This window comes from Hordeum vulgare, chromosome 3H, assembly GCF_904849725.1.
Source record: "Hordeum vulgare subsp. vulgare chromosome 3H, MorexV3_pseudomolecules_assembly, whole genome shotgun sequence".
Lineage (NCBI taxonomy): Eukaryota > Viridiplantae > Streptophyta > Magnoliopsida > Poales > Poaceae > Hordeum > Hordeum vulgare.
Genome location: NC_058520.1, coordinates 231197677 through 231268708, shown reverse-complemented (window position 1 = coordinate 231268708; position 71032 = coordinate 231197677). Strand labels below are relative to the sequence as shown.

Sequence of the window (71032 nt, the reverse complement as noted above, 5' to 3'; positions counted from 1 at the left end):
AAAGATTAAGCTTGATTTTCCTTTGCAAAAACCTTTTGGGAATCTTGAGAAACAGTAGCTCTTCATGAAAATCATTATTTCCAATAGAGAATAAATTATTTTATTATGGGCACTGACCACTCTAATCAGCTTATGATGAGTTTCGTATGAAGGGAGTTTTCAAGTATGCGATGGAAGATGATGAAAGAAGATCTAGGAGTGTCAAGCGCTCAAGCTTGGGGATGCCCCCATGCACCCCCAAGAAATATTCAAGGAGACTCAAGCATCTAAGCTTGGGGATGCCCCCGTGCATCCCCTTCTCCATCAACAATCATCAGTTCGTCCTTCTCCATGCTATATTTTTATCACTTCATATGTTATGTGCTATGCTTGGAGCGTCCCGCTCTTTACTTTTTAGTTTGTTTTATTTTTTCTTGCTGTTCATAACAAGTTGGAACCTATCCTTCTTTGTTTGGGAGAGAAACACGCTCCACTCCACCCAAAAACACAACATAGGTTTTCATGCTTATCTTTTTGTGTGTTCTTTATCTTTTCATAACTGTTGTCATGCTTAGCTCTTAGTTTTCATGCTTCATCTTTTTAAGAGCTTTTATTTAGGTTGCTTTTGGAACTCTCTTGAGTTATCATGATTATCTTGTTTAGAGAGTTGGCTCGTTGCACTGAGTTGTGTGTCTTGCATGAGTAGGTAATTGAGGTTGTTATTTAAGTATAGTAGTAACTTGCAATAGTTTTGAGGTATTGCTTTGAGTAATGTTTGGACTATTGGTGCCAAGAGCTTGAGCCTATTAGTGATAGGTGTCGTATTTTGGGAAATCCGTGTGTTTTTCAAAACAAAGCAAAAATTAGTTGAGAACTCTAGCTACTAGATTGATCGCTAACCTCTGGAGGGGTTGGAATATATAGAGTACCCTCATGTTACCATGGGTCGAGGATGCGCAAGGATAACCAAACCCCCAAACACTCCTCCTCGGAGTACTTGTCTCTTTGTGAATCTCCTAACTAGATAGAGAGTTACGATAATAAGTGCATGAGTTCTTAGGACTAATGTGAGTATTCCATTGTAGGAACTTTCACCATCCATATTTTGCTAACCTCTTCGGTACCGTGCATTCCTCTTTCTCATCTTGAGAGTTGGTGCAAACTTCGCCGGTGCATCCAAACCCTTGGCATGGTATGCTCTATCATCATAAGCATCATTATATCTTTCCTCAAAACAGCCACCATACCTACCTATTAAGGCATTTCCATAGCGTTTCCAAGATACATTGTCATGCAACATCCACCATCTCATGACTTGATCTTCATGTCATACATGTTTTTGCTTGATCGAGGAGCTGCATGCTAGTTGGGCCTTGCCCTTATTATTGCTACATGACACGCTAGTTTCATTGCATATCCTGCTACACTGGCAGGGGCATACATTTGCATACATCATGATAGTTTTCATTTGTCTTTATGATGAGTAATTCTTATAAAGTGTGAAGATCTTCGTTTTATTCTTGTAAAACATAGAGTGTTTCCCTAAAGTGAGGAAAAGATCCCAAAGAGGACAAGTTAAAAGATCCCAAACAGGACACATGAGAAGATCCCAAAGAGGACAAATGAGAGATAAACGGAAAGAGCCAAAGAGGCCACAAAAAAATTTAAAAAAAAGAAGAAAAAAAAGGGGGCAACACTACTATTCTTTCTGAAAGATCCACACTCGTACTCCATTGTTATATTTGTACTCCATAGAGATTATCGTTCATGCATAACTATGTGGGGACCCTTACACTATAGAACTTGGCTTGTATATTCCAATGATGAGCCTCCTCAAATGAGCTATAGGTCTTCATGAGCAAGCAAGTTGGATGCACCCCCACTAGTTCCGTTGGAGAGCTTACCTTAGCTCATATGTGCATCCGTTGTATGGCAATCCCTACTCCTCACATCATATCTATCATTTGGCTTTCTATTGCCTATGGTTGTCCTCATTGTTGTGAGCCTTTCACACCTTTTTTGTCTTCCTTCCCCATCACTATTCTATTAGTCATCCTAAGTGCCAACATATCTTGCTTGGACTCATCCATTGCATGAGTGCTCAAAGTCGAAAGGGAGAGGATCATTTTGACTTGTGCCTGACTAGTGTGTGGGGATGAGTCAAAATAAGATTCCAAACGATACCAAGTGTGAAGTTTTAGTAGATTGAGTTCTCAATTAAAACTACAAAATATTTTTATGCTCTAAACCCATTTCCCACTTCTTGCACGCAAATACCATTTGGAGACATTCGACTCACGGGCAGCGAGAGCTCTTGCAACTTTATGTTCTTACTTTCCTGCTTTTAGTACTAAATATAGACTCTTGCTTGTTATTGTCTTGACTTAATTGCATATATCACTTGCTTTACTTTGAAGTTCTTATATGTGTGTTAGCATGTCACCACAGAAATTATTTGTGTTATCATTTACCTACTCGAGGACAAGCAGGAACTAAGCTTGGGGATGTTGATACGTCCCAAACGTATCTATATTTTCTGCTTGTTCCATGATCTTTTTGGTGACATTGTTATATGTTGTGCTACACTTTCATACCTTTCTACACATATTTGGACTAACCTACTAACTCAGTGCACCCATTGCCAGTTTCTATCTGCTCATGTCTTTTTTTGCGGGGACTTCTACCCCAATTTACAGAGTCCCAAAAATCCCGAGAAAAATATATAAAAATCAGTGTGACGGAAGCTACCGAAGCATCGAAGATGGGCCAGAGGGGAGCCAGGGCCTGCCCACGCGGCCTCCCTGCGTGACCTACCCCTGGCCTCGCCCATAGGTCGCCTGGGTGGGGCCCACCTCCTCTAACGCCCTCCTTTGGCCTATATTTACCCCTCCAATCAGAAACCCTTCCATCATATCGAGAATCGTGAATTTCTCCATCGTTCCGCTGTCGCCGCGCTTCCGAGATCGGGAGCGCTAGAAGACCTCTTCCCGGCACCCTGCCGGAGGGAGGATTGACCTCCGGGAGCTTCTCCACCGCCATGGACGCTTCCTGGATGTGCCATGAGTAGTCCTTCTTGGACCATGAGTCCATGACCAGTAGCTATGTGATGTCTTCTCTCCAATCTTGTGCTTCAATGATTAGCTCTTGTGAGTTGCCCTACATGATCAAGGCATCTATGTAATTTTCCTGCCGTTGCTATGCTTGGTTTGCTGGGATCTGATGGATTATGAGATTATGTTTAGATTGTGATGAATTATATATTTTATTATCCTTTTATATTATGTTCTTTAGTGATTCATGCATGTTCTCCGTTGCTTTTTATTGTTTTGGCCGAGTAGTAGATTGTTACTCCAAGAGGGAGCGTTATGCATGATTGTGGGTTCATGCCCCTTGATGTCTAGCTTGAGTGATAGAAACATGAGACTAGGGGATGTGTTGTTGCCACCAGGGAGAAAACAATGGTGCTTGTGACCGCGGTTGCAAGTATTGTTTACCTTACGCAAAGTTCGTTAATGCAGTTGTCCGTTGCTTTGAGTTTACACTTTGGGTGGGGCTCGCAACTTAATACCAGCGAGATGTTCTGGATAGATATCTCAAGGTGGATGATTAGTAAGTAGATATTGATGAATAAACGGTCTACTTGTCTTGGCGTACTGCCCATTACTTTTGAACCATGGTGTCAGTCATTTGTAGGAAGTAGAAACAATAAGGCTAACATCTTTTACACTTCACTGTTTTATTCATATTTTCTAATTTAATTTTGTGGATAGTAAATTTGTAATTGTATGCCCTTTGTAAAAAAATGCATTTTTCGTTTCCACGCCCTATAATGCTGAAGATCGTATCTCTATGATATTCTGCACCACTAAAAGGCTAATATCTTGTATAAATTTGGCTTTTCACAGGTAATCCTTTTCTTGACACGTTCACTCTGATGCCCATGAAGTATGATATTGTCGATGTTCTAGGATTGGGGGTACCCAGACCTGCCTGCTTGTGGCCCAAGGTGGACCCGCCTCACCAGAGCAAACCAACGGGCCCAACACAGCTCAAGGAAAGGACCTCGTGAGGGGCCAGGCCTCACGAGGAGGAGGAGCGTCAAGACCCGCAGGGGGGCTCCTCAGGACCTCTCCAGAACGGTGGATATTCTAAGGCAATGTCGAGCCTCACGAGTCAAGGGTGACGCCAGGGAAGGACAGGCGAGGAGCAGATGGCACGACGGGACAGTTCCCCCTTTGGTGCAAAGGAGGCGAGAGCGTGTAGGTTTTCCAAAGGTTTCCCTTCTGGTGCAACAAAGCCGCAGCCCCCACTAGTAGGGAAAACGTCATCCACGGGCCCGTCTCTACGGTGCGTATAGTTACTTTGCAGGCGAAGACCACCTTTGGGCAGGGGAGCATGTCCCCCTGTTCCCCTTCAAAATTGGCCGATGTGGGATCCCTTCCTGCCGAAGCTATGAGGGAAGAGGACCCGGGCCTCCGCTATAAATAGAGAAGGTAGGGTAATTGAGAGGGTAGTTCATTCAGATGGTAGAACAACACACGTAGTCGCTAAGCCTCCGGAGGCCCAAGAACATTGCACTAGCTCATCCACCACCTGTGTGAGAGACAATCCACCAAAATAAGTAGTAGGGTTTTACGCTTCACAATGGCCCGAACCTGGGCAAATTGTTGTGTTCTGTGTTCCCCTCGCCATCGAGTGAGTCCTTCATCATTTCCATTGAGTAGTGGGTTAGGCGAGGCGAAGCAGGGGATATCTTCATACACGCCCGAGTGTTCGAATCCTTAGTGTTTTGCGGAGCCCGAAATCTGACATTTGTTGCGCCAGGTAGGGGCGTGTCGAGGTTTGCTCCAAGCTCCGTCCTCAACAAGCTCCACGGCTCCGATGGCTAACGCTCGCCGGGTACGCGCAGAATGCCACGCCACCCGCATCGCCCAGACCGCGCCCGTCGGTGCCGCCGATGCGCGCCAGTCGCCGTCGCCACCGGCCCCGAAGCTCAAGAACAATTGGGCTCCTCCCAGCCGGCGACCGAGCAGGTCGACGGCCGCACCGCCACGCCGTCACTCGCTAGGCCTTCGGGGTCGACATCATGCGCTAGGCTAGATATGCCCCACGGCCTCCGCACGCTTCCCATGGCCACCGAGCTGCTTCGTTACCGGCCCACTACAGACCGCCACGACGACTCGCTCCATCGCAACGAGAAGCTCATCACCGCCGCCACTGACTCGGTGATGCTCTCCTTCTCACTCCGGCCCCAGCCGTCCTTGGCGAATAATGAGGAGCAAAACGCACCGCCCCCACCTCCACGGCGCGTCGCGGACCCCGAGCCCGGGCAGGAAGCGCGAACCCATGCCCGGCCTCGTGAACCCAGGGCAGGGCGCGAGGATGAAGCAAGCTGCCAGATGATCCCCCGGCCCTGCGCCAACGCGTGCGCGCCCCCGACGTTGAAATCTCACGCCCGGAGCGCGCCCCGCTCGAAGCGGACCCTATGGAGCAACAAGACCCGACAGCCCCCGCGTGTACCATGCCCGTTGGACCGGTGGGGTGCTTCGCCATCGCCATCGAGCTCTACCTCGTCACGTGGCCCTGCAAGTTCAAGCCCAACCTCCCCCCATGTTACGATGGCACCCAGGAACCGGCTGAGTTCCTGCAACTCTACACGCTAAGCATCAGGGCGGCAGGAGGAGGCGACAAGATCATGGCGTGCTGGTTCCCGATGGCGCTCAAGGGCAGCACACTCTCGTGGCTCCTCAACCTCGTGAGGCGTCCATCACCTCCTGGGATGGCCTGCGCGAGCGCTTCATCGCCAAATTCCAGGGCACCCGCGACCGCGCTCCCATAGTGAACAACCTGCGGCGCATCAAGCGGCAGGAGGGAGAGACCCTACACAAGTTCATACAGCATTTCTTTGTCATGCGCCTCAAGATCCCCAAGGCGTCAAACGAGGCCATCATCTCGGCCTTCTCCGACGGAGTCACCAACCTCAAGATGAAGGAAGAGCTCGCCATGAATGATAAAATGAGAACCGCACTAGAGATGTTCAACCTGGCAAGCAAATGCACTAAGGCGGCAGAAGGATGCCTATCGCTCCTCGGGCCCGAGGCGGCGGACCCAGAAGAGAAGAAAGCCAAAGACAAGGAGGTGAAGTGCAAGGCCCCAGCGGTGCTTGCCGCCGAGCCTGAGGCGAAGCATACCCGAGGGGGAGAGCGCCCATCCGGAGGGGGGCCGACGTGCATCTTCCATGGCACCAGCGGACATGACACCTCTGAATGTCAAGAACTCCATTTGGTTCGTGTCGATCACTTCACAGGCGCCCCGGGCGGTTCGACAGAAGCCCTGCGCGTGGAGGAAGCCACGGTGGGGGCTGCTGGGATGACCGTGAGCTGCGTCAGGGGTGGCGTGACCAGCCTCAGGAGGACCCCTGGTGTGGCCAACCTCAGGAGGACAACTGGAGAGATAATCCTCGGGAGGGGCAGTGGCGCGGACAACCTCGCGAGGCTCGCCCTCTGGAGGTCGGGCTACCCTCGCTGCCTCCGCAACCCAGGAGGAGGGGTGAAGACATGCAGGACGACGGGGTTGGGGGCTTCCAGGAGGCCAGGGCGGTGTCTTCCATCCTGGGTGGCGCCCAGACCCCAGCCTCCAACCGCGCCTTCAAGCAGTTTGCCCGGGAAGTGAATGTCGCCCTCCCGAGGCCTGAAGCGATGTGTCCACTCAACTGGTCCCAGACCACCATTGCTTTCGACCCAAGCGACCAGCTCACGTGCTCGTTCATGGTCGGCAAGCTCCCAATGATGTGAACCCCAACTATCAGCAATGTCCTCATCACCAAGACCCTCATTGACAGTGGAGCTGGGCTCAACGTCCTCTTAGTCGAGACCTTCGAGAAACTCGAGCTTTCCTATGAGCAACTCATGCCGACCAAGCCCTTCTCAAGGGTAATAGAGGGATCCACCGTACTCATTGGGCAAGTGCATCTGCATGTCACCTTCGGCGAGTGCCAGAACTACCACACTGAAGTCATTGTCTTCGACATCCCTCACATCCACCTGCCATACAACGCCATCCTCGGGTACCCAGCGCTCGCCAAGTTCATGGCAGTCGTCCACCATGGATACAATGTCCTCAAGATGCCGGGGAGCGGTGGCGTCATCACCATTCCCTGTCACGAGAAGGATGTCGTATGTGCACTAGCGCGAGCGTACCGCGCGGCGGCGGCGGAACGCTCGGACGATGAAGATGACGAGCTGCCTCGCGAGGACCTGCGCAAGAAGAAGAAGGAGCTCCACCCCATGGAGTGCCTCGGGGCTTCGGGCTCCGTGCCCGGGGACGGGGCCCTGCCCCCCATCGCATAGGGATGCGCCCTCAGTGCCTCTATGGGGTCAGGGCTGGGGGCTCCCACCGGGGAGGCCCTTAGCCTGATTAGTGAGGCGGAGGCGATGTTCAAGCACACCCTGAGGGCGTGCTTCGGAGCACGTCCGACCAGCTCTCGTGAGTCCGTCATCAAAGCAATCCGAGAACTTCGCGAGGCCCAGGTCTTGCAACACGGTGACTGCCCTGCACCACCAATCGCAGTCGTCGGCACGATCGACCAACCCCGCATCTGCATCAACGCGTCTGCATCCAACATAGCCGCGGCACACGGCCCCTTCATGCCTACGCTGACTAGCTTCCGGTGGGAAAACCCGAGCGCCAATGCCTTCATGCCTTTTGGGCTGGGGACCTCGGCTGCCACTTACCAGAGGCTCCAGTAGGCCGTGCTCGTACCCGCCTGTTGGGGCGCCGCGAGGAAGAGGAGGAGATGATCAGGCCAAGCGAAGGCCCCGAGCCTCGGGAGGCGGCGGACTCGTGAGGGTTGTGACCATGGAGACAGGAGATCAAGCAACGACGGAGCCTCCGGCACTTCAGCGACACGGCCGTGAGGTGACTTTTTGCTGGCCGCTGCAACGTAACTTTTCGGTTCACCCTGTGTGAGGGCAACCCCGGGGCCATACGGCCTCCCCTAGCTCCAGACTTTCCCCAGCTACTACTTTCGTTTATGCATCCTTTGGTTGTTCAATTTCGCCTATTTGGCATCCTAACGTTCTGCCTTGGTTATATTGTCGGGCGGTCGGCCCCCTACTAGGGGGATCCGGTCAAAGTTTGTCCATGCATATACACATCCTCGCTCCCAAAGAAGAAGAAGTTAGCAGGGTTTTCCAATGACCCAAACCAAGTCAACTCAGTCCACCAATGACTCGGGGGTAGGGACATTCACGAGGCCATAGCGTCCTCGCGACCTCCCATATACACCCCCACCGTGACACGCTCATGTAATAACGAGCCGAGGCTGTATACGCTCAGGGCCTCCCGAGGACACGGAGGGGTCCATCCCACGCCTAGTGGCAGCCCTATGCTCCGCACTGGGGAGAAGATCAGGCCCCAATGCCTCGGGGGTAGGGACACTCGCGAGGCCAAAGCGTCCTCACGACTTCGCAGATACACCCCCACCTTGACACTCTCACGTAATAACGAGCCGAGGCTGTATACACCCAGGGGCCCCCGAGGATGCGGAGGGGTCCATCATACGCCTAGTAGAAGACCTATGCTCCGCGCTGGGTACAGACATGGGCAACCAATATAGTCCGCCAATGACTACGCCCCCAGCCGGCACCAATATAGTCCGCCAATGACTACGCCCTCAGTTGGCATCAACACAACCCGCCAATGGCTACACCCTCGGTCATCAAATAGATCAGCGCAGTCCATCTGCGACTTTGCCCACACCCAGCGTATGGGCCAAACAGCTGAAGGTACGTAGCCGCTCGCACGTCAAGGGGGACCCCTGAGCATCGCGACTCAGTGGCCTAACTGTGCCCGTAGCCCCTTCCCCCTTTGGGCCGTTCTTGGACGGCTCAATCGCGGGAAGGTACACGCGGGGTGGGCACTGCCGACGCAGAGCCCGGCGCGCCCGACAAATCTCTTCGGATCCCTTAGGAAGAACACTGGAGTCACTCGTACGTCAAGGGGGACTCCTGAGCATCATGACTTAGGAGCCTGAACTGCGCCTGTAGCTCCTTTCCCTTTTGATCCGTCCTCTTCTGGTCGGTTCAAACGCAGGGAGGTACGCGCGGGGCGGGCCCTGCAGACGCAGATTGCTAAAGGAGTTCGAGAGTCTTATATCATCTGTTTCTTAGGAGGAGCATCGGAGACGCTCGCACGTCAAGGGGTCCTAACTGCGCTCGTAGCCCCTCCCCCCTTTGGGTTGTCCTTGGTTTCCGGTCGGTTCAATCGCGAGGAGGTACGCGTGGGGCGGGCCCTGCCGACGCGGGGTGCTCAAGGTGTTCCGAGTTTCAGAATCTTCGTCACGTTCTCCTCATGAGGGCAGCTCACGCGTCAAGGGGGACTCTTGAGCATCGCGACTCAGGAGCCTAACTGCGCTCGTATCCCCTTCCCCCTTTGGGCCGTCCTTGGTTTCCGGTCGGTTCGATCGCGGGAAGGTACGCGCGAGGCGGGCCCTGCCACGCAGAGTAACACAGCAAACATGATAGGAACAAGGCGGGGAAAACATTCAAGCATTCAATTATTCCAGACCATGACCCAGTTCATAAAAATGCAAATAAGTTTAACGCCTCCATGATGCACGATGTGCATTGCAAGAAGATAACAGGTGCAAGGGATCAGGAGGAGCCGCCGCCGGTCACCCCCTCCGCAGGGGGCTGGTCGTCGATGTCAGAGGCATCGTCCATTGGTACCTGGAGACGAAGGGGGCGCGACGCGAGCAAACCTCGTCAACAGCGCCTCCACATAACCCTTCACTGCCTCTGCGGCGCGGTCGCGGGCCTCGGCCGAGACCAGCACGATCACGGAGCTCAGATCGAACCCCGGGTTGCAAAGATGAAGGTGATTGAAGACGCGAGTCGCAGCCGCGAAGAAGAGGTCGCGGCACTCGTTGTCCAAGATCTTGTCCATCTGCGTGACGGCAGCCTCCAGCGCCGCGACGAGCCCCTTTGCGAGCACAGTGAAGCCTTCCTCCGGGGTGGCCAGAGGCTCGTCAAACCCGTCCCGACAGAGGGAGCGGAGTGCCTTGCGAAGCCCAAGCTCGACGTCAGGGAAGCAAGCCAGCTCGGAGGCCTTCCTTTCCTCGGCCGCGGCGAGAGCTTTTTCCTGGGCCTCAAGGAGAGCCTCCCTCGTGGTGATGTCCTTCTCCCGCTCAACCAAGTGCCGCCTGGGTGCTTCCGGGACAGCTCTCCCTCCTGGGCGGCAAGCTTGGCCTCCCGGGCCTTGAGTTCCTCCTCCTACGAGCGGCGTTGCTCGACCAGCTTGGCATGTTCCCCTTGGAGGGCACTCAGGCGGGTTTCCACCTCTTTGCAGCGCTCGACGGCCGCCTTGGCCTCCTACAGTGCCCCCTCACACGTGGTGCAGGCGGCCATGGACTCTTCCTCGACCTTCCTCATCTCAACTGCGACACCATTCAGGGCGGTGAAGGTTGCGTCCATTATGCCCCGGGGGAGCACCGAAGCTATAAGCAGGGCACCTAATAAAGGGGCAGAGATTGAGGACAAGGAGGACCATACACGAGCCGCTTGACGCGCGCCGACCTGGCCCACAGACATTTGAGGGCCCACGGCGTCTCATCCTGCCCCCCAAGGCTCCACCATGAAGTCAACCCGAGCACGCCGCGGGCCCGGGGGCTACTGTCGGCGTTCTAGGATTGGGGGTACCCAGACCTGCCTACCTGTGGCCCAGGGCGGACCCGCCTCACTAGAGCAAACCAACGGGCCCATCACAGCTCAAGGAAAGACCCTCGTGAGGGGCCAGGCCTCACGAGGAAGAGCAGCGTCAAGACCCGCAGGGGGCCTCCTCAGGACCCCTCCGGAACAGCGGATGTTCCGAGGCAATGCCGAGCCTTAGAGTCAAGGGTGATGCTGGGGAAGGAGAGGCGAGCAGCACATGGCAAGACTGGACAGTTCCTCCTTTGGTGCAAAGGAGGCGGGAGCGTACAGGTTTTCCAAAGGTTTCCCTTCTGGTGCAACAAAGCCGCAGCCCCCACTAGTAGGGCAAACGTCATCCACGGGCCCGTCTCTGCGGCGCGGACAGTTACTTTGCAGGCGAAGACCACCTTTGGGCAGGGGAGCATGTTCCCCTGTTCCCCTTCAAAATTGGCCGTTGTGGGATCCCTTCCTGCCGAAGCTATGAGGGAAGAGGACCCGGGCCTCCGCTATAAATAGAGAAGGTAGAGTACTTGAGAGGGTAGTTCATTCGGACGATAAAACAACACACGTAGTCGCTCAGCCTCTAGAGGCCCAAGAACACTGTACTAACTCATCCACCACCTCCGTGAGAGGCAATCCACCAAAAGCAGGAGTAGGGTTTTACGCTTCGCAGAGGCCCGAACCTGGGTAAACTGTTGTGTTTTGTGCTCCCCTCGCCATCGAGTTAGTCCTTCATCGTTTCCATCGAGTAGTGGGTTAGGCGAGACGAAGCAGGGAGATCTTCGTACACGCCCCAGTGTTCGAATCCTTAGGGTTTTGCGGAGCCCAAAATCCGACAGAGATCTTGGTCGGCACTATGAGAAAGACCCTGAAGTCTGGTGTGTTTCCTCAAATCGGGATTGATAGAAACTATCTTCCTGCCATCATGAAGGGTCACTTGAAGTTGTCAAAGCGCACTTGTAGAGCTTGTGACTGTGACTACACTTGTAGAGACTTGTAGAGCTTATGCTTATGGTTACACTTTTAGATCTTGTGGCTATGATTACCATTGTATCTAAGTTATATGATGTAAGTGACTTATTTTGGCTATTATTTGAAGTATTATGTGTGCTTTATGTCTGTTCTCATTGTAATATTGGTTATTTATTTACCAGTGAATTGAAAACATGGACCCACATACTAGAACGTGACAATCAGGGCCCATTTTCTGAAGAAAAAAACTAAAATCGTTGAGTAAGGAAGGCCACAACCCAAAAACAAAAAAGGCTGAAATATTGGGTCAGGCCCATGTAGTTACCCAGAATGACAAAAAATGATAATTAAAAAGGCCGAATTAATGGGCTTGGCCCATATATACACCGAATTGAACCGAGCTGATTCTTATCAATGACCAATTCAATTGATCGCAATTTTACCACGTCGGCTTGCCCCATTGGATCCGACGTGGTCTAACCAGAGTGCTAGTGACCAAACAAGTTGGTTGTAGTATTTGCAGCCTTTTACATATCACAAAGAAGGTCGTTAAGTTTTATTAAAGACGGTCGGCTTTTGACCAAATTGTTTTGGTCACAAAAAGGTCAAAAATGAAAAACAATGACCATTCAGCGACCAATATTGATGGTCGCAAGTTAACATATTTCTTGTAATATTTATTCCGATCAAAGTGATCAATTCAAAACATAAGTGGAGTCAACAGGAGGCAAACAAATATCTAGTCAAGCATGATACACATCACGGATAGATGGTGGACCGGGCGCACCAGAATAGGACAGAAAAGCGGCAAGAAAACAAACTCTAACAAAAAAAACATATACACGTGTCAGCAAATGAAAGAATTACCGCCACAACTTGGAGATCACTACAACCGGGCTAGCTTAGCGAGTTTTATATTTCTGCTCACCCCTTTGACTTAGCAAGAGCAATTCAAAGAGTTCGCTTGGTTGACCCTTACAATGGCGCAATGTGTGTCCATCTCTTGGTTAGGCTGGTTGTTACTTTCATTGGTTTCCACGTTGTGTTTGGATTATGTGTGCGTAAAGATATTTCTAGAATGAGCAACCAACCCATATTGGCTACAAAAGTTCTATTCTGATTCCGAGCTCAAATGTATCCTGACGAACAGTAAAAACAAAAAAAATAGTAAAACAATTTCAAAAAATCTGCATTTTTAGTGGTAAACCTTGACATTTTTTGCATGCTCGCAAGATTCAGCATGAAATGCCACTCATGGAAGTCATGGCAAAAAAAAAAAAAAACCAATTCTAACCTAGAAGGTCACTCGCCAACTCGGCCTCCGAGAGGGTCACTCGGTTTGGTTCTTTGTTATCCCTTGGATCGAGTTGTTTCTGGTCAACTGTCTATTTTAACCGTTCTATCGTTGCGTGTTTGTTGCCTCCTCTTTTCACCGCATGGTTATTTTTTCCACGTCCATGATTGGTGGGCTCATGTGCCCGTGCTATTGGCTGGGTGAATCGTTGGTGGGTGAGAATGAGCCTATCCTCGCACGCCGCGCTTCTGTTCCTGCTCATGTTGTGCGTCCTGGGACCGGATGCTCGCGTTGTGCGGTTGTGTCGCGTGTCTCGTCCTGCAAAATCTGCACCATGCGTTGTGGCCAAGTCACGAATGGGTTGACTACCGCTTATGCGCCCGTGTATGTGGTGTCACAACGGGTGGGCCGATGCTTCCCCTGGTCCCGTCTGCCAGTTGGACTAGCTACATGTTCTTGATGTAAGTTATGTTAGATTTTTTTTGGGGTCAACCGCTCTTGGCAGACGCTCGTGGCGTGCTGCCCGCATCGTGCGTTATGGGGCGCAGCTATGGAGGGGTCGGCTGGTGCATGTGCACCCTCCTTCTGTGTCTACCTTTGGCCAATCGCAATGACGGGTGGCCCAGTGCCACCCCTAGTCGCACTCGTTGGTTGACCGATGCATGCATGCGTGTGGGGTAGCTGACCGGTGCATTGTGCTCCTACACCATGCCGTGTACGAGATGTGCTGCAGCATACACACCTGCTACTACCTTTCCGCACAATGACCGGTGGGCCAAGTTGGATGATGGTCCTACACATCAGTGGGTTCGATTATTTTTGTTCATGTGTGTCGTGCTCTCGATGACTCCTACACCATGCCCGATCTTGTGGCTGTGTTTGGGCATCCGCTTTTGCTGCAGCGCTCACATCTTGGCGCCTCGAATCTGAAGGATCTCAAGTGCGAGAACAGAAGATTCACGCGGACAAATGAGAGGGAGAACCCGAAGATGGTGAGCATTGGCAACATCTTCGCCAACATGGAACGGAACACCCTTTTCCCAACTTCCATGTTGATGGCTGCCTCCACGGCATGCTCGGATCACTGCCCCTTCTGCTCGCTAACAGTGTTGTGCTGCGAAGGAAAGCCCAATTCCGTTATGAAAGCTTCTGGCCACGCTTCCCGCGCTTCAGGGAAACTGTGAAGAGGTCCTGGCAACGTCGAGTGAACCACACCTGCCATATCATTCGGATCAAAACAAAAATGAAATAAGCTCTTGTCAACATCAAAATATGAGCTAAAACATTGTTCACTCACTGCTGCAGGAATGGATAGCAGTGGCGGGCGCAAAAATCCTAGTAGTGTCGGCCCAAGCCCTTAGGGCCGCTCGGCACTGACATCCTGCCACTTTTATTATGGCACCAGTGACGGGCAAACGCCCGCCATTGATAAGAGCACAGTAGTGATGGGCAGAAGTTATTGCCCGCCACAACTATATTCTCTATACGCCACGCATGTGTATACTACGAGTAGTAGGTACCTTTCCCACCCACCACTCGTAGTGATGTCCGCATATAGTAAAATAGGTGCGGAGACAACTTTTTTTGTTGTCGTGGCAGCATTTTAATTGCGTTGAAGCAGTATTTTGCACTCAATCATCCCATTGCATTCAAACAATAATATTACAATGGTGTTACAATAATTAAGATTATTAAGGAAGCAAATATACAATATAAGAATGTAGGGCAACAATATGTAAAATTCTCAACTTATAAAATGAATAACGAATCAAGATGTTTCGAAGCAATGTATCGCTCGCAATCGATTACCGTGATATGTCTTCAACTCGGTGAAGTCGTTGTTCATCTCGCTCTAGCTGGAAGTAAAACTTCCCAACCTCATTTACAACATCTTTGTTGACAATTCTGGCCAAGACCTTTTGGAGGCGAATGTGTTCTCCTAATAGTTTCCCTATGTTCATGACCCTCTCCATGTGTTTGGACCACTTGATGATCTCGCTATGATTACGCATATATTTTATTTTCTTCAAAAAGTCGTCCATGATAGACATGGCACGATATCCGGACCTATGAGAGGTTTCCACATTTTGTTCTTGATAGCAACAAGCCCTAGTGAAGAACTTGATTTCTGAATGTTCTGTTACAGTCTCTCTCAAGTTCTTACACTTGGTGGGAGCATCATTTATTACCTTCTTCAATATGGTCCGTTGTTATTTAGGGTGTCTCTTCAAATCGAAGAAGTAAGCCAAGCCCTGCATCGGCAATAGTGCGATAACGATCCAATGCCGGTCGCTGCGCAAAAAAATGAAGAAATTAGCATTGATGCGATCAAACCACAGGGCCATTTATATGTTTCAAAGTAAATTAGTGGATGTTAGTGACTTACTTGTCGCATTCTGGCACTAGAAAGGTGTCCTCGTGTGGGTATTGACAACAAAGAACAGGAACAGGTAGTCTGAGATGACCTGCTCGCCTTCTATGGTTTCCAGGTTGTGGTAATGCATGTAAAAAGGATCAGGTAAGGACACGTTACCATGCGGGAATAGGGTATCTATAGCTTGATGAAGTACCCAAAATATCATTAACTCCGGGAAGACTGCGCTGACACAGAAGATATTTGCATGGATTGCCTCATTAAAGGCCAAATCAATTCTATCTGCCGGAGACTCCTGGACAAAACCATAACCTTCTATCACCTTGGTCGTGTATCCATGTTCACCTTTTTTTTATTTATCTACCACATGGGTGTGTAGAATATGAAGATCAATCGAGAGGGTCCCCAACATAGAGTCTGATCGCCGCCCTTCGGGGATGATAACACACATAGGTTGTTTGTCCATGGATGGTCCGCAAGTGTCGTGTGCATTCTTCTCCCCTGAATGCGGATTATCTGGCACTACGTCTCCGGTGCTCCGAGAAAACGGAAGTCCCAAGCACGATCTCGACGTTCCCAGAATGGAGGTCATTTACCCGCGGCTATAAACTCCGTGGCCTCCTTCTCCCACTTGGGTTTTGCAGCTTTGTAACCACCAGGGCCCAGACAGTGGTTACATGGCAGCTTTTTTCGTAATTATGGAAATGCTCACTTATCTTCTTGCTTGACTCAATACCACAGGATTCACAAAACATCTTCATTCTTCGTGATCCATAGTTGGATTGAGCCACTTAACGGTCTCGAAGTCCTTACCAACTAGATTGCAACGGGCACTGCTCTTCCAGTCCCTTAACATCTTTGGCCATTTTGACATGGCATAATATTCAGCTAACTTCTTGACATAAGGTGGAAATTCATAACTATGGTTTAACGCTAGTAGTAGATTGACCTTGTGTCCGACCAAATCCTTGCTACCGATCGGGATAGTTTTCGCAAGATGCAACCTAGCATTTTGTTATACCTTTTTGATGCATCCTCTGGGGTGACGGTCTCACCACTCGAGCCAAGTCGGGGATTGCAATTATAGCTTTGTGAAGCTTGTTTGGATCCCTTGCCTTTCGGTTGCTCTTCTTTGTGGCGTTAGTGTTGGATGAAGTCCACTCAATGTAGCTTGTGTCCCCTGCCCCGATGGTCCGTTCTACCTGTTAGTCGCTGCCCATCTCACCGTCGCGGATAGCTGAATCATCCGCGTTAGGGGCGCTAATCTCCATGTCACGGCTCATGTACTCAAGTTCCTTCTGCGATGACATTCTGATGCTGGAATCCATTTGTAACAAAAATTATGACTCAACATAGAATGAAAATTATGACTGAAAAAATTAGCATGACCTTTGCTAAAAGTAGCGCATATTGAGTACCAGAAATTTGACGGAACGGAAACGAATCAATGTTTCATCACATATTGAGTACTGGAAATTTGACGAAACGGAAACGAATCAATAGTTCGTCAAAACATTGGCACTCATATTAAGTCATGCAAATCAAACACAACCATCTGATTCTACATCGAATACCACCACGGAATCCACGTGTTTGTGTGCATGTAAGAACATCTAAGATCTAAGTCTTTGTGTGGCATGTCATCAAACATGTTACAATCATCTACAATAGTGGAACATATAGATGTGAACTGTGGTGAAATTATACCTTCGCACAAATGTGAATAAAATATTTGTGATGCTGATGACGGTGTTAATGAAATGGTCGGGTCCGTTGTGACGGCCGTGAGGTTGTCCAGGTGTCGGCCCACGGGATCTCACAGGGAAAAACTACATGTGCAGTGGCCGCGGAGTACGAGCACCGGCGACGCCTGTGGCTAACGACCGGACCGCGCGATAGTAGGGAGAGGTGTGCGACAGAGAACCATAGTGCTTGAGAGTAGGGAAAGGTGTGTGGCGGCAGGCGACGATTGGGGTGGACAAGCGCGCAAAAGGTGGGAGAAGAGCGAAACGGATTAGTTAAGTTTTGAAATTATGCGCAGGGGGTCGCGTGTTTTCGATGAACACACGGCGGGCAGTACGTGGCACCCGCCACTATTGATGTTTGCAACGGCGGATGGGATTAGCCACCCGCCAGCCCTAAGCCTACATACTTCAAATATATTACAAACTTTGTCCGCGCTAACGAGGTTGGAAATGTTAGAAACTTTCCATGGCGTCTTTATTAAACACCTGTAGGGTGTGATAAAAATTAGATATCGTTACGACCAAAACCTAATGCGCATCATGTGCAAACAGGACACTCTCCCGCCAAGTGTACATAGGATTTCGAAACGACAACCTCACACATAAAACTTAATTTTAAAAAATATTTTGGACTTGAAATTTTTTGCATGTGTAATATACGTCATGAGAAGTCTCATGCTACAATTTAACAATTTGTTTAGTTGGTTTGTTATTTTCGCGGCACTAACTAAATTTTTGGCAAGTAAAAACAAAAAACAAACTTTGGCTATGCTAACGAGGTTGTAAATGTTTGAAACTTTTAATGGCGTCTTCGTTGAACACTTGTAGGGTGTGATAAACATTAGAGATCGCTACGACCAAAACCCGATACACATCGTGTGCAAACAGGACACTCTCCCGCCAAGTGTATATAGGGTTTCAAAATTACCACCTCACAGAGAGAACTTCATTTGTAAACATATTTTGGAGTTGAAATTTTATGCATGTGTAATATAGGCGATCAGAAGTCCCATGCTACAAATTGAAAAAAATAAATAAGTTAATTTTCTATTTTCGCGGTACTAACTGAATTTTCAGCAAGTAAAAAAGGCTGAACATACTTTGGTCGTGCTACCAAGGTTGGAAATGTTTGAAACTTTCCATGGCGTCTTCATTGAACACGTGTAGGGTGATAAACATTAGGGATCGTTACGACCAAAATCTGATGCACATCGTGTGCAAATAGGACACTCTCCCGCTTGTAATGCCCCAAGTGTAGAACCTACCCTTTTTGGAGCTACTTCATGTGGGACCACCTTGTCAGAGATTGTGATGTTGTCATTTTGAGCCATGATTTCATGTGTGTCCCTTATTACTTGCTTCCCTTGCATGCATGCATAACATATCATTCCTTGCCATACCTTATGATTGCATGTCATGATCATGTTTGCATATGTTCTTACTAGGAGTGTGTATTGAGGTGTTATATTTCATGTGATCATGTGATGTGTGACTTGTGTGGAGTGTAGCATGTGTTATCAAGTGCTTATTTTTTTCAAAACCAACCACCTTCTCCCCCTCTCTATTTTCCCCTATGTAAAATTTCACCTCTTCCTTTTCCTTTTAAAATAATGCCCATGTTTTAGCTAAAATTGTGGTTGATGAGAGATGTGAGTTGCTGGTTTTGAATGGGTGTTTATAGGTGCATATAAAATTACAAAACAGTTCAAACTAATGCTGTTTTGTAAAATATTATTTGCTCCTAAAAATCTTGATCTTATTTTCTTAAATAGGTTATATTTTTATATGACCAGGGGGTATTTCCTTTTGATTTTATCCCAGTAGTTTTATCTTGTGTTAATTTTTCCCTTCCTGTGTGTTTTTCTAAATAGAAAAAAAACCCAGCAAGTTCTCCTCTTCCCCGGCGTAGCATGGGCCTTCCCCCCCTTCGGTGGCCCATGTCCCTCCAGCTAGAGCCCATGCGCGCGAGTCCCCTCCTCCTTTCCTGACGCCGTCACTCCTCCCCCGCGCGTCTCCTTTCCGTCAGAACGAGAGAGAGAGAGGGAGTTGACGGTGTCGTGGCACAGACGTCGAGGGTCCCCTATTTAGCTGGGCGTCCGAGCCCTCCCCTCGCCTAGGGTTCCCTCCATTCCCTCCTGCCGCCGCCACCTCTCTCCTTCCCCTCCATCTCTTCCTGCCTTCCCAAGGTAAGCCTTCTGTAGGATTAGCAGAGAGAACAGAGAAGTGACTCGTCGCGTCTACCCCTGCGTGCTCCGTCGAGCGGCAAGGCCGCCATGTCCGGGGGCTCGGGGTGGTTCCCCGCGACCCATTCCCGGCGCTAGAAGCCCCGGGGAGCGACCCCTCCGTCGAGCTCGTCCTCGTCAACGACGCGGACCTGGTGTACTGCTTCCTCTACTTCGGTCTACGGCAGAAACTACCTCGGCTCGCCTTCTTCCCCTCCGGTCCGGCTTCCTCCCCGTCAGATCGGAACCCCCCTTCCTTCCCAAGGTGAGGCTGCACCTCCCCCTTCCTTCTTCCTCCCGGTTCGGCCTAGATCCGAGGTAGCGTGCCGGTTCCGTCATGTTAGTTCTCTGTATGAGCTGTAGCTGTAGAGGTGCTGAGGTAGTAGATGCGTGCGATGTGCATGTGGGGGTGATACGCAGATTGGGGCTTCCTCCTCCCCTCGTGCTGGAGTAGAAGCTGTAGTTGTTGTCGTTGTTTCTCCGTCGCCGTGAGCTCTTCCATAGCAGCAGCAGTTTGCGTGTAGGTGGTGCAGTAGACGGGGTGCAGCAGTTTGTGTGCTTGGTAGATGGGGTGCTGCTGGGTTGAGGTTGTAGTAGTGGACGTGCAGATGCAGGTGGGGTAGCAGCGCCATGGCCAGTGGAGGACTTCGTCGGCCTCCCTGCCGCGACGCAGCAGTCACAGCAGCGCGGTGCACCGGCGGCCTCCCTGGTGCCGGCGCACCTCCGCGCAGTGCAGGCACGCAGCAGCAGTAGTTTTTTTCCCAATACCCCCTCCTTCTATCATTAGCCGAGTTGTAGCGCAGCGGTGGTGGTCTCTGTTTGTTCTCTGGAGGTGCAGGGATCGAATCCCCAGTGGTGCATCTCCCCTCTTTTATATCTTTTTCTCTCGGTTGATATAGTAGCAGCAGCAGAGAGGTTGTCCCGCCATGTACCCCTCCTCTGACGTGAATATGGTGATCAGTGGAGTGGTAGTGGTGCTTTGGTTTACCAGAGGGAGTACTGGGTTCAAATCCCAGGAAGTTCCCCTTTTTTTGTTTTGTTTTCTCTTTGCTGCTATATTAATGCATCTTTGCTTTGTAGTTCCTGTTATAATCATAGGTGGTCATGGCATCTTGTTCCTATTTTATTTTTTTCTTGCTGTTTTATCTATGTTAGGTGATGTAGTGTGTGGCTTGTGAGAATTGCATGTGTGTATGAGTGAGTGATTGAGTGTGTGTGTGTGTATAATTTTGCCCCCACACACCTTGTATAGTTGTTGGTGTAGGGTGCTTGCGAGCATGTGCTTGTGGCTCAAGTCGAATGCATGTGTGTGTGAGGACATACATATGGGATTAGTGGCACTAGATTGTGTGTATGATGGTGCTTCCTAGTAGTTGATCCTAAGATATGTTAGCAAGTGTAGTGGTAACATGTGTAGGTACTTCTTTGTTGTAGGTGCTTGCATTTGATGTTGCACTAGGTGGTGTGAGTATAAGTACAGTAGATCTTGTTCTAGTGATGGTTGCTTTGATTACATGAGTAAGTGTGTGGATTTGATCTTGAGCATGATGTGCTTGAGAGTGATGTGGACTAGGTGTGTGTGTGAGAAGCATCCCACCTTGGCAAGCAAGCTTTGCACCTCCACATGACCATATGTGGGAGGGCATGGTATATTGTTTGTGTGGGAGACTTAGAGAGAAGTAGTTGTGAAGTTGATGTGCATGACACAAACATGGGGTTCAAACCCCCATGTCACTTTGTCATTGTGCACATGAAACTCAACCTATGTAGTTGACATCCTAGAAGAATACCTTATGGAGTTGCATTTACAGTTTTGTTGAAAGTTTGGTCCTTGATTCCATGGTATAGGTGGAGCCCAAGGGCATGGGTTTTTGTGTGTTAATAGTAGGGGTTTTGCTTTACACCATAGTGGTGACAATTACCTCTTGGTGTCATGTGTGTGCAAACTATGCCTAGACAAAGTGGGCATGTGGCTGGAAAAATTCCAGATTATTGAACTCTGAAAGTTTTCACTAAGTCTGGGATTCTGGAAACATTTTCTTCCCCTGTAGATGAGGATGTGCTGGTCATTCTGTTGAGAACTAGCCCTAGTTCGGTGCTAAGATTTTGAACCTGATATGTTTGTGAAGCTTCCTGTCAATTTTCAAGTCATTTGGAGTCCAGTAACTTGTGTTTTGATTGCTGTCAAAAAGCTTCAGAACAGAGACAGAAACTCAGGTGCAGGAATTTTCACTAAGTCCCAGAGATTGGATGGTTTTGGGAAAGTTTGTGGCCTTGTATCTTCTAGAGTTTAATTCCTTTTGCTGTGATTCTTGCTGGTGCTTGTAGTGTTCTTGGTTGGAAACAGCCACATATGTTATTTGTCATGTTTGAAGACCTGTAGCTATGTTGCATGTTGCTCCCAAACAGCTAAGATGCAGATTCTGGCAGATTATGTAGTTTTGCCATTTTGTTCAAAGTATGTGCTTAATTGATGTTGTGGTGTTCTACCTTGCTCCAATTCATTCATGTTTGGTTATTACATGTCTTGGCAACCTGGGAATACCATATTTGTGCCAATTGTGTGTGTGGTGTTGAATCTTTCACGTAGAGCTTCATATCTTGTTTCGTTGATTCCCGTTGATCCGTAGCTCCGTTTGCAATGTTCTTTATATGGTTTTGTACCGTTTTCACAAGGCGCATCTGTTCATGTCATTCTCATGCATGTCAAAATAGCTTAGTGCACAGTTCTGTCCAGAAACTTGCTGTAGTTTATTTTGCTTGTGCTAGTGATAGAAATAGTGGTGCATGCTCAACTTTCATCTCATGCATCATGTGATTGTTGCATATTGTGGTGCTGCTGTTCATTGGCTGTTATTCTTATGTTGGGTAGCACCGGGAGCGGAGAACGAATACGTGGAGTCAGGATTGTACGTGCAGGACGATCCAGAACCATTCCAAGCTGAGGATATCACAGGCAAGATGATATGACCTTGATTCCATCTCTAGACTTGTTATGTTAGTTTCGTTTCCATGTCATATTGCTCGCTGCCTACCACTGAAATTAAATTGCCTCTTCATATGCCATGAGCCCATACACCGTTCCCCTTCCTAGCAAACTTGTGTGGCTAAGTAGGCTTGCTCAGCTACTAATGTTAGCATTGTTAGTTGCAGGTGTTTTAAACTCATGTGATGACATGAGCTTGATATCATTATATTAAATTATGTTATTTAATTAATGCACCTATATACTTGGTAAATGACGGGAGGCCTAGCCTTTTGCCGGGTGTCTTGTTCCGTTATTGTCGCCTTAGTTACCGGTTACCGGTGTTTGATTCCATAATGATCGCTCCTAACACGTTCGGGGTTGTTATGGGGACCCCCTTGATAAATCGCGTAGTGCTAAGGCTTGTCCGGCAGGACCCAACTTTGGTGTTAATTTGCTAATCACTTAATAATAAACTGCATAGGGAATAGCTACCCCGAGGATTCTAATCAACAACCCGGGCCAGTGCTCCTCATGAGCGTTGGTCCAAACTTGAGTCGTGTGCGGGGCCAACCCGGGGCAACTCGGGAGATGTCTATCAGGCCACCGTATGCTGTGCTCATCCGGCGTGTCCTGGGACTGAGCTACGCGGCTCTTATCAGGGTTGTCGACATGTCGGGAGGTCCTGCTAGCCCTGCCTTACCTTAGCGGTATATCTTGCGTATAGGAATCCCAGTGAAGCTTTGGTTTCCCCCAGAGTTGAGGTTTTCCTCTAAGGAATCCGATGAGATCACGAGATTCGTGATAGAGGATGCCTTTGCGGCCTATGTTCGTTTGTGATGGACTAGTTGGAGCACCCCTGTAGGGTTTAATCTTTCGGAAAGTCGTGCCCGCGGTTATGTGGTAACTTGGAATATTTTGTTAACATCCGGTATTAGAGAACTTAAACATAAATAAATAAAACTGCCAACTGAGTGCGTAACCGTGACTGTCCCTACGAAAATCTCTCTTTGATCGGGAACACGGTGGGGTTATGAATGCCGTAGGTAGGTGTTCAGGATCACTTACTGATCAAGTAGTTTCGACCGTTAGCGTAGACCACCTTCACTTCGCTCTTACATAAGTTAGCCACTTGAGCAAACATAGGATGCAGCAGCAGGATACACTTCATCCCTACCTTACCCAATAACATGACTAGTTCTGGCACCAAGGTCTTAGATTGCTGATTCCCCGTGGCTCACGGATTCCTCCGAAACTCCCAGCAGGTATAGGTACCCCAGAGGCAGATGATCCCGACGGCACCCAGCTGGCGTGGCAGTACGATGAGGAGACAGACCGCCTTTACGTGAACTATCCAGAGGACTGAGCCGTGGTCGTGATCGTGGGCCTGCAGCGGGTAGCATAGCATTTTCCTTGTTATGTAGTCCGTACCGGAACTACCTTGTTTGTATCTGCGTTGTACTCTGAGTTATTAATAAGAAGGAAGTTGAATCCCAAATTGTCTACTTGTAATATTATTTTGTGCTATGTTACTTGCTTGCAAAACGCTTAGATGCGCTTCTTTCCTATTCGGGGCTTCGTCCCCCAGATCGAAAAGGACCGCATCTTGGTCGTTACACCCGCCAAGTGTATACATGGTTTCGAAACGACCACCTCACATAGAGAAGTTAATTTTAAAACATATTTTGGACTTGAAATTTTTTGCATGTGTAATATACGCCATCAAAAGTCCCATGCTACAATTTGACAATTTGTTTAGTTGGTTTGCTATTTTCGCGGAACTAACTGAATTTTTGACAAGTAAAAAAGGGAAAACAAACCTTGGATGTGCTAACGAGGTTTGAAATGTTTCAAACTTTCCATGGCGTCTTCAGTGAACAGTCGTAGGGTGTGATAAACATTAGGGTTTCTTCCTTTCTACATTTGATGACCGCCACTGCGAACATGTAGATATGCAATATATAAAAATTGAGAGAGTCACCCCCACCATACATGTGGCAGGCTTATTCCACGGCCCCCACTGTAAGACGAAGTAGCAGTGGTGAGTGATAAGTAGGGATGCTAGTGGTAGGTTTCAATGTAGTAGAAAATTTTACGAGTCCACATGTGGCGGTCCTCACGGACCATCCGACACTCTTACCCCATCAGCACTACATGTAAAGGCGTAACCGTACACTTATGGGTATGGTGCGCAGCATGATGAGTTACTTCAACTTGCCATTGGGATTATGGATGGAGACGCTTAAAACCGCCATTCACATTCTCAGTAGCGTACCAAGAAAATCGGTGACCAAAACACCGTACGAGCTGTGGACAGGAAAAGTTTCATCCCTCCAACGCTTCAGGGTGTGGGGGTGCCCAGCTGAGGCCAAGATATTTAATCCAAATATTGCAAAGTTAGATCCCAAAACAGTAAGTTGCCACTTCATTGGCTATCCTGACAGATCAAAGGGTTTTCGTTTCTACTGTCTAGAAACATACACAAAGTTTGTAGAAACAAGACATGCAGTCTTCTTAGAGGACAAAATGATGAGGGGAGCATGGTAGCTCAGAAAATTGATATTGAGGAGAAGAGGGTGCATGCACCTAATCCGATGATTCAAGAGCCATTTTTCTCACTACCTGTTGTGACTCCAACCATGACAACTATGGGAGGAGACTCGGAACCTGTCTTTCAGGATCCGACTGAACCTGTTGTTGAACATGAAAGGGAGGTGCAACAACCATTTTTAGAAGATGTGCCAGAAGTCGAGGCACAGAATGTGCCAGAGAATGAGGCACTTAGAAGGTCTAACACAACTAGAAGATCAGCTATTTCTACTGATTATAAAGTTTATAACACATAATTGGTTCATATGGAAGGTGATCCCACTTCATATGAAGAATCTATGAGAAGCCCTCAATCATCGAAGTGGCTGGAGGCAATGAAAGACGAGATGAACTTGATGAGTTCCAACGATGTTTGGGACTTAGAAATTATTCCTAAAGGAGCCAAAGCAGTAGGTTGTAAATGGGTCCACAAAACTAAGTATGACTCTAATGGGAATATAGAAAAGTATAAAGCACGACTTGTGGCAAAGGGATTTACACAAAGAGAAGGGATAGATTACAACGGGACTTTTCCCCAGTCCCATGTAAGGATTCCTTCAGAATCATAATGGCATTAGTTGGACATTTTGATAGAGTGTTGCAGTAAAAGGATATAAAGACAACATTTCTAAACACAGATTTAGAAGAAAATGTCTATATGAAACAACCCAAGGATTTTATCATGAAAGGCAAGGAAGATATGGAATGTCGCTTGAAGAAATCCATTTATGGACTAAGGCAAGCCTCCAGACAGTGGTATCTAAAGTTTAATGATACAATTAAAAGTTTTGAATTTAAAGAAAATGTTGAGGATAACTGCATTTATGCAAAGTTCAAAAATGGGGAAATAAATTTTCCTAATCTTGTATGTGGATGATATCTTGCTTGCTAGCAATGGTGTTAGTTTACTACAAGAAACAAAGAAATTTTTATCCTCAAACTTTGATATGAAAGATCCAGGTGATGCTTCATATGTTTTGGGCATTGAAATTCACCGAGATAGAAAAAATGGAGTCTTAGGACTATTGCAGAAAGCATATTTAGAGAAGGTTCTCAAAAAGTATAATATGCATGCGAGTAAGGCCACACCTGCTCCTATAGTCAAGGGTGACAGTTTTGGGAAATTCCAATGTCGCAAGAACCAGTACGAGCTCGATCAAATGAAAGCATTGCCATATACTTCGGCTGTTGGAAGTTTACAGTATGCACAAGTGTGCACTCGCCCTGACTTAGCTTTTATCACGGGGGTACTTGGTAGATATCAAGAGAATCTAGACATAGAGCACTGGAAGATGGTAAAGACAACATTGCGTTATGCGCAAGGCACAAAGGACATCATGCTAACATACAGAAGATTTGATTCTTAGAGATAAAAGGGTATTCAGACACAAATTTTGTGGGAGACAGAGATGATAGAAAATCCACGTCAGGATACGTGTTCACTCTCGCTGGAGGGGCTATTTCGTGGAAAAGCTCCAAACAGTTCGTAGTTGCATCGTCCACGATGCAAGCAGAGTTTATAGCATGTTTTGAGGCCACCAGACAGGTGATATGGTTAAAGAAATTCATACCCGACTTGAAAGTGGTAGGTTGTATTGACAAACCACTAAAGATGTACTCTGACAACCAGCCCGCGGTATTCTATGCTCACAACAACAAGTCAAGTAATGCTACCAAAACAATAGATATAAAGTATTATGTTGTGAAAGATAAAATCCAGGATCACACTATAAGTCTCGAGCATATAAGGACAAAGGATATGCTTGTGAATCCGCTAACGAAAGGCTTACCACCCAACGTGTTCAAGGAATACTTAGTCGGCATGGGTTTAAGGGAAAGTCTATGATTCCTGGATCATGAGAGGCACAAAAATAACAGAATTCACTTCAAAACTGAGAGGTATGTTGTAGTTGTGTGATTCTATCGGCAATTGAGCTGTGATGATGAAACATGCTCTATGTACTAATCGATGATGAAACTATTGAAGTATAAAGTTAAAAGAAAAGTTGAGATCAAGGAAGAGAATGTTAGGATGATCTCTTTCCCGTATGGGCCCAATGGCCCACTGGACCCCTTGCATCGCGCCCTGATCGGGAGCGCCCAACCAAACCATGATTGATGGGCCCCTATGACCTACGCTATATAAAGAGGTAGGGGCCGGGGCAGGTTAACCACGCCGTCAATCACCCCACCAACATCCCCTTTCGATCTAGGGTTAGCGGAGTGCTCACGGGAAGCACCGCCACCACCTCACCGCTCTCTGCCGCCACCACCGTCGCGCTCTCTGCCATGCCCACTTGAGCGGTGTCAGGACCCAAGGTCTATTGGTGTTGATCAAGTCTGATTCGAACGTGAAGATGGCAGGAAGCAACCGAAGCCATCCATCAAGGATCCAACAAGGGACAAGCCATCGTACCGATTCACTTTAAGTGGAGCCGCGGCAGCCGTTGATCCTTGATCGTGCGGTGATAATACCCCCGAGCGTCCCTGTCGCTCTTCCAGCACGATCCCTTTTCTTTTTCTTCTTCTCTAGCTTTATCGTCCCTCTTATCTTTGTAAGGCTATAAAAGCCATGATCCAAGCTCGAGTGGACTATCTTATCTTCTCTAGGGTTTCCCCCTTCTGCGCCGCCAGTGTTCTTGGCTGGACTTTGTAATATAACTTGGCCTCCGGCCTTAATTCAGTGAGTAAAGTGGCAAGCTCGAGCAGAATTTCCCCTGTTTCTACTCCTCTGTAATCAGGGCATGACAATGGTATTCAGAGCAAGTTCTTCCTCGGCATAGCTTAGATCTGGTAGATGTGATGCTGGGGGTTGTGCAGTGAAAACCCTCCCTCCCTCCCGATCTAGGCGGCGGTGACTCCATGGTGGCGGCGATCATTCGGTACAGGTTTGGGTCAGGTTAGTGGTTGCAAAAGCTCACTGCTTGCGCAGTAAAATCCCACCAACCTCCCAGATCCGGTGTACTCAAGTGGCGCAGCGACGGTGGCGGTGTCGGCTCGGGTTGCAGCTGCGGCTGTAGTAAAATTCCTCTCTTGGTCTGTTGGTCATCAGTGAGGTAACTGAACTTCACTGTCAAAACCCTCTCTGATTGTTCTCATGGCAAAGATGGTGGGTCCTTCAGACTCCACTTCCAGAGATCAGCTTGAATTTTCCTCTCTCCAACTAGATGTCCAAATGCTTCAGAAACACAGAGAACAAGATAAACAGGAATTTGATGAATTCGGAGATCTGGTGCATGATAACTTTCAATCTCTGCACAAAACCTTGGGTGATTTGCACGGTTCTTTGGCCACTTTCATTTCTGGTTTTCCCAAACCTAGAGAAGTGCAGCACAACCCTCAAGAGGTTCCCCAAGCCAGCACAATTGCTCACTCACCACAGGGCACTGTGAACAAATTCGTGGAAGCACATCCATCCCCTGCAACTGTTGGATCTGCAACCTTAGTGGACAAAACCTCAGGCAAGGAACTGAATTTGGATGATACTCTCAAGATGCCATACAGACATCCTCACTTTGTTGATAACAAGCAAACACAAGTAGAGATCAAAAACCTAGCTGTTGCTCAAGAAGCTAGACTTGGCCAACATGTGATACAAGTGGAACATGACCAAGCTGATGCACAAAATGCACACTTGGACAGGAGATTTGGCCTTGCCAACAGAGAGTAGGCTCAGGATAATAGAAGAGTGCACACTCTTGTGAAGCTTGCTAAGTATAATATCCCAAAGTTTGATGGTTCTAATACTCATTCTTGGATCCAAACTATTGAAATGTACTTTGAAGCAGCTAGAACTCCCTTGGAACAGAAAACTGAAATTGCTGTCACCTATCTAACAGGTCCTGCTATTGAATGGTGGAGAGGAACTGGAATCATAGCAAACACCCTGCCCTGGTATAGGTTCTGTAGACTGCTGGGTGATAGACTCTCTGAAACTTCAGTGTGTGACAATGTCAGAACATTCCATGCCTTAAATCAAAATGGAACTGTCAACGATTATGTGTTGAAGTTTGAACAATCCATGAATCTCATCAGAAGGGATAATCCTGCATTACCACCCGATTATTACAAGGCAAGTTTCATTGCTGGCCTTTCTGACAGCATCCAACATCATGTGCAATGCCATGAACCACCTGACCTACAGAAAGCTATTTGGTTAGCTAGAAGAATGGAGCAGGCACAACCTGTTAAAAGGCCTACTCCACCTTTTCTGAACCAAGCAGTGAAAAGACAGATTCAATTTGACACTGGTAAATTACCTACAAGCTCCAATGCTGCTGTGATTCAACAAGCAAAACTGAAAGGCATCTACTACAAGTGCAAAGACCCATGGTTCCCTGGTCACAAGAAAGTTTGTAAGCTAGCAAACCAAGTACAAATCCAAGCACTGCAGGAGTGTTACCCTGATGATGCAGAGCTGGTATATTACACTGCTGAGAGTGATGAAGCAGAAACTCCTCCCCCTGTTGATCAGGATGATCTTCCTCTTCACATTTCCATGCATGCTCTTATGGGAATTAGAACTACTAGGAAGCTCAGTTTTACAGTCACAGTCATGATAGGCACTACACCAGCCACATCACTAATTGACAGTGGCAGTACTGCAACTTTCCTCACACCAACCTTAGCTAAGAAAGCTAAGTGTGCTCTAACCCCCACCAAGAAAAGACAAGTGATTGTGGCAAATGGGGATACACTTTGGTCAAAGTTTATTGCATTAAACTGCCCCTTTTCCTTGCAAGGCACAGAATTTTCCACAGACTTTAGAGTGTTACAGCTACAAGGCTATGATGTTATCCTTGGAGCTGACTAGATGGCATCATATAGCCCTATAGAGCTTGACTTTGATGAAATGCATGTAAAGGTCACATTACCTGATGGAGAAAAGAAAATATTCCAAGATGAAAGCCAACCTACTGTTCCAGTTCAAGAACTATCTCTCACAGAAGGAATACCTAAGGAGCCTGTCTGTGGTGCTGTCCTAATACTCAACAGGATCATTGTGCAAGAACCTGTGGATCAAATTGTGCCTGAGCTAGTGCAGAAAATTCTGGATGATTACTCTCCTGTCTTTAGCACTCCTACTTCCTTACCTCCAAAGAGAGTTATAGACCATGTGATTACCTTCACACCTCAAGCTAAAGTGATTAATCAGAGGCCTTATAGACTCCCACATCACCAGAAAGATGCAATGGAAAGTATAGTGCAGGACATGATCAAGTCTAAAGTAATAAGAGACAGCAATAGCCCTTATTCCTCACCAGCTCTCTTAGTGAAAAAGAAGGACATGACATGGAGATTGGTTAATGATTTCAGAAAAGTTAATGAGCAAACAGTAAAGAACAAATATCCAATTCCTGTTATTGAAGATCTCTTGGATGAGCTAAAGGGAGCAACAGTGTTCTCTAAGTTAGATCTAAGAAGTGGCTATCACCAGATAAGAATGAAGGAGGATGACATTGAAAAGACTGCTTTACGTACACACTGTGGGCATTATGAGTACTTGGTGACGCCCTTTGGCTTAACTAATGCTCCTGCAACATTCCAACTACTCATGAACACCATCCTAGCTCCTTATTTAAGAAAATTTGTCCTGGTCTTCTTTGATGATATCCTTATCTATAGCAGAAACATGAAGGAACATCTGCAGCACTTACAACTAGTCCTTGAAGCTTTAAATTCTAATCAACTGTTTGCAAAATTGAGCAAGTGCTCTTTTGCTCAACCACAAGTGCAGTATCTTGGACATGTCATCAGAGGAGATGGAGTTGCTACTGACCCTACTAAAATTGAAGCAATCACACAATGGCCAGCACCTGAAAATGCCACTCAATTGAGAAGTTTTTTGGGACTAACTAGTTACTACAGAAGGTTTATCCAGCACTATGGGTTTATCTGCAAACCTCTGTTTAACTCCCTGAAGAAGGACTGTCGTGGGTATAAGCCTGACAGTAGATGTGCAGGGTACGAATGAGATGGGCAGAGTCCTAGCTACGGCGAGGTTGTATGAGTTCAGGCCCCTCTGCGGTGGAGGTAACAGCCCTACGTCTCAGTGCTCTCGGAGCTCTTTGTCGAGTGTAATATGGAATACAATGATTTGCTAACCCCTCTACCAGTGGAGGAGGGCGGCTTATATGGAGTGCGCTGCCCTCCGCAACGGTTCCGGTACAGGGGTGGAGTAACGGGGGTTGAATGCGTACGTTACAGGTAACGCATGGCCTAAATGCTAATAAATGCACCCGGAAACGTACGGTAGTTTCCCTCCACAGAGGTTACGATGTACCGAGTGTAGCCAGTCGGTTAGCCTGGAATCCTCCGAATGCTAATCTCCGACTGGATGATTCAGGACCTGTTACCGACTGAATGATGGGGACTCCTTAATTTAGTCGGGGCAGACTTAGGGCCCTGTCCTTTGTGTGGGGTAGTCCTTGGGTAGGACCTGTATGGCAGACCTATGACCCTACCCTAGGACTATGACCCCATCATTAGTCCCCGAATGGATTGGGGTTGAAACGACGAAGCGGTGCTTGAAGTTTGGATCCGACTGGTATGGATTCGGCTTGGGCGTTGCTTGCCTCTATCCATTTTATCTTTTCTGACCAACGATCCAAGTGGAAGTGCTTGCAAAGCAGACTGTCGGGAGCCGAGTGTTTCTGCGGCATCTTTTGACGCGACCGGTCAACTCACAATGGCGGATTTTCCGTGATCTCAAATTTCGGGTTTCGCGCGCTCAGCAGGGACGACGTCAGCGCACTCGAGTAGCGCCTGACGCCTCGATTCTCGCGCCTTCAACTCCTCCACTGATATCGACGCGGCCGGTCGGGCGGATAAGGTTTCGGGGCCACCCGCCAGTGACCCAGTCGGAACCCTTTTAAATCTGGGCGGCGAGGCTTCTTCGTTACGCTCGCCGAATCTTTCGCTCTCGCCTGCTCCGTATTGCTCGCCACCTCCAGTGCTCCTACACTCCTTCCTTCTCCTTCCTCTCGAGGGTTCGCCGTCGCCTCCATGACCAAGGGTCAGACCAGCAAGATGGAGGCGAGGAAGAAGAAGGGCAAGGCGGCGGCGCCTGCTCAGCGGCGGCAGCGGCCGCTGCCGGTGGGGTGGATCCAAGGAGACTTCCTCCCCTCCGCGGTGATGGAGGGAGATCTGCTGAAGCTGGTGGAGCACGGAGTGCTCGTGCATAAGTCCTGGAGACTGCCGGCGGAGGATGAGGTCGAGCCAGCCTCTCAGGAGGGGGAGCGCGTCCTGCTCCTCAGCCATGTCCACCGAGGTTTTTCTTTGCCCCCGCATCCTTTCTTCAAGGGCATCATGAATCACTTCGGGGCCCAACTTCACCATTTTCCTCCGAATGCCATCGCCCATCTTTCTGCCTTTATAGTTTTGTGCGAATGTTTCACCAGTTGCCCTCCCCATTGGGGTTTGTTCAAACACATCTTCTCCGCCCGATCCCAAACTATCAAACGACTTAGCCAGTCGGATGATAAGACGCACCTCCTCCAGCTCTGCGGGGGTTTAGGATTCCAGAAGAAGAGTCGGAGTAGCTATCCTGCTCTCCAATTAAGTGAGTCGGTTAGGAATTGGCAGTCGACGTGGTTCTACTGCCAGGATATCGCATGTCCGAATGCGTCGACTGGGCTGCCTCCTTTTAGTCTAGACCGGCCCGCCCCGCCTAAGCAGCTCGCGCTCTCGAAGGCGGAGAAGAACGACGTCCAGCCCTTGGTTGAGGCACTCGTGGACGTCGTCAGGAGGGGGGTCACCGGTATAGACCTGCTGGAAGTCTTCCTTGGTCGGCGGATCCAGCCTCTGCAGGCTCGCGACCATGCCATGTGGCATTACACGGGGCCCGAGGATTCTACTCGGACCAATGTTGTGGGCGTGACTGAGGAGAGGGTGACCTCGTGGGTGCTCCAGATCACGGGCCCCTACGAGAATCCCAAAGGATCACGGCGAGTGAAGCCCTTCTGCGCGGATAATCCTCCGCCGAATCAGGTGAGAGACTCTTGTCGAGTGCTCCTAACTGTCTTAATCTTGTCGTTTGCTTGAATCTCTGTGTGATGTTTGATGTCGCTGACTGAATTTTATGCAGGAATGGACCAACTAGTTTTCTCCCGTCTCGAACGGGAACTCGGCCGAGGAGGAGGAGGGCAGCCAAGAGGGTAGCGTGGAGAGCGCTGAATATGTCTCCGACAGTGGGGAGTCGGAGGAAGAGTCCAGCAAGGAAGAGGAAGAAGACGAGGAGCAGGACTCGCCACCTCCACAACTGGAGCATCGGACCAAGCGCCGACACGAGCCCGCTGTCCCCTCAGCTCCCCCCGCGTCTTCGAGTGCTCCGCCTACTGCTCCAGCGGTCCCGAGTGTTCGAAGCGCTAAGAGGACCAGGGATGCCGTCGCTGAACCTGCGGGCCAATCTTCTAAGGCGCCCAAGCCGAGTGAGCCTAAACCTCGGAAGGCTGTGCCGCGAATGAGGGTCGCTGTCCCCGTCACCTCCACGTAAGTGTACTCAGCTTTCAGTTTTTGCTGATATCCGAGTGAACTTATGTTTCTTGGCCGAATGAATCTCACTCGACAGGGTCGCTACTTCTGCCACCTCTCCGGCGCGTCAGGAAGACGACCCCATGGACACGGACAACGTCGTCTCGTCTCAGCCAGGTGCGTTGTAGGAACGTCGAGTGTTTTATACCATCGCGTCCCAGCCAGGTGCTTCTTTCTTTTTCTGAGACCTCGTGTCATTCGGCCTGTCAGGGGCGATCTGCCTGGATGAGGGCAACCGGGGGAGAGCCGACCCAGCTGTGGAGCCTGTTCTTGAGGCTGCTCCTCCCGCTGCCGCTCTCGCCACTGACGTGCTGCCGACAGAGGCGCCGCCACCGACTGAACCAGTGCTGGTGGAGGAGGAGCCGACTGGGGCGGACCTTGGGATGCCTCAGGAACCTCCGATGATTCCAGGTTCGCTGAATGCTGAATTCAGCATCCAGCGTCTTCCGGAGGAGCAGGTGGGAGCAGCCAAGGGGGCTATGGTGTAGGCAGAGCTGATGGCTGGAGAAGCCAAGAGGGCCTATGACTCCATTGCGGCCTTGTACCAGCGGAGCTTGGAGCTGCGCGATGATATCCGAGTAAGTGGTCTAGTAAGTATTTACTTTTCCCCTGTAACCCACTGGGTGTTATTGAATATCAGTTGTTGTTTGCCATGGGTTCACTCTGAGTGAACCCAGTGGGTGTAGTCCCCGAGACTTCTGTCGAGTGCTTGCACCGACAGTTGTCTTTATACACTTTGCCTTGAGTTTGGTTGTGTCTGTAGATAGGATTACCGAGTGCGAGTACTTATCGCAGTCGGGGTGTACTTACGGTAAGAGTCCCCGAGAGTAAGTTGTACTCAGGTCGGGTAGTATTGGCCTCGGAGGCGTAGGTGATAACATGCATTTCAATAGGGCAGGCCTGCTTGAGGTGCATGCCAGTGGGGTCACTCTTAGTGAACCCACTAGGTGTAGTCCCCGAGACCACTGTCGACTGCTTGCGTCGGCAGGGGTCTGAAGAACTTAGACTGTTAACTGTTGAACTTTTTGATTGTCCCTTGTTTCTTGTTGCCAGAAAACTTGTGAAATGGGGACGGCCTATGAGACTCTCAAGGCGGAGAGGAATCAGTTCGCTCGTGAACTTGATGCGGCCATGCTTGCAATGGCCGGCATGAAGGATGCTCTCGCGGAACGGGAGAGGTCACTGGAGCAGGCGCGTGAAGTGAACAAGGTGTTGACTGAGGAAGTGGAAAAGATGGGGAAACAGAGGACTGCGCTGATGAGTCAGATGGATGTGCTGAACAAACGATGCAGGGCGCAAGAGAAATATGTCAGCGACTGGGCTCGGCAGATGATGACGCGTCTGGCTGGTAAGTCCCGCTTTTTCCGAGTGGTTTGTGCTATGCGCGTAACACTCGGAGCTTATTGTCTGTTTGTCATATTGTCGCAGATTTTTGCTTTGACGCCGAAGCTGAAGCGGCTGACGTGGAGCGTTCGATTCTTAAGAACGTTCCACTCGGCGACGACGCCAATCGGGATCTACTCCGTGCGCGGATCCCCGTGGGCAAAGTTGGTCCTTTCATCGGTCGACTGAGAGAAGTCGTCGGCCGAATAGACAAGGAGCTTTGGCCAGAAGATGAGTCGCGGCAGGAGATGGAGAACCTGATGACCCGACTGGAGGAGATTCCCAACAGAGTGCAGTCGTGGAAGAAATCTGCAGCTCGTTGTGGTGCAGATGTTGCTCTGTCCTTGGTCCGAGTCCATTGCAAGGAGGTGCGTGAGGAAAAACTGAAGACGCTGAAGGTCGCCAACATGAAGAAGCTTCGATTCGAAGACTTCATGGAGACGTTCCTTGAGAGTGCTACCCGCATCGCCGACGGAATCGACTTGGACACTTTCGTGGAGCCCTCCAGTCCTGGCGCCGGCCCAGCTGACGCGTAAGAAACTTTATCCTCGGTATGCCGAGTGTTTATCTGTAAGGTACTTTGGCCACTTCTGTTGGCCGTCACACTTTTAAATCGGTGCGGGTAAGCTTGATTCGCACCGAGTTAGGTATCTTTGCGAGACTTTTGGAATCCGAATTTTGCTCTTCTGTTGCAATGTTGATTCGAGTTTTTGTTTGGCGTTTCTTGGTTGAAGCCAAAGGCAAACAGTCGATGCTGGATCGCTGCTAAGTCTCCGAGTGTGACGTGGAGTGCACACTCGGAGAAGGTTAATACTTAGGTGATGTTGAAGCGCAGCTAAGCTCCCGAGTGTGACGTTAAGTGCACAGTCGGAGAAAGTTAGTACTTAGGCGATGTTGGATCGCAGCTAAGCCCCCGAGTGTGACGTTAAGTGCACACTCGGAGAAAGTTAATACTTAGGCGATGCTGGATCGCAGCTAAGCCCCCGAGTGTGAGGTTAAGTGCACACTCAAAGAAAGTTAATACTTAGGCGATGCTGGATCGCAGCTAAGCCCCCGAGTGTGACGTTAAGTGCATACTCGGAGAAAATTAATACTTAGGCGATGTTGGATCGCAGCTAAGCCTCCGAGTGTGACGTTAAGTGCACACTCGGAGAAAATTAATACTTAGGCGAGCTGGATCGCAGCTAAGCCCCCGAGTGTGACGTCAAGTGCACACTCGAAGAAAGTTAATACTTAGGCGATGCTGGATCGCAGCTAAGCCCTCGAGTGTGACGTTAAGTGCATACTCGGAGAAAATTAATACTTAGGCGATGCTGGATCACAGCTAAGCCCCCGAGTGTGACGTTAAGTGCACACTCGGAGAAAATTAATACTTACGCGATGCTGGATCGCAGCTAAGTCCCCGAGTGTGACGTTAAGTGCACACTCGAAGAAAGTTAATACTTAGGCGATGTTGGATCGCAGCTAAGCCCTCGAGTGTGACGTTAAGTGCACACTCGAAGAAAGTTAATACTTAGGCGATGCTGGATCGCAGCTAAGCCCCGAGTGTGACGTTAAGTGCACACTCGGAGAAAATTAATACTTAGGCGATGCTGGATCGCAGCTAAGCCCCCGAGTGTGACGTTAAGTGCACACTCGGAGAAAATTAATACTTAGGCGATGTTGGATCGCAGCTAAGCCCCCGAGTGTGACGTTAAGTGCACACTCGGACAAAGTTAATACTTAGGCGATAATGGATCGCAGCTAAGCCTCCGAGTGTGACGTTAAGTGCACACTCGGAGAAAGTTAATACTTAGGCGATGCTGGATCGCAGCTAAGCCCCTGAGTGTGACGTTAAGTGCACACTCGGAGAAAGTTAATACTTAGGCGATGCTGGATCGCAGCTAAGCCTCCGAGTGTGACGTTAAGTGCACACTCGGAGAAAGTTAATACTTAGGCGATGTTGGATCGCAGCTAAGCCCCCGAGTGTGACGTTAAGTGCACACTCGGAGAAAGTTAATACTTAGGCGATGCTGGATCGCAGCTAAGCCTCCGAGTGTGACGTTAAGTGCACACTCGGAGAAAGTTAATACTTAGGCGATGTTGGATCGCAGCTAAGCCCCCGACTGTGACGTTAAGTGCACACTCGGAGAAAGTTAATACTTAGGCGATGCTGGATCGCAGCTAAGCCCCCGAGTGTGACGTTAAGTGCACACTCGGAGAAAATTAATACTTAGGCGATGCTGGATCATAGCTAAGCTCCCGAGTGTGAAGTTAAGTGCACACTCGGAGAAAATTAACACTTAGGCGATGTTGGATCGCAGCAAAGCCCCCGAGTGTGACGTTAAGTGCAGACTCGGAGAAAGTTAATACTTAGGCGATGCTGGATCGCAGCTAAGCCCCCGAGTGTGACGTTAAGTGCACACTCGGAGAAAGTTAATACTTAGGCGATGCTGATCGCAGCTAAGTTTCTTTTTTTTTAGACCGGAGTCTGCAACCGCAGAAGAACTTTGAACCTGCGAAAAACTCAATCTGCTTTATATTATTTCACCAATACTTGTTCTTTACATCGCTTCAGTCGACGGTCACGTGTAGAAGCGCTTCAGGAGGTCTCCGTTCCATGCGCGCGGCTCGTCTGTCTCCCTCTGAATGTTGTAGAGTCTGTATGCTCCGTTGTTCAGCACCTTGGAGATGATGAAGGGTCCTTCCCAGGCCGGAGCCAACTTGTGAGGTCTTTGTTGATCCACTCGGAGCACCAGGTCGCCTGCTTGGAACGTCCGACTTCTGACGTGGCGTGCATGAAAACGCCGCAGATTTTGTTGATAAATGGTCGAGCGAGTTAATGCCATCTTGCGCTCCTCTTCCAGAAGATCCACTCCGTCTTGCCTTGCTTGTTCTGCTTCGGCTTCGGAGAAGAGTTCGACTCGTGGCGCATTGTGAAGCAAGTCACTCGGAAGGACTGCTTCTACTCCATAAACGAGGAAGAATGGTGATCGCCCTGTAGATCTGTTCGGGGTTGTGCGAAGTCCCCAAAGCACTGAAGGTAGCTCGGTAACCCAAGCGCCAGCGGCATGTCCTATCTCTCGTAGGAGTCGGGGCTTCAATCCTTGCAAAATAAGCCCGTTTGCCCGCTCTGCTTGTCCATTGGACTGAGGATGTGCTACGGAAGCAAAATCCACTCAGATGCCTTGGCTTGTACAGAAACCTTTGAATCTGTCCGAGTCAAAGTTTGTCCCGTTGTCCGTAATTATGCTGTGAGGTACACCGAATCTGAAGATGATGTCCCTGACAAACTTGACGGCTGTCGAAGCGTCGAGCTTCTTGATGGGCTTCGCTTCGATCCATTTCGTGAACTTGTCGACTGCCACCAATAGATGTGTGTATCCACCTTGGCATGTCTTGAACGGACCGACTGTATCTAATCCCCACACTGCAAACGGCCACACCAGAGGGATCGTCTTCAATGCAGACGTTGGCTTGTGGAACTTGTTGGAGTACAACTGGCAGCCCTCACATCGATCAACCATATCCTTAGCCATCTCGTTAGCCTGCAGCCAAAAGAAACCAGCCCTGAATGCCTTGGCTATGATTGCTCTCGAAGAAGCGTGATGACCGCAGGTTCCCGAGTGAATATCCTCCAGAATCAGCTGCCCCTCCTCTGGGGAGATGCATCGTTGAAGAACGCCCGAGATACTTTCCTTGTACAATTGGCCTTCAATGACAGTGAATGACTTCGACCTGCGGACTATCTGCCTGGCTTGGACTTCGTCTTCTGGAAGTTCTTGCCTCAAGATATATGCCATGATCGGCACAGTCCAATCGGGAATGACAGCCAGAATCTCCATGACCAGATCAACCACAGCAGGTACATCGACTTCAGTCGGATCTGTTGTGCTCTTGGGTTGTACCGGTTCCTCTGTGAAAGGATCTTCTTTGACCGAGGGAAGGTGGAGGTGCTCGAGGCAGACGTCACTCGGGACTGGTCTCCGAGTGGATCCGAGTTTTGCTAACTCATTAGCTGCTTGGTTTTTCAGTCTTGGAACATGGTGGAGCTCCAGACCTTCAAACTTCTTCTCCAGCTTCCTCACTGCATTGCAGTATGTGTTCATGGTGGGGTTCCTGACGTCCCACTCTTTCATCACTTGATTGACCACCAAATCCGAATCGTCGTAGACCATCAAGCGACGGACGCCGAGTGAGATGGCCATGCGCAATCCGTAGAGGAGAGCTTCATATTCTGCCTCGTTGTTGGAGGAATCGAAGTGTATCTGCAGCACGTACTTGAGCTTGTCGCCCTTTGGTGATATGATCACAACACCAGCGCCGGAGCCATTCAACATCTTAGACCCATCGAAGAACATTGTCCAATGAGCCGAGTAGATGTGGGTTGGTTGCTGTTGTTCTACCCATTCTGCTATAAAGTCAGCCAGGGCTTGAGACTTAATAGCTTTCTTGGCCTCGAACTTGATGTCACAGTACAACATCTCCATTGCCCACTTCGCCACTCGGCCTGATGCGTCTCGATTGTGGAGAATTTCCGACAACGGAGCATCAGAAACGACAGATACCGAGTGGTCTTGGAAATAATGAGCCACCTTCTTCGCAGTCATATAAATCCCATAGATAAGTTTTTGATAATGGGGATACCTCTGCTTGGAAGGAGCCAGGACTTCGGAGACGTAGTACACTGGCCGCTGAACTTTGTATGCTTTGCCTTCTTCTTCTCGCTCGACTGTAAGAACAGTACTGACAACTTGATTTGTAGCCGCGATATATAGAAGAAGGGGCTCTTTACTGAGCGGGGCAGTAAGAACCGGCTGGGTGGAAAGTAGGACTTTGAGGTCGTCGAATGCGACTTGGGCTTCGTCTGTCCACTCGAAGGTATCTGATTTCTTCATGAGTCGGTACAGAGGAAGTGCTTTTTCACCGAGTCGACTGATGAACCTGCTCAAAGCCGCTAGGCAACCTGTGAGCCGTTGAACATCGTGTATTCTGATTGGCCTCTCCATTCGAACGATGGTCCCGATCTTTTCGGGGTTGACGTCGATCCCTCGTTCGGAAACGAAGAAACAGAGTAACTTTCCGCTAGGAACACCGAATGAACATTTGGCTGGGTTGAGCTTGATATCGTACCTACAAAGGTTGGCGAATGTTTCTGCCAAGTCAGTCAGCAGGTCGGAACCTTTGCGTGACTTGACTACGATATCATCCATATATGCCTCCACATTGCGACCGATCTGGTCGAGGAGACATTTTTGGATCATGCGCATAAAGGTAGCTCCTGCATTCTTCAGACCGAAAGGCATAGTGATGTAGCAGAAGCACCCGAATGGGGTAATGAAGGCTGTCTTTAACTCATCGGGACCATACAGACGGATCTGATGATAGCCCGAGTAGGCATCGAGAAATGACAGACGCTCGCAACCCGCAGTCGAATCGATAATTTGATCTATGCGGGGGAGCGGAAAATGGTCTTTCGGGCAGACCTTATTGAGATGCTTGAAGTCGATGCACATTCGGAGCGACTTGTCCTTCTTGGGCACCATGACAACATTGGCGAGCAACTCGGAGTGGTGAACCTCGCGAATGAAGTTGGCTGCCAGCAGCTTGGCCACCTCTTCCCCGATTGCCTTCCTCTCGTGCGCGGCAGACCGGCGGAGGCGTTCTCGGACAGGCCGAGCCGTGGAATCCACGTGCAGTCGGTGCTCAGCCAACTCCCTGGGTACACCTGGCATGTCAGAGGGTTTCCATGCAAAGATGTCCCAGTTCTCACGGAGGAATTGGGTGAGCTCGGCTTCCTATTTAGGATCGAGGGTGGTGGAGATGTTCATCGGGGCAGCAGTGGCGTCCGTCGGGTGGATGCTGACCTTCTTCATTTCTCCCACCGACTAAAATGTAGACTCTGAAGCCGGCTTTTTCGAGCGCATCAGGTCGGCGGGGTCGACTGTTTTCTTGTACTCGTCCAGCTCGAGGACGGCCATCTGCTGGTCGACGATTCTTGATCCCTGTTGCAGACACTCTTCAGCCCGTTGCTGATTGCCTGTGATGGTGATCACGCCCTTCGGGCCTGGCATCTTCAGCTTCAGGTATACGTAACATGGACGGGCCATGAAGTGCGCATACGCTGGGCGACCCAGAATTGCGTGATAAGCGCTTTGGAAGTCAACCACTTCGAACGTCAGCTTCTCCTTGCGGAAGTTCTTGTCGGAGCCGAAAACGATGTTCAACGCGATCTGGCCGAGTGATTTGGCCTTCCATCTAGGAACGACTCTGTGGAACTGCATGCTGCTCTCGCTGAGTCTGGACATCGGGACGCCCATCCCCTTGAGGGTGTCGGCGTACATGATGTTCAAGCCGCTGCCGCCATCCATGAGGACTTTGCGCAGTCGGACTCCTTCTACCACCGGGTCGACGACCAGGGCCTGTCTTCCCGTGGTGGGTACATGTGCCGGGTGATCCGACTGGTCGAAGGTGATCGCAGTCTGGGACCATTTCAGGAACTTGGGACTAGTTGGAGTGGCCATGTTCACCTCTCTGTTCACCAGCTTCAGTCGGCTCTTGCTCTCGACGTCGGCAAAGATCATCAGGGTTGCATGGACTTCTGGGAACGGATCCTCCTTATCCTCCTCATCCTGTTCATGGTCCTTCTCACTCGGTTGCCCTTCGCTGAACCCCTGGATCAGGAGGCGACACTGTCGAGTGGTATGCTTCGCATATATGGGGTTGCCTTCTTCGTCCATCTTCGTGTGAACCGGACAGGGCTGGTCCAAGATGGGATTATTGAACTGCTTCTTCTTGGGGGTAAACTGTGCCTTCCCTTTGCCCTTGAACTTGGCATTGGTCACGGCTGCAGCTTCTGCTTGCGGTGTGGGTGGAGCTTTCTGTTTCTGCTTCCGAGTGTTACCTCCGTCAACATCGTCGACTGTCTTGTGCTTGCCGCTCTGGATGCGGTCCTCTTCTTCGCCATTTGCATAGCGAGCCGCTATCTCCATCATCTTGCTCATGGAGATGTCGCATGCTCGACCGAACTTCAGGTACAGATCCCTGTACCGCACGCCTGCCTTGAAAGCGCAGACTGCTTGATGCTCGGTGACATTCTCCACCGTGTGATAGAGAGTTGTCCAGCGCTGGATGAAGTCACGCAGGGGCTCATTCTGCTTCTGGACGCAGTGCTGGAGTTCCACAAGGCCAGCAGGGCGCTTGCACGTCCCTTCGAAGGTCCTAATGAACACTCGGGCCAGATCTGCCCAACTGTAGATGCTTGAGGGGGCCAATTGGTTCAGCCACGCTCGTGACGAGCCGTCGAGCATCAGAGGGAGGTGTTTCATGGCAACATGGTCGTCCCCTCCTCCGATCTGGACTGCCACTCGGTAGTCATCCAGCCACGTTTCTGGCTTGGACTCTCCTGTGAACTTGCTAATTCCCGTCGCCAATCGGAAGTTGGGAGGGATGTCAGCCGAACGGATGGCTCGACTGAAACACTCGGGGCCAGACACGGTGGCCCTGCTTCCACTCGGATGGTCGATATCGCGACCATCGCGGTGGGCTCGACCTCTGTCGACTCTTCGCTGGGCGATACGTCCTCTTGCGTCGGGTCTTGGGTCGTAAGTGTCGTCGACTGAACACCGATCATCATGATGTCGGGACCCATAGGGCCCACCCCGTGGAGGGGTGCGTGAGCGGCGACGGTCTTCGTGAATCACGGAACAACTGCCTCCTCTGTGGCGCTAATGGGAACCAGGGCTGTGAACCGACCGATGCGTATTCGCGTGGACGGAACTGTTATAGATCCGGTTGTGCGACTGGGAGACTGCCGAATTCTGCTACTGCACTGTGTGCAACAGGGCTCGGATCTGCTCGATCCCTCTACCAGCCTCTGAATTAGTCGGCTGGAGGGAATCGGCTATCTTGGCAGCTGCAGCCAAGTTGAGGAGGGGTGTGCGGAACAGCTCCACGTTGCTCCGCCGAGTGTGCCGACTAGCAGAACGGCGAGGTGGACGACATGCGCCGGACGCTTCGCCAATCTCGTGCTCGTTCCGGCCAGCCTTACGGGGATCTTCATGGGAGTTGGCCATGTGTACTTCTGCTGCGGGCCCGTGACCCGCATACTCGGAAGGAAACTCAGTTGGAACCAAGTCCGAGTGCTGGGTCGACGGGGCAACCACAACAGACTCAAGAACTGCCACTTGCGAAGATGCGTTCTGGCGCGCCTGGGCGTGTTGCACCCAACGCTGGAGCCGCGGACGGCGGGACCGCTTGCTGCGGCGCGTGGCAGCGGTGCAGGTCGACACCGGAGTCGACTGTTGAAGAAGAAGGACGCCGCGAGCGCCGGCACGGAAGTGCGTAGCCCCGCGACGGGGAAGCGCCTCGACGTCAAGGGGCGCATCCCGAAGCCACGCCGAATCCTCGACGGTGAAGGAGAGAGCCCCGAAGAAGATCTGGTGACCCATGCTCGAATCTCCACCGGACGACATGACGAAAACAAGTAGTCGCAAACTCGCCGGAAGTCGCTTAGACGCCTGCCCCACGGTGGGCGCCAACTGTCGTGGGGTATAAGCCTGACAGTAGATGTGTAGGGTACGAATGAGATGGGCAGAGTCCTAGCTACGGCGAGGTTGTATGAGTTCAGGCCCCTCTGCGGTGGAGGTAACAGCCCTACGTCTCAGTGCTCTCGGAGCTCTTTGTCGAGTGTAATATGGAATACAATGATTTGCTAACCCCTCTACCAGTGGAGGAGGGCAACTTATATGGAGTGCGCTGCCCTCCGCAACGGTTCCGGTATAGGGGTGGAGTAACGGGGGTTGAATGCGTACGTTACAGGTGACGTATGCCCTAAATGCTAATAAATGCACCCGGAAACGTACGGCAGTTTCCCTCCAGAGAGGTTACTATGTACCGAGTGTAGCCAGTCGGTTAGCCTGGAATCCTCCGAATGCTAATCTCCGACTGGATGATTCAGGACCTATTACCGACTGAATGATGGGGACTCCTTAATTCAGTCGGGGCAGACTTAGGGCCCTGTCCTTTGTGTGGGGTAGTCCTTGGGTAGGACCTGTATGGCAGGCCTATGACCCTACCCTAGGACTATGACCCCATCAAGGACAGTTTCACTTGGGGGCCTGAGCAAATGAATGCTTTTAATACATTAAAACACAAGATGACCCAAGCTCCAGTGTTAGCCCTACCAGATTTTTCTCAGCCCTTCATATTGGAAACAAATACCTGTGCTTATGGGATTGGTGCTGTCCTAATGCAGGAAGGTAGGCCCCTTTCCTATTTCAGCAAAACCATTGGACCAAAGGCTGCTGCTATGTCAACTTATGATAAGGAGGCAGTAGCAATAATTGAAGCTCTTAAACAATGGAAACACTATTTTGCTGCTTCTGCCTGGTGATAAGAACTGATCAGCAGAGCTTGAGATACATCCAAGATCAAAAGCTCACAGAAGGAATCCAGCACAAACTACTGATCAAGTTGTTGGGTTACACCTTTAGGATTGAATACAAGCAAGGGAAGAACAACAAGGTTGATGATGCCTTATCTAGAGTTAAATACAGATTGCAAGCACTTATTGCAAGTCAAGCTCAACCAGTATGGTTAACTGAAGTGGTTAATAGTTATGTGAATGACCAAAGATGCAAGGATCTTCTGTCACAACTGGCAATTTCAGACAATGTTGTCCCTTACTATACTCTCAAACAGGGGTTGTTAAGGTACAAAAACAGAATTGTCATTGGATTAAACCCTGACCTCAGAACTAAACTAGTGTCTGCCTTACACAACTCTGAACTGGGTGGCCACTCTGGGCACAAAGCAACATATCACAGAATGAAGCTCCTTGTCCACTGGCCTGGCATGAAAAATTTCGGCAGCACTTCGGTAGGAAAAGGGGACAAAAAATTCGATAAGATGGAAGAAATAGGCAATAAACATAAGAAACAACTAAATAGAGCAAGGAAACACCACGATCTTGATAGGATAACATGATTGACCCAAAGAGCAACATCACAATACCGCCGGAACAATAGAATAGGAACTAGCTCATACGGAAGAAGAGAATGAAGAGAGAATGACAACTACTACCTCAAATGAACTAGGCAAGCATCCTTGCAAGAAGAATTGAACGAAGTTGTTGGAAAAGCAACAACGAAAAGAACAAGATAGTAGTGGGCTTATGAAAATCATTTCAACAAATATGAGGTGACAACCAACCACTAAAAGAAACAAGGATTGATTGGGAGAAACAATATATGAACAATTTCTTACACCAAGAGGATACATTGAGAACTTGGATTAATGACAAGCACCATGAGAGCAACAATCCATAGGAAAAGCTTTAGGTGAAACTAAGCCAAGATAGCTCAATGAAGAAATCATGGGTTGAAAATATCTCATGATCATAGAATTGGTGGGTTTAATTGTCTCATTCTTGAAAGGAAATCTCTTCGAGGCTCCTACACTAACAAGAAGGCTATAAAACCACCTCAAAGGATAAAGGAAGAACAATGCACTGAAATGCAAGGGAAAGAATGCTTGAGGTACTCCAACAGGAATCTTGAAGAACACTTGATAATGGATTAAAACCTTGATGCACCACCAAGAAGGACCTCCGTATACAAATGAACGATGCAAAGATATGAAGGTAGAAAAGAATAAGATTATGACCTTGCAATAATTTAGATGAAGCTTCACAAAGAGATACTGATAGACTTGGAACTCCGGAAAAGAAACATAAGCACTTGAGAAAAGAATTGAAACCATGAGCCATTCCGGAAGAAGAATTGAAATCTCTTGGAAGAAGGAATAACAAGAATAAGAATTATGTTATGCTAATCCTTCACCAAGTTAAATTGATGACAAGCAACGGATTTAGCATATGACTTATTCTTCTTGAAAGAATCTTGAAGAGACAGAGAGATAAATAAAGCACAAAATAGAAGAAATGTTGCAAGAAACACCGGTAAGAATTCACAATTGAATGGGAACACCACGAATTAATGGAGAAACATGAGAATGAAGAGCTCATGAGCCACCTGAGAGAAAACTTGAACAAGGCACCGGATAATCGAGAGACGAACGAAGAGACAATAATGGAGAAGAATTGAGGATGAAAGCTGAAAGCTGAGAACGAAGAATCTTCTAAAATGATGGCCTTCGGAGGACGAGAAATAAAAACAACTCAGAGAAGCACCGGATAGCAAGAAATAGATTACTCCTGATTGGAACAAATAAGATGACAACACCAAGCTGAAATGATGAATCTCCTAGCTAATGAACCAAGATTCGAGAGAAACACTCCTTCGAATTTGCAAGCTGAGAAAGATGACAAGAACAACACCAAGAATAATGAGACACTCCGGAATAAAGAAGAATGGAATGTTGAGCCAAATATGAGAAATAATTCAAGTTGATCTTGAAGAAGGAATATGACTGATGAAAATCATACTTACGTCATAGTTGAAAAGAATTAATGATCTCCGGGAAAAGATTAAAATAGCCAGGAAAGATCCTCGGAAGGAACCTGTGGGTTATGGGCACACTCAAAGAAACCACCGTTGAAAAGATTGAAAGAAAGATTGAATGCACCGGTACAAATGAAACTAGATGAGGTTAGCTCCCCGAAATAAATGAAAGAATTGAAAACGAGAAACTACTGAAATATCTTTAACACTCCGGATAGAGAGAGAGGAATTAAAAAAACAAGATAGGCTGAAAGAATTTCCAACGTCGGAAAGAATTACAAGGATGAATGGATAAGATGACAAGGACAACTAAATTGAATTCACCGGAAAAATAACAAGACTGACTAAGGATGAACACGAAGCTCCTGAGAATCTTCACAATGAAACACCGGGTACAAAAGGAAGAAGAGATAGCGAAAGCATCACTGAATAAGAAGGCACTTGGATGAAATCCAAACACTAAAGAAAAGGGCGGGAGGGTGGGAAAAAACAAAGACGACTTGGGCTAAATGAGATGAACTCCGGAATAAAATGAGAGAATGATCTTGCAAAAATTAGAGAGGATAGACTACACTTGAAGAGAAGCACACCCGTTGAATGGAATTGATACGATGACTCCGGTTGAAAAGGAAATGACATGACAAATGAACGAACAAAAGAATTTGCATTCTCACATAAAAATATGAGAACACCTCTTAGGAAAGATCTGAAATCACCACTTGACATCGAAGCAACTCAAAATACCACATTCCAACAAAACAAAGGGTGAGGCTTATGAAACAAGCCAGAACAAACTCATGAGAAAGATTTTGTCCGATATTTTCGTGGACAGGATCGCACGGGCTCAATTTTACAGTAGCCATCAAGTGCAAGGTAGTGCACCCGACATACGAAGCGTCCCCGAGTCGTAGCAAGCTACAAGGACTCTTTAAGACACAACGTGTACCGTTGTAAGTCGACCGTGAACAAATGAATCCACTAGATGTCGAACCCCAACCTAACATCATGTATTTGTTGGAAGATTGTCCTATAAGCAACTACTAGAATTCCCACCTATGAATTCCCGAAATATCTGGTCATGCAATCTGGTACACGGATACAAGGAGTAATATCACACAACTCCTATACTAACCCGTCACCTCCCTCAACACACAACCAGAATCTCGGACCTTCATCTACAACAGACCCTCGTGATCACAACGATACAAAGTATGGCAGTACTCCCGAACAATCTGCACCAGTACTGGGGACATCGGGGTTATCTCGCCACTACTAGTATTGAAGCAATTACGAACATCCTTCGTTCTTAGATACTCAGAAATCTGAATGATAACGATGTGCTCAAGAATCCCCTGGAGCTCAACTCCCCGGAAGAAAATCAAGTCAGACAGGAGGCACCAAGACAGAACTCCGTCACATCGGCATCATATAGATTCCAAAAATATCCGCGTGATCCTAAAAAAAATTTGAGTGGGAAGAGGAGTAGAGTAAATTATTACGTCAAGATTCCTCACCAGAGCATGGAAGAGGAGAAAAAAGAATCCTACTCTCCGATATATAACTAGACTCAAAGTATTTTTACTAGACTCGACTCGGCCAAGTTCGATCAATCAAGGGGGCTCCTAGGTCGGTACTGGTCTGATACCAACTTGTCACGCCCAAGATTCGACCCTATCCTCAATTTGGCACGAGGGCCTCGTCAGTGATAGAAGCACATCTCGTCGTGTCGCAAGAATGGATATCGTTACAAGTACATGTACTGAAAAGAAGAGATATATATAAGGAATTGGCTTACACTCGCCACATGCTACATCAGAGTCACATCAGTACATTACACAATCATCAAGAGTAAGAGCAGGGTCCGACTACGGATGAAAACAAACGAGAAAAATAAGAACAACGTCCATCCTTGCTATCTCAGGCTACCGGCCTGGAACCCATCCTAGATCGATGAAGAAGAAGAAGAAGAAGCAACTCCAAATGAACAATCAACGCGCTCGCGTCAAGGAACCTTTACCTGTACCTGCAACTGGTGTTGTAGTAATCTGTGAGCCACAGGGGACTCAGCAATTTCATTTCCAAAGGTATCAAGACTAGCAAAGCTTAATGGGTGAGGTATGGTTAAGTGGTGAGGTTGCAGCAGCGGCTAAGCATATATGAGGTGGCTAAACTTACGAGTACAAGAAATAGAGGGGGGAAGATCTACGCATAGCGGACGTGACTACTAATGATCAAATGAATGACCCTGAACACCTACCTACGTCAGACATAACCCCACCATGTCCTCGATCAGAGAAAGATCTCACGAAAGAGATAGTCACGGTTACGCACACAGTTGGCAAGTTTTAATTAAGTTACCTTCAAGTTATCTAGAACCAGTGTTAAACAAAGTTTCCACGTTGCCACATAATTGCGGGCACGGCTTTCCGAAAGATTTGACCCTGCAGGGGTGCTCCAACTATTCCATCACAAATTACCACAAGCCGCATAGAAATCCTCAATCACGAAGCTCGCGATCTCGTCGGATTCCCTAGTGGAAAACCTCAACTTTGAGATTACCCAAAGCATCACCGGAATCCCGATGCAGAAGATATCTCGTCAAAGGTAAAACTAATCTAGCAAGGCCGCCCGACGTGTCGACGATCCCGATAGGAGTCGCGTACCTCGTTCTCAGGACACGACGGATGAGCTAGACGTCGGGATCGCTAAACCTCTGGGTGACCAGAGGGGTGCCGGACATCGCTCAGGTGGGACCAACACTCATGAGGAGCACTGGCCCGGGGGTTGATTAAATTATCCTCGGGGTCCGGAAAGTCCCTATGCAATTTTATTAGGTGTTTAGGCAAATGTAGTACCAAAGTTGGGCGTTGCCAGACCAGCTTTAATCTAAGACGAATTATCAAGGGGGTCCCCATAACAACCCCGATCGTGTTAGGAGCGCTCAATTATGGAACATAACACCGGTAGCCGGAAACTAAGGGGGCAAAGGTGGAACAAAACACCAGGCTAGAAAGGTCGAGCCTTCCACCTTTTACCAAGTATATAGGTGCATTAAATTAGATAGCAATTGAATGGTGATATAACAAGGAACCCATGCTTTCGCATGGAAGCATCTGCACCTGCAACTAGCAACGCTAACACAGGGTTAAGCAAGCGGTAACATAGCCAATCAGTGGTTTGCTAGGTTGAACAGTTGAAGGTTATCATGGCATTGTTGAGAGGCTCGTGTATGACAAGTGGTAGGTAACGAGACGTAAACGGTAGAAACGGTAAAACTAGCATGGCAATGATAGTAATGGTATCTGGGGAAATGATCATCTTGCGTGAGATCCCGCTTGGAAGAAGAACGACTCCATGGAGTCGGCGAACCAACGTAGTCGAACGGGTCCTCACATTCTGACACGCTTGCGGAACTCTATCGAGACGGAACAAACCGGAAACAAACATCAACATAGATATTCACCACACGATGCACAACATGACGCACGACCTAATATGATGCAAGAACAGATCAAAATGCAAGGGATAGCATGGCAATTCACCTCACGCAAACTCTACACATTAAGTGAAGCTCGATATGCAACGAGTTGCATATTGACGAAACTCCACATTAGTTATTTAGTTCTATCCCGATTAGGTACTCGGCAGTATTAAAAGGTTGTTAACATGGCAAGGGGGTGAAGCACAAATTAATCTACCTAGCTAGGCATTTTAAATGAGGCCGGAAACGACATATAGCATCTCCGAAATGACCCCACGTGTTAAATTCTAATTCTGTCCAGATTTGTCCTAATCACATTTTAAGTTTGTTAAACAGAAAAACAAAGTGGTTCACGTGATGCTACGCGACGTGCTGGTCCATTTACATATATGGCACAACTCCAACGGAGCTACGGACAAATAGTTACGTCCTAAACCGTTTTCAACACGTCGAGACGCAAACCGATGCAAACAGCACACTAAACAGATCTAATTATGCATGAGAGTTGGTTTTTGTGAAACTACAGAAAATTCTAAGCAACTTACATGTTAAAAACATTTTAATCCGATGCACGGTTTAACAGTTACGGACGTTCTAAAACATACTACAACTAAAAAACACAAGGTGAAAATAATATGGGCAGCTCCGATTTGATCCCATGACCTCATGGATATAAAGGCGTGCCGCTAACCAGCTAGGCTGGCTACTTACAAGCGAAATAACTAGGCTTCTACACTAAATGAAACGGCAGCATCAGCTCATCCTCGAAGGAGAAATTGCAGAAAAAGAAAGTGCAGCTGTGGGGTTTCGAACCCAAGACCTCCTTGTTGGAGACCAAGGAGCTAACCAGCTAGGCTACGAAGTAACTATGCAAAATCAGGGTTGTTGCCTTAGAAGAACCATATCGTGTATAGAGTCTGACGAAACTGAAAAATGAAACAGCTCTGTACCTGCAACTGGGACGAAGCATGAGCGGGATTGGCTTGGGGATGGGGTTCTACGACGCGGGAATGATGGGGATCAATAGATCCGGGACTGGGGGTTCCATTCCCGGCAACGAGGGCTCGATCCGACGCACGAGCACATGGAGAGGTCCAACTCCTGCGTGCTAGCGATGTTGTTCCTGAACCAACGAGAGAGGAATTCAGAGAGAGAGACTCGAGGGGAGAGGGAAGTAGAGGAGCAGGGAAGTAGAGGAGCAGGGAAGGGCGTGCAACTGGCCCACCTGCTGGTGGAGCTCCGGCGAGGAGGTCCTTGGGGCGATCGGGGCGGGCCTGCAGCAGCGGAAGCTGTCAACTCCTGTGGCTGTGAGCTCTGTTTGTTCCCTTGATAGAGAAGAAAAAAACAAGAGAGAGATTAGAGGAGGAAGGAGATGGGAAGGAGCAGGAGGAATGACAGAGAGCACGAGACGACGGTTCGGCTCACCGGCGGGAGGACGAGGCAGGGCGGAGGAGGCTTCGAGCGGCATTGGCGTCCATGGCCGTTTGCCTGTTCCTGGCTCAGGGAGAGAGATGAGACAAAGGGAAAATTCAGAGAGGAAAACAGGGGGAGAGAAGCAACCGAGAGATGATGACTCTGGAGATCCTACGAGCGGCATGGAGGAGCTAGCTGGAGGAGAGGAGGGTGGCCTGCCGAGGCTGACCGAGGGGTGGTGCTCGAGGGCGACCTCGTGGTCGAGCCAGGAGCCCACAAGGAGGCGCAGCTGGTTCGAGGCTGCTCGGGGCAGCTCCATGCGGCAGGGCAGTGCGTGTGCGACGACGCTCTCAGACGCGGGGCTCGCAGGGAGGCCGAGGCGCCGGAAGGAGGCACCACCTCAACGGGCTTGGACTGCTGCTGCTGCTGTTGGAGGCGCGACTGCGGGAGGCCAAAGCTCCTCGTGGCTGCTGGATGGAAGAATGGACGAGGGGAAGCGTTGGTTGGTGTGGGTTGGAACCCGAGGGAGATTTGGTGGAACGGCGGCGGCTGCGGATGGGACTTGGTAGGCTAGGGTCTAGGGTTTGCTCGGGTTTCTTAAATAAATAGCATGATTGACTAGGTTTGAACCATCCGATCTAAATCGGACGGTTGCGATTAAATAGGTTACGGGGTTCAACTGAAAAACCGATGACGCTTTGCGGTAAAACGGGTTGATCCGGTTCCAATGATCACGATCGCGCGGTTCGGTTCCGAGGCACGTTTCGGGCTAGGTTGCGGGCAGGTTGGTGCATTGTGGAGAGGGCCTAGGTAGAGACGAGAGGGAAAATAGGCAACCCGGCGATAGAGTTTTTTTAAAACACCGAAAACGTCCAACGATAGACCGAATACGGTGCCGCTACGGTCGACCGTTCGGGTACCAGACGGACTCCGATCGCGACGAAACTTGACAGGCGGCCTACCTATATTAAAATAACACCGCACGTCAAATCTCAACCCGATCAGAGAAAGTTTTACGCACACTTTTAAAACAGGGTTTCGACGATGCCGCGGGCACGTGCGTGTGTGGTCAGGCTCAGAACGGATAACAACGAGAACCGGCAACTACTAACGGATGCAAGTTTTGAAAACGGGCGGCAACGGGATGCCGATGCGATGCAGATGATGCGCATGATGCGATGATGATGCGACAAAAGAAAATAGACACCCGACGAAAACGGAAAGAGAAGGGAATCTTCTGGAACGTCGGCATCGGGCTGTCACATCTCCCCACTTCACAAGCAAAGGACATGATCCTGGTAGTAGTGGACGGGTTCACCAAATACAGTCATTTCATTGCCATGAAACACCCCATAACTGTCACTACTGTTGCAAAAGCCTTCACTGAAAATATCTTCAAACTACATGGCCTCCCATCAGTTATTGTTACTGACACAGACAGGATATTCACAAGTCACCTTTGGCAAGAATTGTTCAAGAAACTGGGCATTAAACTCCACATGAGCACATCCTATCATCCTCAGACTGATGGACAGACAGGAAGAGTTAACCAATGCTTGGAGAATTGCTTGAGATGCATGTCTTTCTTACAACCACAAAAGTGGCTCCATTGGCTCCCACTAGCCGAGTGGTGGTACAACACTAGTTATCACTCCTCACTACAGCTCACACCTTTCCAAGCTCTGTATAACAGACCACCAAATATGTTGTCAGAAGCTGCCTTATATCCTGCTGATCTAGCCCAGGAATTTTCCTCCATTCTCAACGCAGAGCAGATTGCAGCCCAGATCAAAGGAAACCTGCTCAAGGCTCAGGAAAGGATGAAGATGTATGCTGACAGAAAAAGATCAGAAAGGACATTGGAAGTAGGAGACATGGTATACTTAAAGTTGCAACCCTACAGGCATACAACACTTAGCTTGCACAGATGCCTCAAGTTGCATTCTAAGTACTATGGGCCCTTCAGAATCATCCAAAAAGTTGGACCTGTAGCTTACAAGTTGTTGTTACCTGAGCACTGCAAATTACACCCTACATTCCATGTCAGTCAACTCAAAAAGCACCTTGGACCTCAAGCAATCCCAAACCCCAACCTGCCACTACTACACACTGATGGAACAATCCTGTTAAAACCTGAGAAACTCTTGGAGAGAAAACTGATCCCAAGAGTGCAAGGTGATATTCAGATTCCAGTGGTTAGGTGGCTGATCAAATGGACTAACTGGGAGGAGAAAGATGCTACATGGGAGGATGTCTCCTTCATAGAGAAAGTCTTTCCAGCATTCCAGCCCTGAGGACAGGTCTGGTGTTACTCGGGGGGAACTGTCAGGACCCAAGGTATGCTGGTGTTGATCAAGTCTGATTCGAACGTGAAGATGGCGGGAAGCAACCGAAGCCGTCCATCAAGGATCCAACGCGGGACAAGCCATCGTACCGATTCACTTTAAGTGGAGCCGCGGGAGCCGTCGATCCTTGATCTTGCGGTGATAGTACCCCCGAGCGTCCATGTCGCTCTTCCGGCACGATCACCTTTTCTTTTTCTTCTTCTCTAGCTTTGCCGTCCCTCTTCTCTTTTTAAGGCTATAAAAGCCATGATCCGAGCTCGAGTGGACTATCTTATCTTTTTTAGGGTTTCCCCCTCTACGCCGCCAGTGTTTCTGGCTGGACTTTGTAATATAACTTGACCTCCGGCCTTAATTCAGTGAGTAAAGTGGCTTGCTCGAGCAGAATTTCCCCTGTTTCTACTCCTCTATAATCAGGGCATGACAAGCGGACACATCGAGCCAAGGAGAAGGTATACCCCAATCTCCTCCTCTTACTACCGCTAACCATGTGATCCAGCCATCAGTGGGTACTTCACGTCGGGGCGGGTGAGCAGGGAAGGGTTAGGAGGCCGGCACGACGTGCTAACGAGCAACGAGTTCAGCGGCGCTCTCCATATGATCGGGTTGCTCTCTTTCTCCTCCTCGCTGTTGCGCTCTCTCTTCATTTGGATTGCCTCTCCTTCTTCACTGGTGGTGTGCTCTTGTCTGCTGCAATAGTGTCCATACTCTAGATGGTACTATTGGTTGAGATTCGTTCTCCTTTGTAGACCTTGTTGTTTACCCTTATGTTTCCTACGCCCTGCTGATTTCGTGTTCTTCTTTTTGTCTCCTTCGTTTTCCTACACCCTGCTGATTTGGTGTTCTTCTTTTTGTCTCCTTCATGCGTAGGTTGATTATATCCTCTCTCCACCATCGCACCGTTCTGCCTTTGGCGATTCATTGAGGTGACACCCCGCTCCATTTTCTTGCGTGCAAGATGTTTGATGAAATGTGTATTTGCTAACCTTTTTTTTTTCTTTCAATTCATTTTGCTTGTTGGTCATCCTTGGTCTTATAATCTTTCTTTCCTTCTTTCCTAGCCTGCTTCTCCTTTCCAGGTCTGGTAAATGGACCGTTCTTCTGCTTTTATCTGTGGATTACTATACGTTTACATGTCCATGCACCGTTCCACATCATGCTTGTGCTCCGACTGCTTCATCTCCGTTTATATAGCAGGTTTTAGGATCTCATGATGGTTCTGCTACTCAAGGTTTGCTTCCTTTCTTTCTAGCTCAATGCTTATTCTTTTTTTTGCGGGGAAGCTACATGCTTATTCTTTTGAGCTACATGCATGTTTTCTTTTTGCTGATGGAAATTCAGTTATATTTATCAGTAGCATCTCAATGTTTAGCTTATTCTTTCGAGCCGCGTGCTTCTTTAGTGTGGCCTTCTCTTTTTTTATGGAACGAGTGTGCCTTCTCTAAACTAACAATCATCTTATTTGTTGTTCTAAATAATTACTGCAGGATGGAGCAGCATGAATAGAAGAAATCTACAGCCAATTTCTATTGGCTGTGGCATCTTCTGCTAGCAGTACCTCTACACAACAGCATGCTAAGGTTGATTCTTGCAATAAAGAACACAAGTCTTGCATCATTCACAAAAAAACTTATAGGCTTAGATAATTTCTTAATCTTGCACGGTTCTCACCAATGAGATTAATACCAGTGTGATTCACTGGTCCAAAAGCTCTATTTCTTAATATGTTTTTGCATGATGCTACCAATAATGTAGGCATTTATGCTTAGTTTTGACTTGGGTACAAAAAAAAGAGCTTGCTGACATATATAAGAGAATAGGCTACACATTCTACAATTGAATCAGATTGTTAAACTAAACCACAGTGATGTACTCTTTGCCGCTGAGTTATTGCAATGCAACTGAAAATAAGGGGAAAGCAAGCATCATCCTGACATTTAAATTATCTCATATTTGTGGAGGAAAGTTGCATAGTTAGCTATTGCAAAATACTATTTGAACTCTTCTATGGTCTATTTGTTCTCTATATATTTTCTAGAATTTCTCCATGATGGCAGTTTCCACCTGGAAAAACGATCTAGGCTGGCGACCCAGTTTTTGTTCAAATGTAGTTTGAACTTGAGCAAGGGCATGGTAGCATGCTCATCTAATTTTTTTACTTAAGGTGGTTACACTTTCCTACTTTTTTGTTGAAAGAGAGTGAATCCAGTCATGAACTATAGCAGTATTTCTGTTTACTGAATTTCATTTTGCAGTTTTTCCATATACATCACTCATTCTGTTGAATGTTTATTCAAATGTGCCTGATGTTTTTATTTTTAGGTCTCTCAAAACTAATAGATGTTGATCTCGAATCAGTTAGGAGGTTGAAGGTGGTAGCTTGCTGAACTCTCATTTTGGGGGGAAATCTGGAGATGTCTTGGTATGGAGTTTTGTGATCAACTTGCTCCAGCATAAATAGTCTTTCTAGACTAATTGTTTGTCATAGTTACTGACAAACAATTAGCCTAAAAAGACTATCTATGTTGTTTAGTAAAGATATTTAGATAGTTGCATAGACAGGCATGGTTGTGTGAGGAAATTATCTTCCCTGATATGTTTTCAAATTCTATTTAGTATACATGTTTGCCTTTATCATCTTTAGGTTGAGATATGGGTTTGGGTTTCAAAGGTATTTATGATGATTGTTTGCATGGTGAGTCATGTCATCGATGTGCTTTGTGTATTCATGATTCGAACTCTTCGTTGGGTTTATATATATCTATATGAATTTGTTTTTGAATGGCCCATGATTCTTATTTTATTTTAAACACTTCTCCTAGGAAAATTGATATCCAACTGTATATATATCCAGTCACGTTGGGGTAGACTATACTCTGACCAATTTCCTTTTTTGTTTTATACAGTTTGTACAATATCTAAAGCTGGTGCCCTATTGATCTGTCGATCAAGATTTATTCCCTCCTTTCTTACTAGCTGATGCGTTATATTGTGTTGCGGGTTCTAAAAGTATTAATGATTACTGTTTGCATGGAAGGTTGTGTTAACTATGTTCTTTGCATATTCATGATTCAAACTGTTTTTTGGGTAATTTAGTGTAGATATTTTTGTCCTCAGAATCTTGATATCCAGCTGTATCAGTATATTATAGTTTGTGTTTTTCCCCTCCAACTATATATATCCAGTCAGGTTGGGATAGTTTATGAGTATTCTTAGTGCGGAACCAATGACAGTGCTCATTTCATTAAATGACAGACATGCCAACCTTGTGCCATTTGACTCTATGTTACCCGAATAAGATAACAAAATATGCACGCTCAAGTATATAGTTAAAACCTACTTGTACTAACGAGGTAAAACAATTTTCATCTTAAAGTGTTTGCTCAAGAATAAAATTATTGAAAAAATGCAAATATTTTCAATGCGCACACGGTTTATATATGGATCTCTGCACCATTTGGCGCAACAGGTTATCTAGTACTCCAAAATGCCAAGCATGATACATATCACGGATAGATGATGGCCTGGGCACACGACCAGGAGAGAAAACCGGCAAGAACACCACCGCTAACAAAAAAATACATATACATGTGTCAACAAATGAAAGAATTACCACCAGAAAAACAAATGAAAGAATTACCACCAGAACTTGGAGATCACCACAGCCAGGCTAGCTTAGCGTGTTTTATATTTCTATCTCTCTATATATATACAGAATAACAAACTGAGCTACGCAGAAGTTCGATTAGGACAAAATTTGACACACGCCGGTAGAAGTCCAATCAGGACTCCACATTAGTGGATGTCAAGCAAATCACATGCCAAATCAAATAAAGAGAAGTTAGTTTTTAACTATTACCCGTCTATCTCTATTTCTTCTGGCCCCAAGACCTAACTCAGGTTTGTTTCAAAGGCACACACATGTACATGGTGTCTGACCTCACTGAGAAAGAACAAACACCAAATTTAATTCACAATGTACAAAGACGAGAAGTAAAACTATCATCATGTGTATCCAAATTAGCTTTGACACAACAGTCCTGCAGGGAAGACCAAGTAGATGATTCAGTTCCCCCGAAAAAATATAATTGATGATTCAGTTATGTGAAGCAAATGGTGGCTCTTGAAAGGGCCAAAAACAGGGAAACCAAGAAGCGAAAATGCAAACTGTGATTGACCAAACACAACAGTTATGCCAGACATGATTATTGAACTATAATGTTTAATGGTTTCTATACAATGTAATATAACGAGGGAATTCATCTCAAAATAGGTATAATGTATTCATCAATCAGCATACGCCTCAAACAGAGAAACCATGAATCACATGATCAGCTAAAGTTGGCATACATTGTTACAATCATCTCAACAGATAGTGTACAGAGAGTGATGCAAGGGCTTTCAATCATCTTTCTGATGCAGAGCACGAGGACTATTACCATTAAGTGCTGCATGATACACACGCTTTTCAGCCAGCCCAAGATTAGAAAGAACTAAATTACCCTGCAGGAAAAGGTTTGTTTTATGGTAACACCATGGTAGATTATTAAATGAACATAAAAGCATGTTCAAGCCAAGGGAATATGAAGAATACCTCAGTCGCAAGCAATTTTCTGACGTTGCTGGCATAGACTGTAGGATCCTGCTTTTCTTGCTCAGAAGGATAGTATACAGGCAAGCGAACCACCTCCATGTAGTTTGCAAACTGACAGAGGAGCAAAAACACATGACGTGCCTGCAGGTTGTGATGAGACAAAATGTAAATTTTGTTTCAGAATTCAACTAATCAAGACGAGAGACTATATTATACAGTATGTTAGTACAGAAGATATAAATAAACGCACCACAAAAAATATACCGGAAACAGAGTTTACCAGTTCACATGCCACATACTTCTGGGAAGTAAAGTAAAGTAACCATATTTAATTGTAGGGTTGTTTCGTACCAAAATAAAAATAAAAATAACCATTGCTATTTCATGCACAGTACGAAGTAAGAATATATTTCTAGAAGTGTTGATGTATCAATTTATCAAACTAGAGAAAGTTTAGAGTAAGAAAGTAGCAGCCTTGTTTCAACACGAAAGATGATACGTTGCTGAACATGGAAAATAAGGATGTGAGAAGTTTGAGAAAAAGTAATCACTGCAAGATCCTACATGGGACAAAGTGCTACACTTTCTTTTTGAGATTATTAGTAACCCATACAAAATCCACATAGAAGGTTCCAACATATTGCACATGCATACCTGCGCCTACTTGCAAGTCCTATACTACCATTAAATTAAATGCTAGTCTGTAATTGATTCTTACCCCATCCATGGAGTCCCAGGCTGGACTAAATCTCCTGTAAGGATATCTCAAAATTACAGGTTGCAATGGTGCCCTTGCAAGAAAGGCTCCTGTCTTAAATGGGAGAAGGTAATCCCCATTCGTAGTAGTACCCTCTGACAAAAGATGAAAAACGGGACTATAAACAACAAAAGACATGTTTTTAAAACTACAAACATAACATAGTTGAGGCTGAAAACATCCCTATTCGTAGTAGTAACCTCTGAGAAAAGAAGAAGAAACAGGACTATAAACAAAGGAAAGACATAATTTTTAGAGCTACAAACATGACAAAAATGAGGTTGAAAACTGAAAGAGCACACCGAAGCAATGGGAAAGAACTTATAGCTCGTAATCAAGCATATTTTCATCATAATATACTCAAATAGTCTAAGTTAAGACGAGACATAGGATGATTACATAATAAAGGATTCAAAAATACAAAGGTGAATATGATTCTAAAATACCAGAGATGTCAACTCTTCGCGAAACCTCACACTTGAGTGGAATACTCAACCATATATGTTACCAATAAAAATCAGTTTTTTTCTAGGTAGTACTTTTTCCTATTTACTATTCATAATGGGTCCACGTGGAACAATGTTTGAAAAATCCATGTCCGTTATACATAAAAACGAGTGTACACTAACCAGGAAAGAGTAACATCATAGAGGAATTCTCGTCTTGAGAAACCTCATGGAGCCTTTCAGTTACAGCACCTACACATAGTATGAACAGTTAAGTCAAAAGCGAAGAAAGCTACTCCCTCCGTCCCATATTAATTGACGCTCAAACAAATGAATCTAGCACTATAGGTACATCCGTTTGATCGTCAATTAATATGACACGGAGGGGGTACAAGACATTAAATGTTGAACCCTAACTATTAATAAAATAATGCCATGTTGAAAAGAATCCACACCGCAGAACAAACAAAATAAGGAGTCCATAAAGAGAGATCTGTGAAGGACTGGAATATCACCAAAGAACTAGCCATGGACAGGGGTGCATGGAAGTTAGCCATCCACGCGGCGGAGAGCGACGAGCAACCAAGGGGGGGGGGGGGCAATTTCAAACTAAAAACAAAATGTGAACAGAAACAAATGCAGCTCACAGCCTAGTCTTACTGATAGGAGCAAGACTCCTACCAGGGCGTGGCCTTAGGTTATAGGGGTGGAAGGAGGGTTGGCGAGGCTGGGGGCGCGGCCGACGGCGCTGGGGCGCCGTGATCGCGCGAGGGGATGGAGCTGCTGCGGCGGCTAGGGTTTAGGGTTTCCCGACAGAAGCCGAGTAAATAGGTTTGCTACTTCTTAATCTCCAAAACAGGTCTTTACATGAGTATATATAATCTCCTAGCTGCTAATAAAAATACGATAAGTGGGCCAAGCCCCTAACTGCTATTGGGCCTAACTGCCCGTAGCCCGGCGGCGGCTATAATGCATTTCGGTCATAACATCTCTCCCCGCCTGCGCAAAAATGCCGTCGAAACTCCTCGAGCTGCTCCCAAGTGGCGTCCTCCTCCGGAAGGCCTTGCCACTGGATCAAAAGGCGCCAAACACCGCGCTCGGCTGGGCCTTCAACACCTTCTCTGGACCTGGAAGGAGATGGTCGTCGGCGGCTGGTGGAAGAGCCAGCGAGGTCGCCGGCGGGTCACCACGGAAAGGCTTCAACAACCCCACATGGAAGACATCATGGATGCGGGCGTCTGGCGGCAACTGGAGCCGGTAGGCGACGCTGCCGATGCACTCCAACACCGCCCGGCGTAACGCGGTCCGAGTTTGCGCTTGGCCCGCGGGTCAAGGGACTGCGTGGTGTGGTGGAGGAGCCACAACCACACTTAATCGCCCACCGCAAACTCCGCCTCGCGGTGATGGGCGTCGTAGTATTTCTTGGACATCTGTTGGGCTTGGAGAAGACGCTGACGCACCTCGGCAAGGATCTCATCCCTGCTGCGGAGAAGCTTGCCTGCCGCCTTGGTCTGAGCCGCCCCCGCTTGGAACGGAAGAATGGGCGATGGAGAACGACTGTAGACCACCTCAAACGGAGTGGCACGCAGGGCGGAGTGGTAGGAGGTGTTGTAGCAATACTCTGCCCAAGCGAGCCAGTCCACCCAGGCGCGTGGGCGATCACCTGTAACACAGCGTAAGTACATAGCAATCACCTTGTTAACCGCCTCCGACTGGCCGTTGGTCTGCGGATGGAACGTCGTGCTCAGCCGCAACTTGACGCCCGCCATCCAGAAAAGATCACGCCAAACATGGTCGGTAAACACCGGGTCGCGGTCGCTGACGACCGACGAGGGAAACCCGTGGAGACAGACTATTCCGTCAAAGAAGGCGCACGCGACGGAGGTGGCGGTGTAGGGGTGGCCGAGCGCGATGAAGTGTGTGTACTTGGAGAAGCAGTCCACCACCGTGAGAATGACGGACTTGCCGCCCACCTTGGGAAGACCCTCAATGAAATCCATGGAGATGTCAGTCCAGACCTGCGAGGGTACCTCAAGGGGCTGTAGTAGTCCCGCCAGCTGCAGCATGTCGGTCTTGTTGCGTTGACAAGTCACGCAGGACCGCACCCAATCCTGCACCAGCGCACGGTCACCAGGGATGAAGAAGTCGGCGCGAAGGCGGTGAAGCGTCTTCCGCACCCCCTCGTGGTCGGCCGAGTGTGCGAGGAGCAAACTATGGTGATGAAGGTTGCCGTGGTCCGACACAAAGAGGCGTCGCCCGTGGAGGAGCAAGTCGTCGTCCAGGCGCCACGGCGCAGGCAGCACGCCCTCCTGGAGCTGCTGTCGAAGCAGCTGTGCGTCCGCCGCGGACGTTGTGGCTCGGCGGATGTCGTCCATGAAGGCGAACAAGGGTCCGGAGCGGGTGCAGAGTGCAGCCCCCTCGGTATCACTGGTGCCTGCAGCATGATCGGTGTCGCGGCGGCACAGCGCATCCGCCACGGTGTTGAGGCGGCCCTGCCGGTATTCGACGATGAAGTCAAATCCAAAGAGCTTGTTGATCCACTGCTACCGTGGAACGGTGGAAAGTCGCTGGTCAAACAGGAACTTGAGGCTGTAGTGATCTGTGCGGATAAGAAACGGCCGCCCCCACAGATATGGCCGCCAGTGACGCACCGCCTGCACCAACCCGATGAGCTCCCGTTCGTAAGCAGCGAGCTTGTGATGGCATGCAGCGAACGGTCGACTGAAGAAAGCGAGGGGTCCTGCACCATGAACAGCCTGTCAAAATCCGGCATCTGGAGAACTGGCCCAGTCGTGAGCGCCTGCTTCAGGGTCTGAAAGGCCTCAGCCGCGTCGGTGTCCCAGGCGAAAGCGTTGCACCGCAGTAGCCGGGTAAGCGGGGCCGCAATGAGCCCAAACTCCCGAATGAATTTTCGGTAGTAGTCGGCGAGGCCCAAGAACCCTCGGAGAGCCCGCGGCAACTGCGACGTCGGCCAGGTGGCGACGACGGCGACCTTGTCCGCGTCCATGGCAACACCCTCCGCCGAGATGACATGTCCGAGATAAGCAACGGACGGTGTGCCAAACAAGCACTTCGAGCGCTTGAGGTACAGGTGGTGCGCCCGAAGCTCGTTAAGGACGATGGCAATGTGTTGCAGGTGCTCCGCCCACGACGAACTGTAGATGAGGATGTCATCGAAGAAAACGAGCACAAACCGTCGTAAGTAGGGTCGTAGGACGTCGTTCATCAATGCCTAAAACGTCACCGGGGCATGACCAAGAACTCGAAGTGGCCATGATGAGTACGAAAGGCCGTCATCACGATGTCGCCCGGGTGCATCTGCACCTGGTGATAGCCGGAGCGGATGTCGAGCTTGGTGAAGAAGCAGGCCCCGTGTAGCTCGCCAGCTCGTCCAGGAGTTCCTCGACAACCGGAATAGGAAATTTATCCTTGGATGTCTTGATGTTGAGAGCCCAATAGTCAATGCAAAAGCACCATGTGCCATCGGTCTTACAGACGAGGAGCACCGGTGCCGAGAACGGTGAGGTGATCTGTCTGATAATGCCTTGGGCAAGCATTTCCGCTCCGGTTCATCTTTCTGCAGCTAGGGGTAGCGGTACGGACGGACGGCAACTGGTGGTGTGCCCGACAGCAGGTGAATGCGATGGTCGTAGGCTCGGACCGGCGGGAGCCCCTGTGGCGCCTCGAAGAGGTCGCTATGCTGCTGCAAGAGCCGGTCCAACAGGAGTTGTGCAAAGTCGGCGGAGGTTGTCGTCAGCTACGGATGAGGGCTCGCGGCGGTGACGCCCCCCACACCCTCCCAGCGGACGCGGCGGCCCAGGCGCCAAAAGATCATTGTCATCGCGTCGAAATCCCAGAGAACGGGACCCAGGGTGTGCAGAAAATCAACGCCAAGGATGACATCAAAACAGCCCAAGTTGACGCCAACACACGTGATGGAGAAGTGCTCATCACCGATGGCGAGAGGAACATCTCGAGCAATACCCTGGCAGTGGAGGCGGTCACCGTTGGCCACGGTAATCCGGAGGTGCTCCCCGCCAGTCGGATGTAGCGCGAGACGACGCATAGTGGACCCCGACAGGAAGTTATGGGTGGAGCCCGTATCCAGTAACGTCAGGAGGCGCTCGCCATTGATCGTCACCGGCAGCATCATGGTCTTCTCCGTTCGGATACCCGCGAGCGCGTGAAGAGAGACCACAAAGGCGTCCGCATGAGCGGCCCCTGCGGCGTCCTCCCCGCCAGGCGGAACGGCAACGTCTTCGAGCGCAGCGGTGGCGGCGTCCTCCTCAACGTAGTCTGCAGCCTCGAGGTAGAAGAGCCGCGGGCAAACATGCCCTGGTGACGGTGCTCGAGTTACTCGGCCAGCGGAACGGGCGCACCGCAGCCGCGGCAGGGGGTGCCGCAATGGCCGGGGGCCGATTCGGCGCGGGAGGTGGCGGTCAGGAAACTGGGCGAGTGGCCCGCGATGTAGACGCATGTTGCATGGCCGTCGGGCGATGATCGAAAGCGCGGGCGTAGTACATGGCCGTCTAAAGGTCTTGTGGCCCGCGCATCTCCACGTCCACGCGGATGTGGTCGGGCAGACCACCCACGAAGAGCTCAGCCAGCTGGCGGCTCGAGACGCCGGGGACGTGGCACGCCAGGGCTTGAAAGCGGTCGGCGAAGTCTTGCACCGTTGAGAGGAAAGGCATGCACCCCAGCTCGGCCAGGCGGTTGCCGCGGACCGCAGGCCCGAAGCGCAAGAGGCAGAGCTCACGGAAGCGCTCCCATGAAGGCATGCCGCCCTCGTCCTGTTCGAGGGCGTAGTACCATGTCTGAGCAGCACCCAGTAAGTGGTACGAGGCAATCCAGGTGCGGTCGGACGCGAGCGTGCGCTGCCCCCGAAAAAACTGCTCGCGTTGGTTGAGCCAGCTCAGGGGGTCGACGGTGCCGTCGTAGGTGGCGAACTCGACCTTGGAGAAACGCGGCGGCTGTTGAGCGTGAAAGGCGAACGAATGTGCGCCCTCAACTCCGAACAGCGAGGACGACGAAGCCGAAAAAGCAGGCGTCAGAGAGCCACCATGGAAGAGGGGTCCATCTACAGCACGTATGGGACGGTGGCGCCGGAGGACCCGCCGTACAGCATGGCCTGGTGCGACGACACCGGCGGCTGGAGGTGCGGCTGAACCGGGGCCGTCGTGTAAACCGGCCCAAGGGACCCGGCGAGCCACGTCGGTAACGGAGACCGCGACGGGGGAAACCGGACCTGGTGGATGCGGACCCCCGGGGCCGAGGACGCCCCCGAGCCGGCAGCCGTTGTTCCCTGGGAGGAAGGGGCGGCCAAGAACGGTGGCGGCGGCAACTGCTGGGACGCCGCGGTGGTGGCGAAGGCGTCGGGCAGCTACAGGGCATAGGGGCCCGAGGGGAAGGTGCGGATGCCCGCAACCGCCTGCCCGAGCTCCTGGAGCGCAGCCGTCATCTCCTCCGGTATGAAGACGAAGGGCTCGGCGACGGGTGGCTGCCCGGCGGCCGAGGCGATCGGCCCCGAGAGGGCCGGCAACATGGTGGTGACTGGTGGTTGCTCGGAGGCGGTGGGCTGAGGAGCGGACATGATCGCACCCGAGACAGCTGATACCAGATTGATAGGAGCAAGACTCCTACCAGGGCGTGGCCTTAGGTTATAGGGGTGGAAGGAGCGTTGGCGAGGCTGGGGGCGCGGACGACGGCGCAGGGCGCCGTGATCGCGCGAGGGGAAAGAGCCGCGGCGGCGGTTAGGGTTTAGGGTTTCCCGGAAGAAGCCGAGCAAATAGGTTTGCTACTTCTTAATCTCCAAAACAGGTCTTTACATGAGTATATATAATCTCCTAGCTGCTAATAAAAATACGATATGGGCCAAGCCCCTAACTGCTATTGGGCCTAACTGCTCGTAGCCCGCCGGTGGCTATAATGCACGTCGGTCATAAGACTTACCCATGGGAAGTGCAATGCAGAGAGGCTGGTTCAAACCCAAAACCTCTTGGCACAAAAATAGATGTGGTCACAACATAAACTGGAACAAAATATATAGCTTATATACATCTATCTATATAGCTAGTTCACACAGAAACATGGTAAGACCAACATACCTGGTATTGTGGACAATTAGTGTTAGCGAGTGCTCCATAATGACTGACCAAAAGAAGTGCTCTATGGCCATAACGGTAGAATACACCGGACTGACCAAGAGGCGACTACAGAGCACAGCAGCCAACGCCCGACACCAAGAAGGAAAACATGCAGGAGCAGCAGCAAGCAGCCGGTGCTCGGGGCGGCGGCCCGGAGGGACGGAGGGTGGAGGTGGTTGGCAACCGCCAACCCGAGCAGCAGGCGGAGGACGGCGGCGGTTGGCAGCAATGGTGACTGGTAAGCGGCGGTTGGTAGTCGAGTCCAAGACCTAGGCGTCATCCATGGCGATTTGGGGGAAAGAGAAAGATTTCTGTACATTTGGGGAAAGGAGAAGGAGGAGAGACGAGCATGTGTTGGTCGTGGGGGAGCTTGTCGGTTCGTTGGGCTGGAGCTTGGGAGGGAGGGGTGTATTTCTCAATTTTGGAGGGGGGGGGGGGGGGGGGGTTGCCCCCCTTTGGCCTCCAAGAGGCTCTGATGTGTCAGAACCATGAAATGGTTTAGGAGATCTTATGGTTTTCAGCTCTAACCTACCCCAACTTGCTTGGGACAAAAGGCTTAGGCCTGTTTGGAACCATCCAGATTATATAATCCAGTTTTTATAATCTATTTTGTCTCCAAACAGGACAGTTTATGGTGTAGATTATAAAAACTAGATAGATAGATTATTAAAAACTCATAATCTACTCCACCCCAGCTAAAATCAGATTATGGATTGCTAATGACCTATTACCCTTGTAAAGTTGGAGATAATTACATTCCTACCACCCCACCCTCCTCTTCAAAAAAATAAACAAAGGGTAGACAGGTCATTATGCAATGTAAAACCTGGATTACAGTTTATATAATCTGGCCTCCAAACATGCCCACTTAGATTATTTTTATAAACCAGATTATATAATTTATCTCCATAATCCAGACTATCATAATCTATTGTGGTTCCAAACAGGGCCTTAGTCGTTGTTGCAATAAAAATCCACGCCATATTTGAAGCAGTACCAAAAATAAGCATTTCGGTAATGGACATATTTTTAGAAAACTGAGAATAACGAGTAAGATAACTAAAATGACATCAATGAATGCATGTCAATGGATACCTGAGACACCTTTAGAATCTGAACATCTGGATTCTCGTTGAACAAAAATACACCCAAGACATTTGCTGCAATCAAGAGAAAAATACTCTCAATATATTATTATGCAAGATTGACATAAATAGAAAATATTAAGCTCATAGAAACTTTTAAAGTGAAATGAAAAAAACAAATAAGGCTATCTTTTCACATATTGTCTTAATAAAGCACTCTCTACAAACACTAATAAGAAGAAAAAAGTTACCTTATGAGACCAATCAACGGCAACTTCGACACTGAGTTCTACAAAGAATAATAAAGCAACAAGGCATTTGGATTAAAAAGATGCAGGTAAAATTAAAAGTAATTGTGCACAAATAATTTTGCAGCGAAGTCACTGTATCAACAAAAATGACATTTTCTTTGGTACCTTAGCAACAAAACTCGGAGAAGAAGCTGACATATGATAAAGAATGTCCACATATGACACATGATTAGATACAATCGCCCCTGGTCTTTCCAGTTCTTCAGAGTGATCTTTAGGTACATCCTGAACAAAATATTATACTAACATGACACGGGAACCAGGAAGCAAAGTTATAGTTCAGTCACATGCACACATGTCATGTGGGGGCAGCAGTATAAGCTGTGGGACCACCGCTATGTAGCACCAGGCCAGTCGGCAGCACAGCTAGGCTTGTACTGCCTGCCTTGCCCCCCAAGTTAGGTTTCTTTTACAATTTCCAAAGGTAGAGTTTCTATCCCTTATGGATTAGATTAATTTGAGGGTGTCTCAATCTACGTAAGGAGAACCCGGCTACTCCTCAAGTGAACGTTTAAGACCAAACAAATTTTAGTAGAGGGAGGGGGCGGTACCCTTATTAGCATCAGGAGACCCAGGGCGGCTTGCCCCTGCCCCTAGTCATGGGTCACAAAACGCAAGAGAGGTGATATACAATGCTTGTACAAGACAGTACATGAAAATCGCCTTCTTGCTCGCGAATTTTAGGCCCCGACCTAACCCTCCCACGCCGCCCCGCCGAGGCGACGGGGGGAACCTTATATCTCCACCGCCAGTCGCCTCCTCCTGCCTCCCCCTCCCTAGCCGGCGCCCAAGGGCGCGGACAGGCGAAGCCCAACCGGTGCGGGCGGCAGAGGGGCGTCTTCTTCCTCTCTCACGATGGGGCGGCGCGGGCCGGCCTCCTTAGGCCTGGGCGCGACACAAGGCACTGCAACGCCGCGGCTCGCTGGCGTGGGGTGCCTGCGTGGATGATGCGGCGACGTGGAGGATTTCTTGGCGGAGGCGACCCAGGGCGGTGGCCCTCGATGGTGGTGGCAAGTGAAACGCCTCTCACGACGGCATGGCACGGCGATGTCCGTGTCCAAGGCGGATCTGCATCGGCGATCTAGTGACTTTGGCTCCGGATTAGACCGGATCAACGATGGTGACAAGCGCGTGGAATTCCTCTCGGCGGCTCTCGCGGTTTGGCGAGGTGGGTTGGCGGCCCTCCTCCCAAGCTCCAGTGGTGGCACACGCAGGCAGTGGCCGGTGTGCCAAGGCTCCCATGGTGGCAATGCGGTTGTGGATGGTCGCCGGATCTGGTTGGCCAGATATGGAGCTTTGAAGGCGGTCTGGACGGTGCACATGTTGTCGGTTGGATGCTCATGGGACAGATCCGCGTGGAAACCTGGTCTCTGACCGGTGGTGACGAAGCTGGTGATGGTGACGCCCTCGGCGTTATTTCCTTCTTGAAGGCATCATCGAGGTGAAGCTCCCAACTCCTTCCGCTACCTCCGGGGGAAACCCAAGATCGATCGATCGAATGACGGCGGCGCACTTGTGCCATTCCCTCCTTGGGGGCGTCATTCTTGGAGGTGTGCGCTTGAGGGACCCATGGACGTTTCCAGCGGTGGAGCAGCATTCCATGTGATGCATCGACAACGTAGAGTCTCGACGGCAAGGCGCGGCAGGGACTCGGCAACGGATGTGTGATGATGAACGCGCGTGGGGAGGAGGTGTTGCCTGGCGCCGTGGGGGTGTCAACGACAAGCCTGGCAAGGTTGATGCGTCAGTACCTGCTCTAAAGATGGATCAGTAGAAGATGGCCGTGACGACCTATGAGTGCGTCGGACCGGTTTGCGTCCCAAACCCGGTATTTGGCTTGGTCGGGGCATCCGGCTTTAGATGTTAGGTATTTGTGCGATGTCTGGTTGGTATTAGGCTCGGACTATCGGCAGCCTTTCATCAAGTGAATATGAGTAGCGACAGATGTTGCTAAGATGCTGGCTTCAAACTTCCTGGTGTACTAAATTAAATGGCTGCATACATCTTCCAGATGCAGAGGCTGGGGGTCATCCTCCTTTTCAGCAAAAAAGACAGTAAATGAAGAAGATTGCAGGAAACAATTGGCATTTTGGTACCTACAATTTTTTCCAACAAAACTAAAATACTACCCAAGACGTTTCTAAAGAAAAGAGGCACTCATGACCAACTTAAGCTTCCGCATTCTGCATTCATGAAGAATCCAAGACATGTTGCAACCATTTAGTTTAGGTTTCACACTAAAAACATGTCTGCTAATTTCAAGTTATGATAAAGCTTTATTAGAATACTTAAATAGATCTTAACATGTAGGGAATATGACAGCAATTCAACTTCCAGTCCGATGAAGAGTTGATCCAATGGATCTGCCCAGGAGCATTCTTTTTCTTAGCAACATAATAAAACTGTACTTTGCGTATGAGGTTATAACAGGCATCTTTAAGCCATATAGAGGAGTTTAACCACAATTGTTCAAGCACTATGTTTAATGGAGGAACACTCATTCGTCCATTTGCAGTTGCAGCATATTTTAATGCTTATCACCGCATACTGCATGTTCCAAATTTTGCTTGCACTTACATACAAAGAGACCAAAACCGGCAACCAATTGATATAGCACAGTTCTCACGCCCATATGAGAGATGCTGCATTGCAAACATTCCCAGATCAGCAGCGAATACTCATCTAGCAAATAGCCACACACATTATGCGATTCACCATAGTTACCACAACTTACAGCACCCAGAACAGCTCTAGTCCTACGCTGTCACGCACACCTCGGTATCAGAACACACACTCTTTCAAACCAGTGCCATGGTCGCCGATCACGACATATTCATGTAATGTGGGACCCCACTAGCAAGTACTGTACGTAGGGAAACAACCAGGACACATCGGCTAAATATAAATTACAAGGTGACAGAGGAAGGTCGCATACTGACCTCGGCATTGGGGAAGCTTCGATCGGACACGGGGATCCAGTAGAACCCGAACACGAAGAGCATCGCCCGCGACAACACGCGGCCAGCACGCAGCACGGCCTCCCTCTTCAATCCCTGTAGGCGGGGACGTCCCTCTCCCACTCCGCCCGCGAACAGCGTGCACACACGGCACACGAGGTAGTAGGCGACGACCAGGAGCATCCCTGCGATGAGACGGAGCGGGAGGAGGACGACGCCGGCGAGCACTAACCGTGCCACCTGCGCCGAAGAAAGCGGCCCACGGCCCATCGGCCCGTACGCATCCCGGCGCGCATAGGGCGCGTACCTGATATCCAGTTCCTCCTCCTCCTCCTCAGCGGGCGCGCCGGAGAGGAGCGGCCGCACTGCCTCTCCACCGCCATCGCCGCCTTCAGGGTGGGAAGGCGCGGCGGTGGTGGTGTCGACGGCCATTGGGGATTGAGGCGAGTGGAGAGAGACGGGAAGCCGAGATCGGCGCGATGGGCGAGCCGAGATCGGCTTGTGTTTTTACGGGTTTGTGTCCGGTAGTTTGATCGGCGCGTTGCCGCAGGAAAGGGTGGACGGTGACGTGGGAGAAGTGGGCCGTCAGATCTACATCTGACGGTATTAGCGGAACTTCGGCCTTCTTTTTTTGAACACGGCCTTTTTCTTTCTTTTGGCACATTTATTCATCAAGAGTAAAATGCATCATAAGTAAGTCCTAGGGCACGTTCTTTTCACCCAGGATTCTACATAACCAAGAATCTCGAAAATTCTCTCTTCTTCCAAAATCTATCGTCGAGTTCTTTCCGAATTATAGTTTGAGATTCTGAAAAGTGTTGTGTATTGAAATGTCTGTAGTATCTTTAGACAGAAGTTATTTGATAAACTGTTAATACTTTATTGTTTCTAACAGTAACGAAAGTGATTTACGAATGTCATAAAAAGTGTTAAGTATTACAATGGATTTAAAGTTTTGTTCATTACGAAAAGTTCATGATCTGAAGGAAAAAAAATCTCAAAGTGGCACCCTTGCCGGGTGCGGACAAAGATAAGGTCTGGCAGCGGCGCGGACCTGTCCGACGACAGCGGGAGCCTGGCCGGCAGCGGTGGGAACCCACTTGTCGGGGGATAACCCCGGGGTAGGCTCATCAAGCCTGCTCCTTGTTATCCCACAGACAACAGCGTCAGAAATTGACACGTTGACAGAGGTTGGGCTTGCGTTGGTTCTTCCCTTGAAGAGGAAAGGGTGGTGCAGCACAGGAGCAGTAAGTATTTCCCTCAGTTTGAAAACCAAGATATCGATCCAGAAGGAGGGTCTCGTCAAGTCGAGAGTACCT

General features: G+C 48.9%; 2 protein-coding genes and 1 long non-coding RNA gene across 9 annotated transcripts; 1 reads left to right on the top strand and 2 right to left on the bottom strand.

Annotated features, from left to right (window-relative positions):
- Nucleotides 1–14662: 14662 nt before the first annotated feature.
- On the bottom strand, nt 14663–51636 carry LOC123443577 (basic salivary proline-rich protein 2-like). 5 transcript variants are annotated; one of them, XR_006630733.1, is made up of 6 exons: nt 51254–51636; nt 51091–51159; nt 50891–50990; nt 50616–50788; nt 15320–16624; nt 14663–15225 (listed from the first exon to the last, which is right to left on the bottom strand). XR_006630733.1 is itself a non-coding variant. In XM_045120003.1 (3 exons), the coding sequence occupies exons 1-3, from the start codon at nt 51395–51397 to the stop codon at nt 50686–50688; spliced, it is 510 nt and encodes a 169-aa protein (XP_044975938.1). In that variant the 5' UTR covers nt 51398–51636; the 3' UTR covers nt 50206–50685. The 5 variants fall into 5 exon arrangements, 1 of the variants encoding a protein (XP_044975938.1); XR_006630735.1 differs by having other exon boundaries at nt 51091–51153; XR_006630731.1 differs by lacking the exons at nt 14663–15225; nt 15320–16624 and adding an exon at nt 48174–48213 and having other exon boundaries at nt 51091–51636.
- Nucleotides 51637–53645: 2009 nt separating this feature from the next.
- Nucleotides 53646–56626, top strand: LOC123443576. 2 transcript variants are annotated; one of them, XR_006630729.1, is made up of 7 exons: nt 53646–54025; nt 54291–54346; nt 54482–54499; nt 54618–54651; nt 54908–55000; nt 55743–55842; nt 56327–56626. It is a non-coding gene; the product is annotated as an uncharacterized LOC123443576 (long non-coding RNA). The 2 variants fall into 2 exon arrangements; XR_006630730.1 differs by lacking the exon at nt 53646–54025 and adding an exon at nt 54035–54136.
- Nucleotides 56627–57095: 469 nt separating this feature from the next.
- Nucleotides 57096–70228, bottom strand: LOC123443575 (lysophospholipid acyltransferase LPEAT1-like). Of its 2 annotated transcripts, XM_045120002.1 has the most exons (9): nt 69696–70228; nt 66862–66981; nt 66697–66734; nt 66456–66520; nt 59401–59469; nt 58733–58866; nt 58015–58155; nt 57860–57923; nt 57096–57460 (listed from the first exon to the last, which is right to left on the bottom strand). In XM_045120002.1, exons 1-9 carry the CDS (start codon nt 70143–70145, stop codon nt 57441–57443), a joined length of 1101 nt encoding a protein of 366 aa, XP_044975937.1. In that variant the 5' UTR covers nt 70146–70228; the 3' UTR covers nt 57096–57440. The 2 variants fall into 2 exon arrangements, with proteins under 2 accessions (XP_044975937.1, XP_044975936.1); XM_045120001.1 differs by lacking the exon at nt 57096–57460 and having other exon boundaries at nt 57594–57923.
- Between the last annotated feature and the right edge of the window lie 804 nt (nt 70229–71032).

Coding starts and splice junctions, on each gene's coding strand:
- LOC123443577 (XM_045120003.1), bottom strand. CDS start 51,397: ATGGAGCTGCCCCGAGCAGCCTCGAACCAGCTGCGCCTCCTTGTGGGC. Junction 50,991..51,090: donor CCTGCCTCGTCCTCCCGCCG/GTGAGCCGAACC, acceptor TTCTCTATCAAG/GGAACAAACAGAGCTCACAG. Junction 50,789..50,890: donor CGCCGGAGCTCCACCAGCAG/GTGGGCCAGTTG, acceptor TCGTTGGTTCAG/GAACAACATCGCTAGCACGC.
- LOC123443575 (XM_045120001.1), bottom strand. CDS start 70,145: ATGGCCGTCGACACCACCACCGCCGCGCCTTCCCACCCTGAAGGCGGC. Junction 66,735..66,861: donor CTCCGAGTTTTGTTGCTAAG/GTACCAAAGAAA, acceptor TATTCTTTGTAG/AACTCAGTGTCGAAGTTGCC. Junction 59,470..66,455: donor AGATTCTAAAGGTGTCTCAG/GTATCCATTGAC, acceptor TACTATGTGTAG/GTGCTGTAACTGAAAGGCTC.